The 72,089-nt window shown below is 39.0% G+C and overlaps 2 protein-coding genes and 1 non-coding gene across 3 annotated transcripts; 1 reads left to right on the top strand and 2 right to left on the bottom strand.

Annotated features, from left to right (window-relative positions):
• Window positions 1–17,617: 17,617 nt before the first annotated feature.
• Window positions 17,618–19,173, bottom strand: LOC140803058 (uncharacterized). The gene has a single exon (XM_073158749.1). It carries the CDS (start codon window positions 18,976–18,978, stop codon window positions 17,713–17,715), a length of 1,266 nt encoding a protein of 421 aa, XP_073014850.1. The 5' UTR covers window positions 18,979–19,173; the 3' UTR covers window positions 17,618–17,712.
• Window positions 19,174–30,576: 11,403 nt separating this feature from the next.
• LOC140803057 (uncharacterized) lies at window positions 30,577–48,888 on the bottom strand. The gene is made up of 8 exons (XM_073158748.1): window positions 48,659–48,888; window positions 45,004–46,722; window positions 44,785–44,904; window positions 44,638–44,692; window positions 35,209–35,357; window positions 34,762–34,848; window positions 32,068–32,196; window positions 30,577–30,892 (listed from the first exon to the last, which is right to left on the bottom strand). The coding sequence occupies exons 1-8, from the start codon at window positions 48,728–48,730 to the stop codon at window positions 30,776–30,778; spliced, it is 2,448 nt and encodes an 815-aa protein (XP_073014849.1). The 5' UTR covers window positions 48,731–48,888; the 3' UTR covers window positions 30,577–30,775.
• Window positions 48,889–70,372: 21,484 nt separating this feature from the next.
• On the top strand, window positions 70,373–70,478 carry LOC140804096 (small nucleolar RNA R71). Its single transcript, XR_012112055.1, has one exon. It is a non-coding gene; the product is annotated as a small nucleolar RNA R71 (small nucleolar RNA).
• Window positions 70,479–72,089: the final 1,611 nt, after the last annotated feature.

Raw genomic sequence — 72,089 nt, 5'->3', positions numbered from 1 at the left:
CCGAGGTTCGGGCACTAGCAGGGAGCTACTGGCTTTGTAGCGGAGCTGTGCTCTAGTTGGGAGCTAGCGGCATCAGTGGGCTGACTACGGACGCAGGCTTGATTCTAGGGCTGATTACTAGGATCTACTGGTTTGAGGTACGGAAGTACTATCCGAGATATCCTGGTTGAGTATGCTTTACTATGTGTTGCATGTTTATGTGTTGCATTATTATCTGACATATGATGCATGGTTTATTATGCGGCATTTGCATAATCATGTTGGGCCTGTTTATCTTTTGAGATAGCCTGTTCAGAGGGTGCTCAGCCCTCGGTTGTTGTGGATGGTTGGACCCCGTTGGCCGACGGTGGTCAGGATACCGGTATATCCACAGGTTTATGGTATGGGAGCCACCTCCTGGTGCGACGGCGCAGAGTGCTACATACCTTGACGTCATTTGCCTGAGCAGTTTTTCGTTATACCCAGACCCTGGTATCCAGTACATTTTGCATACATGCATGTCATAGTCTTGTATACTCATTCTTTCGGTACTGAGCGTTTTATGCTCACGTCCTCGGTTTATCTCTGTTTTGGACACCCTATTCGATGGGGCAGGTCTCAGGTTGGACGGTCCAGGAGGGAGAGGACAGGGAGCTAGCAGGGGTTGACCTGTAGTTGCTGGTATTTTATTCTTGGGATTTAGTTTGATTTGGTTGTTTTAGTATTCGTACTTACTGATTCGATCGGGCTGTATATGTTGTTTTTCCGCTGTTTATCTGATTCAGTTTTATTAAGTTAATTGCATGCTTAAGTTCTGATTAGTAGGTGATTCTGGAACGGGTCACTACATTTATGGTATCAGAGCATGCATTAAGATTTTGGGATTTAGAACTGTTCTTTTGGGTCTAATCTCTGGTGACTTTTTGTAGAGATGTCTGGTTTTGACGACGATGCTAGTAGTCATGGCAGCGTGGGACGCTGGGGAGACCGCGACGATCGGGAGCGTCGTCGAGAGCATCGGGAACGTCGTCCACACCGACGAGATGAGCCTCGGAGTTTCAGTATGCATAGGTTCTTGCAGATGGGGCCGAAACCTCTTTCGGGCGGCGAGACTCCGGATGTTGCGGAGAACTGGCTTGAGAGGATGGAGAGCTGTTTCAAGTCTTTCCAGTGCTCGGCGGAGCAGCAGATGGATACCCTTGATTTCTTGCTGGAGGGCGGTGCACGTAAGTGGTGGAGGTCTACCTCTGCACCGATAGTTCAGCGACAGGGCCGAGTTCTTTGGGCCGATTTCCGAGCTGCTTTCATGCTGCTTTACTTTCCGCCAGCTCTTCTGCAGACCAAGGCGATTGAGTTGATCAATCTGAAGCAGGGGAGTTTGTCTGTTGATGAGTATCAGCAGAAGTTCTTTGAGTTGCTCCCATATGTTCCGCACGTCAGTGACAATGCGGTGGCCAAGTATAATCATTTTCTTCAGGGCCTCAATCAGGAGATTTATGATCGGGTCGTGGTCTGTGATGATCCGACGTCGTATGAGGGCCTTGTGAACCGTTGTCGCCAGGCAGAGGGCAGTTTGCTGAGGGGTCGAGCCATGCAGTCTGCTCGTCCTACTAGTTCTTTGGGTCCCCGTGCCCAATCATTTAAGAAGGCTGGATCTACTTCTTCTTCCTCTGGATCTGGAGGAGTTCACCATTTTGGGAAGAAGAAGGGCCCGTGTCAGCATTGCGGGAAGGACCATCCGACAGAGCGTTGTCGCAGAGTTGCGGGTGCTTGTTTCAGGTGCGGTGAGATGGGCCACATGAAGAGAGATTGTCCACAGATGGGTGGAGGATCAGGATCTGGTTCTCAGGCTTCAGTTCATCAGAGGCCACAGCAGGGACAGTCTACTCAGGGCTCTAACCTCCGACCGCGTACTCAAGGGCAGGTCTTTGCTCTTAACCAGGATCAGGCTGCTGAGGAGAACGAGAGAGTTATTGCAGGTATTTGTAATTTATGTGGATTACCTGCTTACGTTCTCATTGATACTGGTGCATCGCATTCATTTATATCTGCGAGGTTTGCTAAGCGTCATGCTTTACCTTTCACTTCTTTGGACATTGTGGTATCTGTTTCCACACCGATGGGTCATTCGGTGTTAGCTAAACGTCTAGTGATGGGTTGTCCTCTAGAGTTTGAGGGTAATATCTTAACTGCTAATTTGATGATTCTTGCGATGGAGGATTTTGATTGCATTCTGGGAATAGATGTGCTGACTGTGTATAGAGCTACTGTGGACTGTTACCAGAAGTTCGTGCAGTTTCGTCCAGTGGAGGGCGACAGTTGGTTTTTCTATGGAGAGGGAGCGCGACCCCCGATGCCTGTGGTTTCTGCTCTGAAAGCCTGTCGTGCCTTAGAGTCGGGCGGGGAAGGCTACCTTATCTATGCTATTGATTCGTCCGCAGACAGTGTCGGGGTCAGTGACATTCCAGTGGTTTGCGATTTTCCGGATGTTTTTCCCGAGGAGATTCCTGGTTTTCCTCCAGTTCGGGAAGTGGATTTCAGCATTGATTTAGTGCCAGGCACGGCACCAATCTCCAGAGCTCCTTATCGTTTAGCTCCATCAGAGATGCAAGAATTGAAACAGCAGTTGCAGGATCTTCTTGACAAGGGGTATATTCGACCCAGTGTGTCCCCGTGGGGAGCACCAGTTCTTTTTGTCAAAAAGAAGGATGGTTCTATGCGGCTCTGCATAGATTATCGGCAGTTGAATCGTGCTACGATAAAGAATAAGTATCCGTTGCCACGGATTGATGATTTATTTGATCAACTGCAAGGTACCTCTGTGTATTCCAAGATCGATTTAAGGTCTGGTTATCATCAACTTCGAGTTCATCAGGGAGATATATCAAAGACTGCATTCAGGACCCGGTATGGGCATTATGAGTTTCTGGTTATGCCTTTTGGGGTGACGAATGCACCAGCAGTTTTTATGGATCTGATGAATCGGGTATTTCGAGACTTCTTGGATAAATTTGTTGTGGTGTTCATAGATGATATCTTAATCTATTCGCGTGATCAGCGAGAACACGTACAACACTTGAGAATTATTTTACAGATACTTCGCGAGAATCAGCTTTATGCGAAGTTGAGTAAATGCGAGTTTTGGATTGACAGGGTTGTATTCCTTGGTCATGTTATTTCTAGCGAGGGAGTTTCAGTTGACCCGAGCAAGGTGGAGGCGGTATTGAACTGGTCGCGTCCGACGACAGTAGCCGAGATCCGCAGTTTTCTGGGATTGGCTGGGTATTATCGCCGCTTCATTGTCAACTTCTCTCAGATTGCTAAGCCACTTACTCAGCTCACTCGGAAAGATGTTTCATTTGAGTGGACATCAGAGTGCGAAGAGAGTTTCTTGGAGCTTCGCAGACGGTTGACATCTGCGCCTGTTTTGGCCTTACCGGCTGGATCTGGTGGTTTTAGTGTTTACACCGACGCCTCTTTGCAGGGTCTAGGGTGTGTTTTGATGCAGAATGAGCATGTGATTGCTTATGCGTCGAGGCAGTTGAAGCCTCATGAGGAGAACTATCCTGTTCATGATCTGGAATTAGCAGCGATCGTTTTTGCTTTGAAAATCTGGCGCCATTATCTGTATGGTGAGCGATTTGAGATTTTCACCGATCATAAGAGTTTGAAGTATCTGTTCACTCAGGCAGAGTTGAACATGCGTCAGCGTCGCTGGATGGATCTACTCAAGGATTATGATTGTGAGATCAAGTATCATCCAGGATCTGCGAATCTCACGGCTGATGCTCTTAGTCGCAAGGTGAGATTGTCTGCTCTTCAGACTTGTGCTGTATCTGGGATTATTCAGGATTTCTGTTCGATGGGATTCAATTATAAGCATCGGAAGGGATCAGAGAGTATCCGTGTGGCTACTATTTTGTCTGAACCAGTGTTATACTCTCGGATTAGAGATGCTCAGATGTCTGATTCTAAGGTTCAGAAATTAGCTCGGTTGGCTGATGGAGATAATACTTCTGGTTTCCACTATCAGTCTCAGGGTCTTTTGTGCTTATCTGGTCGTGTTGTTGTACCGGAGGATGACACTTTGAGGGAGGAGATTTTGTCCCAGGCTCATCGTAGCAAGTTGAGTGTTCATCCGGGGAGCAACAAGATGTATAAAGATTTAAGGACTCGATTTTGGTGGAAAGGTATGAAACGCAATGTTTATCAGTATGTCTCCAAGTGCCTGGTCTGTCAGCAGGTAAAGGCAGAGTATCGACGACCTGGAGGTTTGTTGCAGAATCTTCCTATTCCGGAGTGGAAGTGGGAGCATATCACGATGGACTTCGTGACTCTCTTGCCTATGTCTGTGGGGAATAGAGATGCTATCTGGGTTGTAGTAGATCGGCTTACCAAGTCTGCCCATTTTCTTCCGTATAACAGAGATTTCACTTTCGATCGGATGGCACGGTTGTACATTCAGGAGATTGTACGGTTTCATGGTGTGCCTGTGAGTATCGTTAGTGACAGAGATCCTCGATTTACGTCTAGATTTTGGGGTAGCTTTCAGCAAGCTTTGGGCACTACTTTGAGTTTGAGTACTGCGTATCACCCAGAGACTGACGGACAGTCAGAGAGGACTATTCGTACGCTTGAGGATATGTTGAGGTCTTGTGTGATGGATTTCGGGCCAGCTTGGCAGGATCATTTGCCACTGATAGAGTTTGCATACAACAACAGCTTTCATAGGAGTATTGGTATGTCTCCGTTTGAAGCGTTGTATGGTCGACGTTGTCGTACTCCTCTGTTCTGGGAGGAAGTCGGAGAACGACAGGTCGAGGGTCCAGAATTGATTCAGCAGGCCAAGGATAAAGTTCTTGTGATCAAGCAGCGGATTAAGACTGCTCAGGATCGACAAGCGAGTTATGCGAACACCAAGCGCAGGCCTCTTCATTTTGATGCAGGCGAGAAAGTGTTTCTCAAGGTATCACCTTTTCGGAGGATTCTGAGATTTGGACTCAAGGGTAAGCTATCTCCGAGATTCATTGGTCCTTTTGAGATCTTGGAATGTGTGGGAGATTTGGCCTACAGATTAGCCTTGCCACCGTATCTGTCTAATGTTCACAATGTGTTTCATGTGTCCTTGTTGAGACGATACGTAGCGGATGAGTCCCATGTTTTGCATCCGACAGAAGTTCAGTTGAATCCGGATTTGTCTTTTGTAGAAAGACCGGTTTCGATCTTAGACCGGAAGGATAAGGTACTGCGGAATAAGACTATTCCTCTTGTCTTAGTGCAGTGGCAGCGCCGAGGTACTGAAGAAGCTACTTGGGAACTAGAGAGTCGCATGCGGTCAGAGCATCCTGAGTTGTTCTAGTTGTAGCATTTTCAGTTATGATTGTAATTTCAGTTGGGCTTTCAATTTGTAATTCATTCTTGAGATGAATGTATTGATTGTTCAGAATTGTTATTCTTCAGACTCGATTTCGCGGACGAAATCCTTTTTAGAGGGGGAGAATGTAGTATCCCGATGCCTAAATTGAGTAATTATTGGATTAATTATATTCTGCGAGTTCGGAAGGAACGAACCAGGATCGGACCGTCCGAAGAGGTTCGGATCGTCCGAAGTGGGTTCGGATGGACCGTTCGGTTCGGTGTCAGACCGAGTCTTGTCAACAGTAGACCGTGTCAGGGTTCGGATCGTCCGAAGAGGTTCGGATCGTCCGAAGACAGGTGGCTGGACACGTGGAAGACATGCAGAGTTCGGAACGTCCGAAGTGGATCGGATCGTCCGAAGTGCACAGGATCGGATCTTCCGAAGTGGATCGGATCGTCCGATCGTCGTCTATAAATAGAGGCGCGAGGCTTCACTTTTCAATTACCAATTCCGAGAGTTCCAGAGCGTTTTAGTCGTTTCTGATGGGTTTCTAGCTTTTCCCGAGGTTCGGGCACTAGCAGGGAGCTACTGGCTTTGTAGCGGAGCTGTGCTCTAGTTGGGAGCTAGCGGCATCAGTGGGCTGACTACGGACGCAGGCTTGATTCTAGGGCTGATTACTAGGATCTACTGGTTTGAGGTACGGAAGTACTATCCGAGATATCCTGGTTGAGTATGCTTTACTATGTGTTGCATGTTTATGTGTTGCATTATTATCTGACATATGATGCATGGTTTATTATGCGGCATTTGCATAATCATGTTGGGCCTGTTTATCTTTTGAGATAGCCTGTTCAGAGGGTGCTCAGCCCTCGGTTGTTGTGGATGGTTGGACCCCGTTGGCCGACGGTGGTCAGGATACCGGTATATCCACAGGTTTATGGTATGGGAGCCACCTCCTGGTGCGACGGCGCAGAGTGCTACATACCTTGACGTCATTTGCCTGAGCAGTTTTTCGTTATACCCAGACCCTGGTATCCAGTACATTTTGCATACATGCATGTCATAGTCTTGTATACTCATTCTTTCGGTACTGAGCGTTTTATGCTCACGTCCTCGGTTTATCTCTGTTTTGGACACCCTATTCGATGGGGCAGGTCTCAGGTTGGACGGTCCAGGAGGGAGAGGACAGGGAGCTAGCAGGGGTTGACCTGTAGTTGCTGGTATTTTATTCTTGGGATTTAGTTTGATTTGGTTGTTTTAGTATTCGTACTTACTGATTCGATCGGGCTGTATATGTTGTTTTTCCGCTGTTTATCTGATTCAGTTTTATTAAGTTAATTGCATGCTTAAGTTCTGATTAGTAGGTGATTCTGGAACGGGTCACTACAGTATCTGTTATCTCCAAGAAGGTCCTCAAATGAACGTGAGGGACAGAAGTGGCAGTCCCAACAAACTAGTTTTGCTGAAAAATATTGATCAGAGCAGGCTTCAGCTCGAAATTATTTGCGTTGATGGTCCCTCTTGCAATACCAGAGTAATGATTGTTGATCACTAGTCGCAAGTGATCTCTGATAGGTATAGCCTCTGGCGGGATGTGTCTGTCATTTTCTATGTGTTCAATCATTGCTTGGATCTTAGCATACACTGTCAAGCAGGAAAAAAATGAAAAAAATCAATCAATATAAAATAAAATAAAAAATAAAAGCTCTAAATTAAAATCTAGACTAATTGGTAACAATACTGATATAAATTCAAATTTGACACTCCTCGGCAATGGCGCCAAAAACTTGTTGCTTGTTTTCTTAAATGCTCGCAAGCGCACGATGTCAAGTTATAGTAAAATGTAATTTTGAATGCAAGTGTTAATCCCACGAGGAGTGTGCATAAAAAAATATATATCAATACTTGTAATTAAAATAGTCAAGACTTTATCTAGAAAAATCAATAACCAGATTGGTTTGTTTGAACGAATTAATTAAAAACAAAGGATTAATCTAATCACCGAATTGAAGAATAACAATTAGAGAAAATATCTAGAGAAATGATTTCACCAAGTTTCCACGACAATTATTCTCAGTTAAATTTATATTCCTGAATTCTAATTATTTAATGGCTAAGAACACTTAATTATTTTATTTCCTCTTTCCCAAGTGACGAATAAATTTGTATCAATCAAACTTCGATTCAATTATTCCTAATAAAATCTAAGTTTAATTGATAAATACAAACGATGTTCTTACCTAAGCCTCGCTAAAGATATACGCCTTCCGAACGATATAAACATTCAACGATGTGTTTCTAATGATCTACAATCCTATTCCCTCTCCCGAGTTATAGAATAAATCAGACAACATACAATTTATGGCCAGTAAATTGCAGTGAAATAAACACAGAGAAACACAATTAAATATGAAATGGAATCCAATCATATAAAATAACCAAGTCAACTCATCGTGTCCACAAAGCTACATCATTCTCTAGAATGAGAAATTAGTTCATCACGAAATCCAAGCGGAGACAAGACATATTCATAGTTTTAAACATCGCTACACAAAAAAATAAAGAAACGAAGGAAAAGATAACAAATCCGAAGTGCCGTCTCTGTCCCCAGATCCATCGTTCTTCGTATTTGTGATTGTTCTTCGCACTCTGAATCTTTGTCTCGTGTGTGCTTTCGGTTTCTCACGTCTTTTTTTCCTCCAATGAAGGCTTTTCTCATGACTTTCTCCAAAGGGCGGCTCTCCATTTCTCTGACCTAAGAGTCGCGCATTTATACAGCTTTCTGGAACGCCGTGCGCGCGGTGAGGCGAGAAGTGGCGTGGCCGCCGCACCCTTCTACCGTATGGCTTGTATCTGCGCGCGCGCGGTTGCGCGTGATGTTGTGCGGCCCCGCGCGCGCCTCTGTCGGTCATCTTGCATTCCATGTGCAGCCGCGCGCGCACCTCTGTCCGATGGACTGCTCGCGGGTGTGCAACTTAATGGTCCACTTTTGGCATCGCTCCGTTTTCTTGGTCCAATTGGCTTCGTTTCCACTATTTTCTCCATTCCTGAAATGACAACAAAAACAAACCAAAAACACATAATTATGTTCGAAACAAGCATAATTCAAAATAGATTATAATATATATTAAGTGCAAATCTTACAATTATCAACCATGAATGCTGTAAATAATGATAATATGCTTATTTTAAATGTTATGGAATTTTATGATGAAATGTTAAAAGGTAAAAATTATTTCAAGTAAAAATATTTTTACTGTTGTATGTGGATGTATATGAACTACTTGTTACCAAGATTATGGTTTGCTGACTCATTAAATTCACTAGGTGTGATCGATGCATGTGAGCATGATGTTGATGTTGTCGAGAGACTTGATGGTTGATCTTGCTGGACTGAAGGTGCACACAACCCGAGGACCATCGGTAGTTTCCGCAATTTACATTAAATTTACGATTTAAGTTTACGCAATCATAAAATGTTTGCTTCTTGCGTTCTTCCCTCCTTTCATGAATTTCCTCTTTCTTTTCCTTTTCCCCAGGTAGTACTAATCAATGGACTCCTTAACACGTGTGTATTTTTCAACCTTTTCAAATAATTCATACAAGGTACTTAGTGGTTTCCTAGTTGTGGACTCTTTAAACTTCCTGTTTAGAAGGTTTGTTGGAAACTTAATTCCGGTGTTTTGACAAAAGATGAACCAACTGAACTAAGCAACTGAACTGATCGTCAACTGAACATGTCATCAGCTGAATTCAATTCACTGATCGATACAACTGAAGTTCATTCTCGTCAACTGATTCTTTACCAGCTGATCTCTCAGCTGTACACGTCATCAGATGAAAGCGACAACCGACAAATAGTACAACTACCTGCAACTAGTAGTGGAACGCCGCATTTCAGAATGAGCAGTGTACAACTGTCAGAGTATATCGACGTGGCAATCAACGGTTAGAATATTCAAATATTCTTTAATGTTACCGTTGAGAGGAGAGTCTAGAAATAGTCGAAGGCAGCAACTGAAGATACATCGACTTTCAGTTATCTCATTTTACGTGCTGTCACGCTGCAAAAATATCTACTTGCATTCAAAAATCAAAGCTCACACTTATCAGTTATATCAGTAGTATTCAAGACTACATTCTCGAGCTTACATAGCACTTTGTAAACGTTGATAGATTTTCTAAGTTGTGCTAAGATCAGTTACGATCTGTTAAAGTGTTGTATACTAAGAGTTTCAGTTTTGGCAAAGTGATAAGTCCAAACTGAAGTGGGTCAGTACAGTATTTTGTATTTGATCAAAGTCTTTTAGTGAATATCCTATCTTCGTGATAGAAGGGGTGACGTAGGAGTTATTCAAGTCTCCGAACATCCAGAAACAAATTGTGGTGTCATTACTCAGTTGTCATTCTCAGTTAGATAATCTATCTTTCAGTCAGTTTATTTTCCACAACTGTTTTATTCAGTTTAACTGATTGCTATTGACCGACGTAATATCTAGTTTCAGTTTGTAGCAAAACTGAACTCATATTGTCGAAGAATATTTAAATTTGAGCAGTGTTTATTCAACCCCCCCTTCTAAACACTCTTTATTCGATTAACCGATCCTTTCAAGTGGTATCAGAACAAGTTATATCCTATCAAATATTATCTATACTCAAATTGTTCACTATGTCTTCATTCAACCAGATTCCTATGTTCTCCAGAGAAGACTTCGACGATTGGAAAATCAGGATGCAGGCTCACTTAGCTGCCCAAGATGACGATATGTGGTATGTTATAACTGATGGACCAATGAATATTTTGAAAGCCAATACAGCAGTTACAATCACAGAAGGGGCACCTCAAAGAATTGAAAAGCCCAGAGATGAGTGGACTACTGAGGACAAGAGGAAAGCAAATCTAGACAATGTAGCAAATGATATATTGTATAAAACACTGGACAAAGTAACGTTCAGTAAAATCAAGATGTGCAAGACAGCCAAAGAGATTTGGGAGAAGTTAATTCAGCTTTGCAAAGGCAACGAACAAACCAAAGAAAACAAACTTTCTGTTGCCGTGCAGAAGTTCGACAACATCAGAATGAAAGTTGGAGAAACAATGCATGAATCTGATGAAAGAACCAGCTGCATCATCAACGAGCTGAATGCGCTTGGAAAAGTGTATACCAATAAAGAAGTAGCTTTGAAGGTGATCAGAGGTCTTCCCAAGGAATGAGATGTTAAAACCATGGCAATGAGGGAGTCTAAAGATCTAAACAAAGTTGAACTCCATGACCTATTCGCTGACTTGAAGGCATATGAGTTTGCACTGCAAACTCGAGAAGGAGAACCATCTACCCCAGCAGCTACTACTGCCTTAGCTGCTGTAAGAACATAACCAACTGGTTCAGTTGAGAAAGCTACGGATCAACTAAGCAATGATGCCATGTCATTGTTCATTAAGAAATTTGGAAGATTTATGAGGAAAAAATCAAGGGAATTTTCAGAAGCACTATCAAAGAAACAATTCCAGAGAAGAGTCAAATGCATACTACAACTGTGGCAAACCAGGTCATTTTATTGCTGACTGTCACAAACCTAAGAAGGACAGTCAAGTTTCAACTGAAAGAAAGAAGAAAGTGTATGAGCACAAGAGGAGATCTAAGGACGACAAGAAGCCTTACAGAAAGAAACATGAAGTACTCCTAGCTGAAGATAGCAAAGCCAAATGGGCAGAGACTGACAGCGAAGTTTCAGAACCAGAAACCTCTTGCAGCTATAGTGAAGATGAGGAAGAAGTAAAGTGCCTGATGGCTGATGAGACAGAAGATCAATCAAGCAGCCAACAGGTATTTGACTTTAGCTCAACTGATTTCACAAGAGAAGAACTTATTTCGACTCTTCATGACATGGTTAGTGAGTATCAAAAGCTTGCTTTATCTTTTAAAAAAGCCAGAGCAAAGCAAACTGATCCCAAAGACGATAAAACAAAAATTGATGAATCAGTTGATATGTTGAGTCTGAGAAGGGAGATTGTTGAGCTCAGAAATGAAAGAAGCGGGGATCAATTAATGATTCAAAAGTTGTTGCTTGAAAATTCGAAGCACACTGAGCTTATTCAGGCTTGGAACAAATCGTCCGATGCTTTAACTGATATACAGAATTCTCAGAAATCAGTTACTGATAAAACTGGTTTAGGATTCTGTAGTAAAGATGATTCGTCTTCCAAAGATACTCGACCAAAACTGAATATGGATAAAGAGAAATACATTCACTTTGTCAAATCAGTTATGGTACAAGAACAAGCTGAGCCAAGTAAACTGATTGAACAACCAACTCAAAGTATGAACAAGGGCAAAAGATGTGGTATTGGTTATAGCCCAAAAGTTGTGACTGACTCACGAAGTCAGCCACCAAAACTTTTCAGCAAAAATTACTCAAATGGCTACTAAAATTACTATAACAGTAAGCCAGTTTAGAAAAGATACTGGCTGAACAATCAGTTGAAAAAGGGCAAATCACATGTTGTATCTCCTGCACACCATACACCAAGCACACACAGACCGGGAAAGACCATCTGGAATACAGCAACTGGACGGTCAGTTAGACTGATCCAAGTCTGGATTCCTAAAGGACTAATCAACTTTGGACCCAAATAGAAAAAAGGGTACCAGAATCTTATCTTGTGTGTGATTGCAGGTAACATGTACAATCATGAATCTATATGGTATTTGTATAGTCGATGTTCACGCCACATGACAGGAAATTCAAAATTATTATCTCAACTGGTTAAGTACACTGGACCAAACATCAGTTTTGGAGATAATTCTAAAGGTAAAACTGTGGGTAAGGGTAAGCTTATCCATGGCAACTTCACCATTAATGACGTATTATTAGTTGAGAATCTCAAGTATAATCTGATCAGCATCAGTCAATTATGCGATAATGGATTCTTAGTTCAGTTTGACAAACATTCTTGTTCAGTCAAAAGCTCAACTGAAGAGATCATACTAACTGGCAAAAGGTGTGGAAACACTTATAAAGTCAGCTGGAATGATCAATCTTATGCACCAGTATGTTTTATTGCTTCAAAATCCTCTAAAAACTGGTTGTGACATAATCAAATCTTCTTTTAAGAACAGGGGTCGTAAATCTTTTTTCCGATGCTTAGAGCTGTTACATATGGATCTATTTGGTCCAATACCAGTCACGAGCTTAGGGAGAATGAAATACACCTTGGTGGTTGTAGATGACTTTTCAAGATTCACTGGGGTTATATTTCTCAAGTCCAAAGACCAAACTGCTGCTCAACTGATTAAGCTTTTCAAAAGATTATTAAATGAAAAATCAGTTGGAATTGACAGAATCAGATCCAATCAAGGAACTGAATTTATCAATCAAATTCTTTCAAATTATTTAGAGAATACCGGAATAAAGCATGAGCTTTCAGCAGCTAGAACTCCTCAGCAAAATGGTGTAGCTGAAAGGAGAAATCGGACCCTCAAAGAGGCTGCTAGAACAATGCTTGCTGAATTTAGTATCTCTCAAAGGTTTTGGGCAAAGGCAGTGAACACTGCGTGTTACACTAAAAAAAGATCAATGATTAATAAGAATCATATGAAAACACCTTATGAGATCTGGCATGGAAGAAAAAGTGTGGTTTCCTACTTCAAAATATTCGGCTGCAGATGCTTTATACTTGTCAGTGGTAAAACTCATTTAAAATCTTTTGATGCTAAATCTGCAGAGGGAATATTTCTTGGTTACTCTTCAGCTAGTAAAGCTTATAGGGTCTTCAACAAAAATACTTTGAACGTTGAGGAATCTATTCATGTTGTGTTTGATGAATCTGCACTAACTATTAAGCCAACTGATACAGTTGAGCTAGCTGATAGATTTACAGATATAAGCTTGGATGATGATGATGAAGAAGACATCCATATTAATCAAAGCAACCTCCAAACACCTGAACCTGAGATATTGGATCAATCAGCTGAATTAGAAGCAAATCTTGACAATCAGTTAGTGGAGCAAAAAAATGTGAATCAGGTGCCAACTGAATCAGCTCCAACTGAAACTGAGAACACTCGGTTACCTATCGAAGAAATTGCTGATAGAGAAGCAACAAATGCTGAAATTAGATGGAAGAAATCACATCCTCCAAAACTGCTGATAGGTAATCCATCTGATCCAATAAGAACCAGAAATCAGATGCTCAATCTATATTTTCATTCAGCCTTTGTATCTCAACTAGAACCCAAGAAGACTGATGAAGCTCTTGCTGATCCAAACTGGATAAATGCAATGCAAGAGGAGCTAATTCAGTTTATCCATAACAATGTCTGGAACTTAGTTCCAAGACCAATTTCAAAAACTTTATAGGTACAAAATGGGTGTACAGGAACAAACTGAACGAAGATGGTTCAACTACCTGCAACTAGTAGTGGAACGCCGCATTTCAGAATGAGCACAAGGATAAAGACCAATCTCAAGGCTAGTAGCACAAGGATATAGGCAGGAAGAAGGAATTGATTACGACGAGACATATGCACCAGTTGCAAGACTGGAGGCAATCAGGATATTCCTTGTCTATGCTTCATTCAAAAACTTCAAAGTCTATCCAATGGATGTAAACAGTGCTTTTCTGAATGGCCAGTTGCAAGAAGAAGTATATGTTGAACAACCTCCAGGTTTTATCAATCATCACCTTCCTGATCATGTCTACTATTTGAACAAAGCCTTATATGGTCTTAAACAAGCTCCAAGAGCTTGGTATGGAACTCTTTCAAAATTTCTAACTGATCACGATTTTTCTGTTGGATCAGTTTATAAGACATTGTTCAAATTTTTCAAGAATGATCATATTCTACTCGTTCAAATTTATGTTGATGACATTATTTTTGGGTCAACTAACCCCAAATTATGCGAGAAATTTGCTAAGTTAATGCAGGAGAAATTTGAAATGAACATGATGGGTGAACTGACAAGTTAATCTACATATTATTTTATCTACTATGAGTTCAGTTATTCAGTTATATTTTACTCTTGTTTTGTCAAACACCATAAAGGGGGAAATTGTTGGAAACTTAATTCCGGTGTTTTGACAAAAGATGAACCAATTGAACTAAGCAACTGAACTGATTGTCAACTGAACACGTCATCAGCTGAATTCAGTTAACTGATCGATACAACTGAAGTTCATTCTCGTCAACTGATTCTTTACCAGCTGATCTCTCAGCTGTACACGTCATCAGTTGAAAGCGACAACCGAAAAATAGTACAACTACCTGCAACTAGTAGTGGAACGCCGCATTTCAGAATGAGCAGTGTACAACTGTCAGAGTATATCGACGTGGCAATCAACGGTTAGAATATTCAAATATTCTTTAATGTTACCGTTGAGAGGAGAGTCTATAAATATTCGAGACAGCAACTGAAGATACTTCAACTTTCAGTTATCTCATTTTACGTGTTGTCACGCTGCAAAAATATCTACTTGCATTCAAAAATCATAGCTCACACTTATCAGTTATATCAGTAGTATTCAAGACTACATTCTCGAGCTTACATAGCACTTTGTAAACGTTGATAGATTTTCTAAGTTGTGATAAGATCAGTTACGATCTGTTAAAGTGTTGTATACTAAGAGTTTCAGTTTTGGCAAAGTGATAAGTCCAAACTGAAGTGGGTCAGTACAGTATTTTGTATTTGATCAAAGTCTTTTAGTGAATATCCTATCTTCTTGATAGAAGGGGTGACGTAGGAGTTATTCAACTCTCCGAACATCCAGAAACAAATTGTGGTGTCATTACTTCAGTTGTCATTCTCAGTTAGATAATCTATCTTTCAGTCAGTTTATTTTCCGTAACTGTTTTATTCAGTTTAACTGATTGCTATAGACCGACGGGATATCTAGTTTCAGTTTGTAGCAAAACTGAACTCATATTGTCGAAGAATATTTAAATTTGAGCAGTGTTCATTTAACCCCCCCTTCTAAACATTCTTTATTCGATTAACCGATCTTTTCAAGGTTCTATTGCATGATGCATGTCAATAAGTCATGATTAACGAGCAATACTTCATGGACAACATGGGTGAACCGCTGCACATAATTATTTTTTGATGAGTCCGGGGAAGTAAACGTCTATTTGTTGATGTTTTCTCATATTTCTTAGAGATCAGTTTTACTCTTTACCTATCGTCAACTCTTTCTTAGTAGAGATAATATTATCGGTTAAAATATGACATAACTATTTTTTTATCCACCTAGTCAAATAGATCAAGTGGTGACACACGAGAACATCTCATGGGTTACACATCATAGTATTATTCTCACTCATACACGCTTAATCCAAACATCCCTCTAAAAAGTAAAGAAAGATTCTTCTTATGAGACTTGAACTCATGACCTTGCTCTGATAACAATTATTAGAATCAAGCGCTTATAACTAGGTCAAAATTATAACTATTAGCCAAGATACAATTTTATTTTCTTAAACTAGTGGCATCAAGAGTGTACTTATTTGAGTGGTAATAGGTTGGTTTGTTAGACGCATAAGTTCAAGGAGATGCGTGTTTATCTGCTAGCGCTGTCTAATAATATTCCTTAGAATTCAGTCTTACCCTTCCATACCTCCAACTCTATCTCCGACAAAAATAGTATTATCCGTTAAGATCTAGTAACTCTCTTTTAGGCTCACCTAGCCAACCAGATCAAGCGACACAAAGTCATCAGCTTAACGCACGAAAAATTAAAAGGAGATCATTCATCCCAATATTATTATCACTCATGTACATTTAACCTAACATTTTGTGTTGATTGTATCATTTCATTTAATTTCGATTACAGTTTTGAGTTTAATATTACTTTTATATACGTAAGTCTCATTACCCTCTAAAACTATTAAATAATTTTTTTAATATAATATTATATTTTTCAATTTTTAATGAACATTGTCATATTAAATTTTTTATATTGATTATCTGTAAATATATATTATTTTTATGTATTTTCATTAAAATTCACTATATATATTTTTAATATGTTCTCTAAAATAATTAAAAAATTTAATTATAATTTATTCATCTAATAAATGATTTTTTTTTTGAATTTTTGAAAATACTTATTTATTATTTAAAATTTTGATAGACAAAATAATATATAATTTTATTTTTTTTTCTATTTTTATTAGTAACAACTTAATTGAATCAATATATCCGAATGACATAATAAATAAATTAATTTGACGACAGAATATTGTTCTCCTCATTTAAACATTATCTTAAATGATATAAAAATGTTTTATATAATAAACTTTTTATAATAATATTTAAAATTTAAATATATATTTATTATATTATTTGAATAAATTTAAGTAATTATTCAAATAATCATACTTACTAATTTTAATCATTATAAAATATTTTATTAAATTTTTATAATTAAATAACAAAATCAAGACTTATTTTAAAAAAAGTATAAGAGAGATTTCGTCGTTACTCGGACAAAGTAATGCGTGGTGGGTCAGTGACCAAATAGAAAGATAAAAAGTAGACAGGTAGGTTTTTAAGCACAGCACCCCAAAAAATCCATCTCCAGCTTATCTAAAACAATCGGGGTGGCCACCGCAATCACACAAACTTTGGGTAAATATTTCAAAATTCATCCCCATTTTTGAACAGTGGAGGCACGTGAATATAGATGACATCACCACACGACACACTTAATTTTAATAATCTCCTTGGCTTCGATCACAAAATCTATTTTAATACAAATTTTACACTAAAATCGTGTGATTTATAATTAAATTTAGAGTAGGTCTCTTGTGAGACGATCTCACGAATCTTTATCTGTGAGACATGTCAATCCTACCGATATTCACAATAAAAAGTAATATTTTTTCATAGATAACTCAAATAAGAGATCTGCCTCACATAATACGACCTGGGAGATTGTCTCACACAAGTTTTTACAATAAATTTATTAATTAAGTTACTACAGACTATTTGTTATAATGTCAAAAGAAAGTTTGCTGATTAAATAAAGGTTTAATTTGACAAAAATCCTCTTAAAATAAATCATGGCAGCAATGAAATTATACGATTATATTTATTTTATTTTATTTATTTTTTAAATTTGATTAAATATTATTAAGTATAATATCATGGATTTATTATGAATTTTGAAACATTAAGTTTTTAACAATATTTTATCTGCCTTGGATATGCATTAAAAATTACAAAAAACATGGGTTTCCATAAAAAAAATATTTATATCATAGTATAAAGGTAGAGGAGGAAAATAATTTTTTTTATTAATATTTGGAGAAAGTAAAAAATATACAGACAAATAATTAATTAGTTAGGGACCATAAAATAAATAAGAACCACACTACTCAAGGAATGATGGCCCCAAAGCCTCTGCATTCCATCAAGGACTTCTGTACACCACCCTCACAGAAGAACCACCTAACCGGGCACCGGAACAAGCAGTTATTCCCCAAACGGACCGTTACGGAACCCGGTTTCAGATCCAGGAAAGGACCCGGAATCGGTCCGAACAGGTAGTTCCCTCCGAGTAGAAGCCTCTCAAACTGGGCCAAATCTTGACCCGAACCCGCTGCCAAGACCTTCAGCACGTACTGGGCCGGAATAAAACCTACAAACTTGTTATTCTCCAATGATAGAGCTGATAATCTGGGCATTAAACCCATGAACCCGGGTAAAAACCCGTGGATATCATTGTTGCTCAAGTCAACTGATATAAGCTGACTCGTCAAACCCAAATTGATGGGTACTTGGACCGACCCGAATTGATTGAAGGACAGAGTTAGCTGCTGCAACGACGGGTGGGTGAAGAGACTCGCCGGAACTGAACCACTCAGCTTATTGTGGCTTATATCCAACACTTGCAGGTAAGCTAAATTGACGAGTGTCGACGGGATATTCCCTTCTATTTGGTTATTCCTCATGATAAGTTCGAACAAAGACGGTGGTAGGTTAGCAGGTAGCTGGCCGGAGATCTCATTGTCGCTTGCGTCAAGAAAACTCAAGTTAATGAGTTGACCCAGGTCAGGAAACGCGCCGCCGAGCTTGTTTCCTTGAAGCTCTAGCCTTTTTAAATTCTTCATACCGTTGAAAGATGATGGGATTTCCCCCTCGAGCATGTTGTTGTCTAAATAGACCTGTTCCAGGCTGGGTAGCGAGCCTACAGAGGCGGGGATCGCCTTGGAAAGCGAGTTTCGCGAGAGGGCGAGACGCTGCAACCGAGTCAAGCGCGAGATAGAGCCAGGTATGGGGCCAGAGAAAAAGTTGTTGGATAAGTCGAGGTTCTCCAAGTAAGGAAGGTTCCAAGAAACGGCGGTGAGTGAGGCGGAGTATCCGGCGGAGTCGAGTGCTAGTTCGGTGACTCGAGAGACCGAGTTGAGTAGGACATCGCAGCGGAAGCCGCAGGTGAATTTCTCAGTGAAGAGGTTGTCGCAGGGGTCGAGTGTGAAGTCCCATGAATAAATGCAGGAACCGGGAGTTATCGTGGAGGGATTGATGGCGGCCTTGAGCTGCTTCAGAACAAGTAAATCTTTGGAGTGGGTGGTTGAGTCTGCATGCATGAAGAACTGAACAAGAAATGTTGCTGTAAATAGCATCATCAATGGTGACGACATCTTATATATGAAAATAAAAGGTGTTTGAATGATTTAAATCTTCATCGAATCTTGATTGGAAAGACTGTATATTATGGAAGAGTGGAAAGTGGAGAGTTGTGCTCTGTGAGAGAAGCAAGCTGGTGTGTGACAGTTGTTGGCATTTAATTTGGGCTATTCTATCGCGCGTCATGCTGCACTCATACCTCTCTGGGAACAGCACAAGAAAGATCTAATATTCAATATTCATAATAAAAAAATATTTTGTTGATTTTTATTAAAAATATATTTATTTTATGTGAAGTCCGCCCGTTCTAACATCATTCATATAGTTTGTATACATCATATAAGCTGTTAAAGCAGATCCAGCAAGCTCACTTGTGATTCAAGATTTTAAGCAGTTGTAAGATTAATGAACGATCTCAAAGGAGTTTTTATACCGAACCGATCTCCAACTACCTCGCGAGCTGCTTGGTTAATTTAAATCCCTACATAGATGACAATCATGTAACACATATTTAAATTATTATGTATTCTAAACAAGTTTCTAGTCAATCCACCAACCTGAGAAAAGCATAAAGGTTGCTAGTCGAGACTGCGCGCAAATTCTCTTTCTGCGGCGCACATTGCACGCTGCACAACTGCAAGCTGTTGAAAGTTCAAGATTATCCGCGGCGTACATGTGTACGCTGTTAATACTATTATACAATTATCTGCAGCGTGCAATGTACAAAGTTAATATTCCATCTAAAATTTCAAAAACTAGCAACAGTTAATTAATTAGCGACGGATTCTAATTTAGCGACGGTTTTACGTTTAGCGACTGTGTCTAATACCATAATTCGTCGCTAAATTAGACATAAAATCTTTTAAACCCTCTTCATATCAAACTTTTTAAACCCTCTTCAACTGAACAGTCTCATATGTGAAAATTTTTGGAATTCCTCTCCTTCCGGTATAAGATCGGTTCATCCATGTTCTCTTCGCATAGAAACCTGCCAGGAGCCGCTCATTGCCTGTGCAACCTCATGGCACTGGCGATCACCCCGGTCCTCTTCGGCCCCAGGCGTCACATGCCCACCAGCTTCCACTTGGTTCGTCCCCAAACCACACCGTACTCGGAGAGGTAGTCTCTGATACCAACTGTAATGCCTCACATTCGACGACTGTCCTCACTGTATCAAGAGAAGTCTTTCTAGCATACTTATGTCCTCACTCACACGCACCCTGGAAAATTTCCAGGGGGTCACTCATCCCAAATTGCCCCAAGTCAAGGACGCTTAACTTTGGAGTACTTATGTGATGAGCTATCGAAAAGTAGATGCATCTTCTTGATATGAGTAGTACATATCAAATCTTTTAAGCCATCTTCAACTGCAGAGTCTCATACCTGAACAGTTTTGGAATCCCTCTCCTTCCGATGTAAGATCGATTCATCCATGTTCCCTCAGCCTAGAAGTCTACCAGGAACCGCTCATTGTCCGTGCAACATCATGGCACCGGCGATCACCCCCCACCCTCTTCGGCCCCGAGCCTCACATATAATATGACAAATGTTGTGATCCTAGTGCTATTATACACTTGAACTTCATTTGGTCATAAGAAACACATCGTCGATCTATCGATGTGAATTAAATACTTAAATGTTATGTGCTTAAGATAATGTGATGAATGTATTTAATTTTGAAATATCTTCATCTTATGGAGTTCTATACTTGGAAGTGTACATTTAAAATGTACGATATATTTATTTCTCGTAATTACGTATGATGTTTGTACGGAATATTGTTCAATTTGATTGACCTACTTGGATTATGATTTCAGTATTATGTGTCGGCTTTTGGGCAAGTGAGAGCTTATTAGACATATGAAATACGAGCCAAACATTGGTCAATTGGGTTTTAAGAATCCAAGTCCATTAGGAATCATTGACACGTAAAAATATGTTGTGTCTAAGTCAAATTGAGATTGACACACAATTCACATCACACAAACATAAAACTAGATCACATATATCTCGTCGTGATAAAAAGTATACATAAACTAGTACTGCTCTCGAGGATCGTAGACCTAGTCAGGTTGTTTGGACTCAAGCGATCACCGCCTTCGGTTTTCATCATATAACCTTAATCTCTATTCATGCAATTTAAAATTTTAATAGTTGTAGGATTTATATGAATCTATCACAATTTGATCATCCTCATTTTTTTGTTAAAAGATATTATATTATACTTCCATTGTGTTATCCCTACGATTATCCCTACGATGGGAATAAATCCATCAGAAAAAAAAGAGATATAGAATACAAGGAAAAAGAGTAAAGTGATGAGAAAGATGATATAAACTCACATTATATTTACTTTTCTTGATCGTGTTTGTATCAAACTTGTGATAATCAATAAAAGGTAGTTTTCTCTTTGTGACGCCCAAGGTCGATGATAACGAGAAGTGACCACTGGTGTCAAGTGGCAGCACGAATAAGGAGAGGCTCTTGGTATGCTTCTAGGAAAAGTGGAACAGGCATGAACCGATCACACACTAGAAAGATATTATTCCAAACTTTGCAAGTATGAGATTGTACTATTGAGGAAGTCTGAAAGATTTGATAGATACTACTCGTATCAACAAGACATATCTTCTTTTTGGGAGCCAATAACATAAAACTATAAAGTTAACTATGCATTACTTGGAGAAATTTTGATATGGGTGGTCTTTAGGAAGTTTCTCATGGTGTGAGTGAGTGAGGTCATAAGCATACTTGAAAGACCTATATCGGTACAACGAGACAGTTATTGAGTCAGGGGCGTTACTGAAGAAACGACTCCTGGCAGGATTCTAGGCAATGTACTGATTCCACTGGTGATATTGTTCTCTTTGGCAGCGCTGATACTTTTAAAATGCTTCATCAAACATTGTCACATGCCAACTTGATTGTTCAGTATCTCTCACATGATTTGACGATGTGAGATATGCCTAAGGCACTCTCACCCTCTTTAATCATCCAACGTCCTTGTTGAGGTTTTCCTTATCATCAAGCCAAATCACGGGACAGCTGTAGACATTTAAGTGGGCACGTGACAACCTCTAGTTACATGTTTTAAAACCTTGAAGCTTTTGGACCAAAACGAACAATATCAATAGTGAGATTGACTTCGACACAACGATATTAAAGCGGATAAAAATTTATTTCACTCACGTGAAACAGCCATCATTATTACCAAGTTTGGCTCTTTTCTACTCCCAATATGCAGACAATGGAGGAATCTATACAAGCAATGTTAGTACAAAAAGGTCTCACATTTCGAAGATCACATGTGTTCATTATCCTGTCTCACACATACTTTCCATTCCAATGAGATATCATTGTCTTTAAGTGTATTTTATTTTGTCAAAAACTTTTATGATTTTATAAAAAAATAACGAAATCATCAATTTATGAAGTGTGTAATAACATAATATAATATTGTTATTTAATAAACTAATTTAAATTATTAAATTGTATGTTTGAATATATATATGCTAGGACTTAAGCACGCCCTTGTGTTTGTACAAGTAAAACAAATAATAAATATCCGATTATCATATTATAAAGGAATGTTGGAAACTCTGATTTTTTTCTCAAATTTGGAAAAAATGGAAGGAAACTCTACGAATCATAGAAGCTAGAGAAATGTTACGGAATAGAAACTACAAATATTTACTACGAACTATGGCAAAGCAAATATATAATTTTTTTTCTTAGAAAAAGAAAAAAAAAACTAATAAACTTTTTATTTGTGGCTTTTTATTAATTTGTGGTTGATTTGTTGTATATTAATTTTTGTTGAACCGTAATATACGCTAATTTTATACATCAAAATAAGCCACTTTAGTTCTTAATTTGCATGGAATTTTCACGTTCTTCATTGAATTGCATTTAAATTCTTTTTTGGGCATTATTATTATAGTGTCTGATTAATTCTAGGGAAAAAGGTAGAAAAGGAGCGATTTTGAGAAGCGAGACACAACTTTTTGCGATGTTCACCCTGACGGAAAAATGTTGTGGTTTCAGCGTCACACAGAACTCTGAAAAAGAAATATTATACGCGAAATTGGGGAATATTTCACCCTAGATGTGGGGCAGTGCCTCCATGTATAGATCAAGGGTCCAGATTTAGCCACAAATACATAAGGTCCACTATTTTTTTTAAAATCACAAATATAACTAAATCTGGACCATCTAAATCTTGTGGGACACTGGCCCACAGGTAGGATCGAACGAACCCGAAATAGGGGGAAAAAGAAAGGCCCGAATCTGGCAGAAAATAATGTTGATGTTAATAGTTTAAAATCCCTGGAAAACATTATTAGATAATAAAAAATATATATAAATCGAAACAGATAAATGACAAGGACAGTTGGCCTGTCGCTGTACTAAAATCGTTCGATAAGATTTAAAACATATAAATCGAAACAGATAAAATGCAGGTGAAATGGGCTCAGTACGACCACAAGATAAAACCCAAAAGACTAGAGCTGGCGTCTTGTACTATGAGTTTGAACACATGACGACTATAAACAAGATTTAAAACATAAAATATTACACAATTAGTATTTATAAAATTATGAAAAAGCGGCAATTAAAGAATAAATAAATATTTTTTAAAAAAAAAATCATTTATTTAAAGCAAGAAGTAAGGGACGCTTGATGCTCCTTGTGGTATTCTTCATTTGGTGAGTGAATCGTCGATGAATACCACTAAAACGTTGTTGAGGAAAGACTTGAACACTCTGTTCATGAGGTACATGAAGGTTGTTAGAGCACTTTTCAATCCAAATGGTATTATCGTGAACTCGTAATGCTCATACCTTGTTCTAAAGGATGTCTTATGCTCTGACCTTTAGCTGATGATAACCTATCCTCATGTCGAGCTTGTAGAAGACTGTAGCTTTTTAAAGTTGATCAAAAAGACCATCTATCATTGGAACAAGATATTTATTCTTGACTATGATTTTATTGAGTTCTCTGTATATAATCTATACACAATGTCATACTAGCATTCATCTTCTTTACAAATAGGACTGCAGCTCTCCAAAGGGATGCACTTGACCTAATTTGCTTTTGTCAAACAACTCTTGGAGTTGTTCTTTTAGCTCTTTGATTTCAGTTGGAGCCATTCGGTAGGGTTCTTTAGATATTGATGCAGAACCAGGTAAAAAATTTATCTCGAAATCTACTTCACGATTAGGGACCAATCTATAGGCAGCCCTTTTGGAAAGAATTCCGCAAAATTTTGGTACTACTGGATATCTTCAAACTTTAGCTCAACTCCTTCCCGCAATTCGTTCAACAGTGCTAGCTAAAATTCTTCGCACAATTTTATGATTTTCCAAGTCTGAGAAGCAGAAAGAATATATTTTCGTTCTTGGCATTGCCATGATACATGATTTCTTCTTGGTTCGGGGCTCGTAGTTTGACATGCTTACTCTAGCAATCTATTATTGTGTGGCTCTTAGATAACAAATTCATCCCTAGAATGGCTTCGAAATATACCAAAGTGAGTTGAATCAGGTTGGCACTTAATTTTTGCGAATTGATACTGATTTTATTCTATCTTGAAACTATTACAATTACCATATCAAAACTTGAAACTCATATAGAATTTTGGAACTTAACTCAATATCAATTTATAGCCTATTGACTTAAATCCCAAAAATTATAACCTCATCGTTATAAAATAAATTTATGATTCAACCTTGTACGAAAGAAACTAATCCTCAAATAATTATCATTTTACTAATATTTCTTTCATCAAGACCATGAGTCTAGCGCGCTCTAACACAAAGGAGTTAATTGAATGTCTTTCTCCTTAAATCATTATTAGTACTGTAAAAAGAGACAAGACTTATTGTGTTACAATTTTCTCGATATCCACCATTATTTTTTAACTTAATTTACTTATATAAGGTCATAGCTTACTTGTTATCACAAAATATTATAAATTTATTAACCCAACGACATTGTTTCTCTCATATTTGTTTTAAAAAAGATATTTCTAGATCATACATATTTAAAGTTAGCGCTTAGAATTCTTAAAAACCCAAAATTAATATTCATACTGTTAAATATTGACACAAAAATCAACTTCTCTATAGGAATACTAAAAACTTATTATATGATTTTTATATCAGATTTTCTCATACAGGTAAATATTGACACAAAAATCAATATTTCTTTCATTAAGACCATGATTCTTAAAGTTTTGATACCAGTTGAGCTAGACACTTTAAAAATATAAGTACTTAAGCCTGGAAGTCCTGGGTTCAAGTGTTGGGGAAGGCGAAAGAAGCCACTTTCCAGGGATGTAATATTCTATGAGTGGCGGTGCATGGGCATGAGCCTGGACCATCCTAACGACCCATAACCAGTAGTGGTGCGTGAGTATAGGCCGAGGCCCATGTTGGTTCAGCCTAATGGCCCGTGATCGTTATAAAAAAGAAAGAAATCAATTGAGTCGTCAGCTGAACTGATTTCGCTGCTTCCGTTGAACTGGTCAGCTGAAATTTTCATCGGTTGAGCTCTTCATCAGCTGGCCGGGCTTCTGAAGGTCTTCTGGTGAACTGCCTATCAGCTGGACAATCATTTGAACCGGTCTTTTGATATTTCAGTTGAATTGATTCAGTTTGCGCGATCAGTTGGTGCTTTCAATTTGCGTCTCGATAGCTTCAGTTTTGGCTCGATAATTGATCAGTTCGAATCCTGATCAGTTCCAGTTTCTGCAAACTTAGGTAAATTCATTATAAACAAAAAAAAAGTTTTGTTACCATCAAAATCAAGATTGCGAACATGAAATATTCCAATAAGTTTGGTTAAATTTCGAATATGTTCGGGTAAAACCGAGATGTACGTTTAAGTTTTAAAAACGAATTGGGAAATTAGTCGATGAGCTTAAGTTTCTGTCTAAGAAATCTATACTATTATATTAAGTGTGAGGGCCTTAGAATAACTAGCTTTGAGGAAACCAAAATATTTAATTCCATAATTACCTTTTTTACCATACTTAAAACCTTTTCAAGTCACTCCATATTTTAAATAGAAAAAAATCAAAATAAAACTTCCCTTTTAAATCGAACAACTTTTCTAAATCGAAAATAATTTCGTGTTAATTATTTAGTATTATTTAATCAAATTAAAAATAATAATAGCACATGCAATGCATGTGCATTTTTTACTAGTATTTATGGTGTATTTTAAGGTGTTATGTTAATTTTGAAATGATTTGGGTAGTCATTTTAAGGTCTAAGGATAAATTGAGAAAGTTCGGGTTTCAGGGGCAAAATGGTCATTTTACACCTGAAAATTGTTAGACGTTCTGATAGTGCCCTAAATGCTGTAATAAATGTTAGTATGCTTATTTTGGAAAGTTTATGGAATTTTATGATTTACGTTAATGTCGTACGATTTTTCCCGTTAAAATATTATTTTACGAAATTGGAAAGGACACGATATTTCATGAATAAAAAAGAGAAAAATATTTTTGAAGGATGTGAATTGACTGTGACAAACATGATATGATATGATGGGAATATCGTGAGAGAGGAGACCCAGAGGGAGCCCGGATGTGGGAAAAGGCCCCAGAGGGCGCCCATTTACAGGAGAATACCCTAGAGAGAGTCTGAAAATCGTATTTCCATTTTACGTCGGTGCCTAGTGCCCGTCCCCATGCACAATGGTGAGCTAAGACTGATCAGTCAACCACATGATATGATTACCACTAGTCACTTTCAAATATCAAACTTCACCAAAAAATGATATACGATGATGGAAAGTTTTACGATTTTAATGAATTATGATATGGTGAAAGGAAATGCTTTTGATTAAAGGAAAAAAGATTTAAAGTTTATGCATATTCATGAAAAGCTATTTTGATTAAAAGTATTTTCACTGTTGCATGTAGATGTATATGTATACTTGTTATCATGGTTAAGGTTTGCTGAGTCAATAGACTCACTGGGTGTGATCGATGCCCGTGAGCATGATTTTTAAGGGAGGACTGGATGATTGAACTTGCTGGACTGAAGGTGCACACAACTCATGGACCGTCGCTAGTTTTTCGCAAATAAAACTATGTTTATGATTTATGATTACTTAAATATTTTTATGAGTTATGATTTTTTTGAGAGGATTTTGAGAGAATATTAGATTTAAGTTTATTTTTGAAATAATATTAGTTTAGGGTGGTTGATGTTTACGATTTTATATTTTGAATTACTTTTTTTTAGGATTTTCAAATAATTAGTTGGTTAGTTTATTTTAAAAGGGTGCAAAAATATTTTTAAAATATATATGTATATTAGTTTTCGGCGAAAACAAGTTTGAAAAAAATATATTTCGAGTATAGTTTAAAGAAAAACGAGTAGTCGACATTTCAAATTCACCTTTCTCTGTAGCACTACCACTCGTCATACCAGGCTGAATCCTGAACTTCACACAGATTTAAGTTCTCTAGTTAACTGGTTTTATCGACAGTAAATTACATGAAAGATTGGGAACATGGAGAACATTGAGCAAAAATCAAATTTTTTGAAATAGCAATAGACCATTTTCCTGCAGTTGGGGATAAAAAGTCATCTGCTATTTTAATATTCTTGCTTCCTGCACATGGGGTATAAGATAAAAATAATCTAGATGAACTTGTCATATGGTCAGTTGCTCCAGGGTCTATGGATCATAAATAATATAGGCGTATGTAAGGCTATATAAGGGAAAAGGTTACATTGTTGAGCTAATGAACTAGAGGAAGACACCTAATATTTTGAGAACTGTGTGGATTGAAAAAGCTTATACCAATTATTGAGGAAAAATTTCTAAAATAATCTCGGCCACTGTTTAATTAGGAAAATGACACTCTCATACATGGTTCGCCGGAACGGTTGCGGTGCTTGGAACGGCAACGACCGTTCCAGTTCCAATATTATGTTGCGGAACGGTTGTATAAAAAAATTAATAAATTCAAAAAATTGGTAAAAAAATGTAAATATAAATTACATCATACTAAAAAATAAAATATATAAAGTTATTACAAATTAATATATCAATACAAAACTATTTTACAATAATATCACAATAAGAAAATACACACTAAAAATTATAACATACCAAAGCTAATACCATGAAGAGTGACGCGGAGGAGCGAGATCATTGTTATATTCTTCATCACTATCTCGTAGATTAAATTGATTTCGAACATTTGGATATTGACGTGATTGTCCATAGGGATATTGATTAGATTGAGATGACGAAATATCATTAGAATGGGATGATTGATTTTGTAATAGTGTTTCGTCACGCAATTATAGTATCCGAATCCACGATACACGGTAGAACTATCAGCTGTACTTGAAGATCTATACTCGGGACCATGACGTCCAACACCACGCCATATAGATGATGAAGATTCATTGTATCTATCACCAATATACTGAGACGACCCATAATCAAATCCACGATGTCTAATTCCATGTGTACCAGTTGTTGAAATACTCGCGACTTTCCGGGCGCATATGCGCCCTCCTTTTGCGCGACTTCCCACGGATTTTAGCGACGGTTTTACCAAAACCGTCGCCGATTACAAATCCGTCGCAACTTGCGTCCCGTTCAGCCCATTCCTTTCCGCTTTCCCGTTATGCGGCTGATAAAACGCCACATAACGCCGCTACAATACAATAAATAGTTGACCGATTAAAAAACAAAATATTCCTTAATTTTGTTCCTTACTAGAAGAAATTGTTCTAGAGGTTGCCCAGGTTTCTTCTCCACTTCAGGTTGATTTGCTCTAAATTTTCGGCCCTTTAGCTTTGGAAATTACGGCTTCCAGTTTGGTAGTTTTCCATGCAATTCCTAGCAAGTCTCCCGTGTGTGGCTCAGCTTATGAGTCTATGACAGTGCTCAGACTTGCTTTTATCCCCTTTCTGCCATTGACTAGGTTGATGGTTACTGGTTGTGCTTTTAGACCCCAGGGCTGACACTTCAATTTCAGGCACAAATTTGCCGTTTAACATTATTCGACGTCTACCCTCTTCTCTTCTTACTTCTGCCACAACTTCTGAGATATGGCAGGGGTTACTGTTCCAAATTCTGCCACGAACATCATCAAGCTCTCGATTTAGTCCAGCAAGAAACACATATACCTGTTTCTTTTCCATGCACTGACGTAACACAAGTCTAGTTCGTGCCATGGTGCTCGCATCTCATGGTAATAATCAATCATGTTTCTTTCCTTTGCTTGGAATTCCACAAATGGGTTTTCAATTGAAAAATCTTGGAAGAATTCTCCAAATTACCACATTGGATCTTTCTTCTTAGGCTCCTTCGTTTCTCCCGTCAAGTATCCTAGTCTTTGCCTTGCAATCAATTACCTATTTAATGGACTCAGCCTATTCTACGAATATTTTGACATTCATATATGAATGGTGAGATGGACCGATAAGTGTTCAAGCCCATTAGAGTACGAGTCTTGTCTTTTCAAACCCACAACTTCCGTGGAGACTTCCAAACTCGATTCTTCTTTTGACCCAGACGTAATCGATCTTGTTCAAGGTCTGCAAGATATCGAATTTGCCGCCCAAAAGTGGTCTTTCCTTCACAAGAGACGCAAGGGTGATGGATTTGTGGCCCAGACATAGTTCTGCTTCACTGTCGATAGATGTTGGGTTTCCATCCCAGGCAAGATCGATTCTGACGGTGTGAAGAACAGGACCCAGATGTCGTTGCTCCTTCACAGAGTCCTCAATAGAGTTATAGAGCCTTACAGCTCTTATACCATGTGAACAACCCAAGTACGAGGAAAATATGCACACCAGATAAAAGAATATTGAATCTTTAGAATGAATAATATTTTTCTTCTATTAATAATGTTCGAAATCGCCTAATTATATACACAACTAGAAACCCAATTTACATGGCAAAATATTACATATGCATTATACTCTATACAATAGAAATAAAATGTTATCGAATAATCCTAAACAAAAAACTTATTTTGTTCCCCTTATTATAACTCAGACTCCTGCACCTGTGATTAAATTAATTCATTGCTCATTTAACATTATCAGATCGATTTCTTGGGATAAGAAGCGCTCGATCAAACCAACTGTAGAATTTTCAGTGGATGAGACAGCCCACCACCAAGTTCATCCGTGCTCGGCTAATCTAATTTTGGAACTAACACATTCTCTTTGAGTCCATTATTATTTTCCAATACTGTTCAGTAATTAAAATCCATTTTTTGTGACAGCACGCGTAACTTTTGTTCTTTTTTTCCATAAAAAAAATCCTAACCTATAAAATTTTGGCAAAAACTTGTGTGAGACGATCTCACGGGTCGTATTTGTGAGACAAATCTCTTATTTGGATCATCCATGAAAAAATATTAATTTTTATGCTACGAGTATTACTTTATATTGTGAATATGGGTAGGGTTGACCCATCTTACAGATTAAGATCCGTAAGACGGTCTCACATAAGACCTACTCTACAATTTTATACTGACAGATGAGAAAGATATATAGCTTGTTCCAGAGGTGGTTTCAAAATCATGAGAACAAACAATAACACCACCAACACATAACCTAATGCCATCTGATAGATTATTACAAAAAAGATACTATATTTATACAGAAGAACAGAGTGAATACGTGGAGAGTCACATAAGAAATCGGACACAGCTAAAACCTGCTATATTTACATGTAGCTGAAGCACATACATAAATTCGAACACAAGCTCTTCTAATAAATATATACAGAAAGAAACAAGAAACCTTTCTGGCATGCCCGCATTCATCTTCTGGCTAAGTGTTCGAATTTGATAGACTTCTTATTTTTCTGGCCAAAATTTACCAAATACTGCTTCACATATCTTTCGTTAATCTCAAACATGAAACTCATTCCCTTAATCTGCACATCGCATATTTAAAAAGTCAAAACACAATCCACAACCCAAAATCAATTGTTGGTGATTGCCATATATTTCATAAAGTCAAGCTGATGACATTGGTACTAGTGTTGGACCATTGGTTGATTGTTATATATCTTGTATGGACGATCTAATGACATTGCCATATATTTCATACAGGCAAGCCGATGACATTGGTTAGTGTTGGACCATTGGTTGATTGTTATATATCTCGTACGTACGAGCTAATGACATTGGTTAGTGTTGGATAATATAATGCAAAAAACTAAGTGCTACCAAATGAATTTAAAACGAAGATTTGTCAACTGATTTTCTATGTATGCTACACTTCATAAGATGATATACACATCTCCTGCACATAAACTAGACAAGGCCATACAGGTCCACAATCTTTTCAAATCCAGTGAACGTATGGACAAGGTATGAGTCTATATCTATGTCATATGCTTACATTATATATTAAGAAAATGAAAAATAGAAACTGACGTTTCTTAAAGAAGAATAGAAGATTATATCAATGGGCGAAGAGATAATTTGCCAAGTTCAATAAGAAAATTTAGCACTAGGTGGTTCACAAAGAAGATTATATCAATTGGTGAAAAATTATGTCACTAAATTCACATTTGCTGCCCCCACAGCAGGGGATGACATCTTCCATTATTTGGAACAGGAGGATAGCTGCTTTTGTAAGGGATAGGCTGTGGGATACGGTCATATATGATAATTAAAATCTAAAACAATCAGGTTAATTTCAGTGGAAGGCAACTGGTAAATTCCATCTTACATGACAGTTTGATTGAGCAAAAACAACATACTGGCAACGATGAGTTTGTTTTTCCTAGTACGAAGCATACACAAATTTAAAATGAAGCCTAACATTAATTTATACAACTGAGAAAAACAGTGATGATGCCAATAGCACCCATAATGTGGATACTTTTTTTCACTCTAGCTTTTGTAATAAGATACATCAAACAGGACAAAGGAAATGAGTGAAAGTTTGTACATGAATCGTATGCACCCAAAATAAATGGCAATTGAAACTTTTCAAATACTTATGAAATAGGTTATGAGTGGTGATGAAGTTGATCTCATGATGAAACCTTTTGTTGAGAAAAAACAAATTGATACAATCTTTAGTATACAAGAATAATACCTCAATTAAACAACTGCAACTAAGGCTCAGAAGTTGCCCAGTTTCTATTATCATGCCATTAACAGACATTGAACTCTTGCCAAGGTTTTTCAGAAAGAAAGATCCATCAGCTTCCATCTTAATAATCGCCTAAGAAAAACAAATAGAATTGACATAAAAGATTTTGTAATCAAAATATGCACCAAAAAAATCATCACTGTCCATAGTGGATTTGGATCAATCTCCAACATCTTCAAAAAAAAAACATGCATTTGGAAATTATAACTAGGGATTGTTAACGGAGGCAGTTCAACCTAGAACTGGTCTGGATTCTGGAAGCTCCCATTAAGAACCGGTTTCGTAGAACCGAATCTGAACCGGCCCAAACCCTTAAACAAAATGCTTTGGTGTGGTTCTTTGTAATAGGACGGTTCCGGTTCCGTTCCGATCCTGGTTCAAACCTATTTCATGAACAAAGTAGAACCGGATTCGGAACTGGTCCGATCCGAAAAATAATTAAAAAAAGTGGGTATAGACCTATTTTTGTAGCTGTTGGGGAACAAAGTAGAACCAGATTCGGAACTGGTCCGGTTCAAAATATAATTAAAAAAAGTGGGTATGGACCTATTTTTGTAGCTGTGGGGTGGTGGCCCCTAAGTTGGGATCCATCTGTAAAAAAATTTCATTTTGGTCCAATTTTTTGGCCATAAATTGTGAATCGTTTGTTGCAAACTCCTCACATCTCTCAACTACAATTCTCTTATTTCTGACAATTCTTGCAATTCAATAAATCTACCAATTGCCTTAACTCTTCAATTATCTCATTTTTATAAATTTATTTTCGCAACTATATAAAATTATTTAGCCTTTTTTCGGCGAAACAATTTATTTCCTTCAGAGTATACTAAAAATCAGTGTACTTTTTTTTAATATTATTATTCCAATAATTTTTTTGATGGACTATTCTTCAAGTCGTGGTGGTGTTCGCAGGAATAATGTTAAGTTTTTAACATGATTCTTGAGTTTGAAGATAATTCTAATTTCCACCACGAATATGACGATATGGCTGCCAATTTCGAAGGCCAAGAGAAAGAACATTTGGCCCGTGACAATGGGGGCATGAGAGATGCAGTTGGTAAGGTTGGGACAACCGGCATGATCGAGAGCAAGACACTTGGTCTCGCAAAATGAAGCAAAATTTGGGATCACTTCAAAAATTCATTAAAAATATGATACCAATAATATTGTTGCAATTTGTAAGATATACAAAATTTCTTATTCATATAAAGCGGGTGGTTCCGACGGAGGCACCGGAACATTCGAAAAACATTTTGTTAAAAATAATAATTGTGATGAACAAACTTTGTATACATGAGATAAAGAATCAACCAAACAACAAATAAATCCTATAACTTGTTCAAATTTTGTAATGACAGCTGAAATTTCACGTTGAGTTTTTGTTAAATTTGTGGTTAAATGCGTACAGCCTTTTATTATTTGTGAGTATGATGGTTTTGCAAATTCATCTTTCAAAAATTTAAGAGCAAAGTTAGTTTGACAACCGATATTTGGACTAGTATAAAAAAGGAACCTTATCTTATCGTTACATGCCATTGGATTGATGACATTTGATGTAAGTTGGCTTTTGAATTTTTAGACGAAGCACACACTAATTATACGATTGCTAGATATATTATAAATTTTTGTAGATAGTATCGTGTATATATAAAATCAGGTTCATCACATTAGCATCAAACAATAATGTTGCGATAAGACAATTAAAGAGTATTCTCAAACCGATGTTAGATGGTGAATTATTTCATATTAGAAGTGCATGTCATATAATCAATTTATGTATGAAAGATTATTTCTCTGATTAAATTAGTAATTCGATACAAAAATTCAAATTTTGTGGTAAATTGTTGGTCAAAAAAGATATGGTAAAGAGTGGAAACACATATGTGAAAGTATTGGTGTTACACATAAAATGTTGCATGTTATTATTGAAACTCGTTGGAATTCTCTTATTCATTTTCTTAATACCATATAACCGTATAAATATTTGCTTAATCCGTTTTATAATTCTATTGTTTCGTCGACTTTGCAAATAGAAGAAAATTATTGGAATCTTATTACTAAATGTATTGCTTTGTTAGAAACATTTAAACGAACTGAAAGATTTTATGACATTCAGTACCATACCACTCCTCTTTTCATTAATTCTTCTTCTTAATATGTTTCATAAATTTTTTGGATTTAGAGATTATGAGATTTTAGCACAATTTCTAAAACAGTTTTTATTGATTATGATGAAAATTGAGAGTTAATTACCATGTTAATCTAAGTTGAAACTTCAATAAATATATATTTATTTTTTTCGACATTGTTTACAAATTTTTTTATATAATATTCTCTCATATACGAAATAGTTATTATAACTATATCCTTCTTTTATTTCATGCAATAAATGATAAAAAGTAAAAAAAATTAATTGGTTTCGTGATCCGAAACCGGTTTGGTTCACCCTGGGACTTGACCAGGAATACCGAACCAAGCATCCGGATTTAATTGGTTCCAAGCTTTTACCTTGGAACCCAGAACCACAGAACCCTTAAGCATCCCTAAGCATAATTCATAAGGGATGATCTCAGATTCATCATCAGTTGAGTAATCCTAAAGAGGTCAAAAAAAAAGAAGAAGAAAGCATAAGCACACCTGCCGCCTAGATATTTTATTAGCTCGGCCTTCTTTCCTCAGGTCAATATCAACATTAGCATCCTCCGTCGATCTTCCAAGCACAATCTATAAACAAGAGTTCATTAAGCATTCATCCAGAAAAATTGAAAAATACCAAAACGAACAATGAACAATTAACCAAATTTATCAATATGATGGCACTAAAGGACACAAATGATGGAAGAAATGCAGCCCCAATAATAAATTGAGGTCAGCTAATAGGACAAAAGAAAAGGGTTTAACAAGACATGACCCAAGCACCAAGGGAAACATGATCTATAAAACAACATAAGTTGACATAAGAACATAATTAAACAAAGAAGCAACGGAAATCAAGTGCCTCCAAAAAAAACAAACGAATGAAAGAAAAGAAATCAATAAGAAAATCATTTATTATCTTATTTCCAATGGATCAGGATAAAGAACCTCAGGCTTCGTGATATAATGCCTCAGATGACGGCCATATAAGACAGCAAGAGCTCCTTGAGACATCATTACTCTTTGCAAACAGGAACGAGCACCTTGTTCCAACCTAACGATTGTCTTCTTAGTATCATCACACATATAACTTGTAGCTGGAATTTAAGATAACAACATAACAAAATGAGAGTCGTTACCAAGCAATACAATGGCACTAAAAATGCAACCCTTCGATTGAATAAATGTACGCAACAATTCATGGAAACTTCATCTATAGGCTCATGATGTTGAAAATGCGTTACAGTCATGATGTTGAAAATACGTTACAGTGCAAGAAAAATAATATAAGAAGTTCTATGCAATTTATGAATGTCATACAGAGAAGACTTTGATTTGGGATGAAATAACCTAACATTACATGAAAAAAACATGGTAAAATGATAAAGTTATAAGTTTGCACTCAAATTATTTTTTTTTTTGATAAGAAACATAACAATATTATTAATTAGAATTTTACAGTACAAGAAGTGGACTAGTGATCCACTGCCATGAACTAGCTATGTTCTAACAATACACATATGACCAATCCCTCAAATATCAAATGTAGACAATCCCTGAAAGTTTTTATCCCCGAATCCAGTTTGCTGAGAACTTGATTTTTCTCCAACATTCTTCCGTTGTTTCTTCCAATTATTCAAAAATTCTTCTATTTCTCTCCAACCAAACCGCCCAACTAATTCCATGAATCACCACTCTCCAGAAAATTTTACCTCTTTTGCCAAGCATATGACCCAAATCCGTAGTAAACAAATCTTGGGTTGTCTACGGCACAACCCAAACCAGTTGCATTTCTTTCAAAGCCCGCGACCACAACGCATGAGTGAACTTACAATGAACGAACAAATGATCTTGTGTTTCCACATGCTTACGACACAACACACACCAGTTGGGACAAAGAGAACAATTAGGATATCTCTTTTGCATCATATCGAATGTCGGTAATTTTGCAAGAATTGTTGTCCACGAGAAAATTTGAATCTTCGACGGAAAATGTATTTTCCAAATGATATTGTGAAACTTGAAATCTTGTGGGCCATTAATATATGTGAAGAATGACTGGAAAAAAGATTTTACTGAAAATTTCCCGGACGGATCCCCTCCCACTTTTGATAATCATCAACCCCTTCCACCAATCTAACTCCCTCCAGAACTACTAAAAGCGAAGATAACTGATTGATCTCTTCCTGACGAAGAGATCTACGGAAATGCAAGTCCCAAGAGAGATTTGTGACGAAGGATCAAAAGAAGCAAAATAGGAAATAGGCAAATTACGAGCCAAACAAAGCTGAAATAAAGAAGAGAACAAATCCCGGAAAGATGAGACCCCCAACCAAATATCCTCCCAAAACCTTATTTTAGTCCCCCCTCGAACGACTAATCTTAGTAGTCGGTGTTAAGTCGGGTATGTTGTAGAAATGAACTTCCACGGACATCTAAAAGTCACATTCTTAGCCAACCCCGCATCCCATCCATTTTCTTGTAACCCATACTTACTCTTTATTATTCTTTTCCACAGCATATCACTTCCGACGTTAAACCTCCACCACCATTTTCCCATTAACGCCGTATTCCTCAAACATATATTCCCAAGACCTAATCCACCTTTCTCTTTCGGGCGACAAACTGTTTCCCATCTAACCATATGACAGTGTGAATCTCCCTCATTCCCATCCCACAGAAAGTTCCTCATTACTTTCTCCATCCCACGCCACTTCTTTTGGTATCTTGAAGAGAGACAAGAAATATATAGGCAGAGCAGTCAATACCGCATTAATCAATGCCACTCTACCCCCTTTAGACAAGAACGCCTTTTTCCATGTTGCCAATTTTCTATTAATCTTAATCATGATAGGCTCCCAAAAAGACACTTGTAGAGGATTACCCCTTAGAGGAACTCCCAAGTATTTTATTGGCCATTGTTCCCTACGGCACCCGATCCCCTTAACTATATCTTCCTCCTCCGCTTCTTCTTGATTCAAACTCAATAAAGCAATCTTGTCCCAATTGATCCTCAATCCTGACATATCACAAAATGCCTTCAAAACTCGGACCAAAAAACCTAATTGTTCCTCCATTTTCACAAAAAAACAAAGTATCGTCCACAAACTGTATATATGATACTTCCACCTTGTCTCGGCCCACTTCATACCCTCTGATGAAGTTTCTTCTTTTGCTTTGTCAACCAATCTTCCCAAAACATCCACAACCATATTGAACAAAAATGGTGATAAAGGATCTCCTTGTCTAAGTCCTCTATATGCTTTAAATTTCTCCATCGGTCTCCCATTAATCATTATTGAAAACGAGACATTAGACACGCATCCTCTTATCCATCCTCTCCATCTCTCCCCAAAGCCCTTTTTCTGTAAAACAAAATCCAGAAAATCCCATTCAACATTGTCATACGCTTTTTCAAAATCAATTTTCAGAACCCATCCTTTTTTATTTTTCTTCCTCCCTTCTTCCACCATCTCATTCGCAATCAAACAACAATCCAATATCTGCTTTCCCTCGATAAATGCATTTTGAGTTTCTGACAATGTATGTGACACACTTTTTTCATTCTTGTACCCAACACTTTTGCTATTATCTTGTATAAGCTCGTTGTGAGGCTAATGGGTCTGAAATCTTTTACCTTTAGCGAGTCATGTTTCTTTGGTATCAAACATATGTATGTTTTCATTGGTCAACCCATTTATGATCCCCCCCTTCGTAAAATTCTACAAAGACCATCATTAACTCGCCTTTAACTGTATCCCAACAATCCTGATAAAGTGCCAAAGTATAACCATCGGGCCCCGGTGCTTTGCATCTGTCACACGCAAACACCGCCTTCTTAACCTCTTCTTCGGAGAAAGGTTGTTCTAGTTCAGCTCTCATATCATCATCGATAGTTCCCCATTCCACTCCTTCGATCCGAAATTTTTTCACCGATCTGTTACTGTACAATGCTTGGAAATAATCAACAATGAATTTGATAATTTGATCCTCATCCTCTATAACCCCTCCATCATCAATTTCCAATTTAGTAATCATTGATTTTCTTTTTCGGTGGTTTAGCAAGGAATGGAAGAATTTTGTGTTGCGATCTCCTTCATTTAACCATTTAATCTTTGATTTTGGTGTAACATTCTATGTCGTCGGCACACCAACTCTTCCAACTCACATTTAATTTTTAATTTTTCAGCCACCCCATCCGCATCCACCCTCCCCTCACTCTCCATTTCATCCAATCTCATAATTCTGTTTCGCATTCTGCCTTCCTCATCTCAATCTTCCCAAACTCGTCATCATTCCATGATTTGATCTCTTCCTTAATCGACTTTAGCTTTCTCATGAATTTATAACCTTCCCATCCATAAATTTATCCTTAAAACCCTTATGTTGCAGCCACATGTTCTCGAATCTGAATGGACAAGGCCCCCGCTTCAATTTCTGTGTTTCCAATACAATTGGAAAATGATCCGAAGTAATGCACAGCAGAACAGTTTGCTTATGATAAGGAAATAATTCCACCCACCCTCCCAAAAACAAGAATCTATCTATCCTGCTGCAAATCGGTGTACCCTCAAATTTGACAATGTAAATTTCGCATTCAGTAGTGGTGGATCACACAGTTCCAACTCCTGTATCAACATATCAAAACAAGCCATACTTGTTGTTTCTGAGTGGCTATTAATTTTCTCCGTCACATATCTCACAACATTGAAGTCCCCTCCCAAACACCACCTTTCCCCACACAGAACCCTCAAACCCGCCAACTCATCCCAGAACTTGTTTCGAAGTGTTGTTGTGCATGGTCCATATACTACTGTAAACCACCATCTACATCATTGTTTTTGTCTATGCATACCGAGACTGTAAATTCCCAATCATGTTGTCCGTGCTGGATACCACTCTTGGATCCCACATAACCAAAATAACCACTCTTGGATCCCACATAACCAAAATACCCCCTGATGATCCAATTGAGGGTAAATGAACCCAATCAACAAACCTTGTGTTTCATTGTGACGGAAATAAGGCACCGGGACCATATGGTTTCAGTCTAGCTTTCTTTCAAAAATGTTGGGCCACGGTTAAGAATGATCTGTTGCAAGTTTTCGAGGAATTTTTCACGGATGGAATCGTAAATGGGGTAACAAATGAGACATACCTGTGTCTCATTCCAAAAAAACAAGAGGCCATGAAAATCAAAGACTTTCGACCGATCAGTTTAGTAACCAGCTTGTACAAAATTTTATCCAAAGTCCTAGCAAACAGACTGAAAGAGGTGATGAGCAAAACAGTGGCGGAGAACCAGTGTGCTTTCATCCGGGGCAGACATATAACAGATTGTTGCCTTATCGCAAATGAGGTGGTTGAGGAATATAGAAGGAAGAGGAAACAAGGTTGGATCTTGAAAGTTGACTTCGAAAAAGCATACGATAATGTAGATTGGAGTTTCCTAGATTTCGTATTGGATAAGAAAGGTTTCGGAACTAAGTGGAGGAAGTGGATTAAGGGTTGCGTGTCCAATGTATCATATTCGATTTTCATTAACGGGCGACCGAGAGGTAAGTTCAAAGGAGAGCGAGGACTCAGACAAGGAGATCCGCTATCACCATTCCTATTTAATTTGGTGATCGACAGTTTAGGGGGTTTGGTCGATCGAGCAAAATCCAGCAACACTGTTAGAGGCCTTGAGGTGGGAAGAAACAAAGTACAAGTGTCACATATTCAGTTTGCGGACGACACTTTATTCCTCGTTCAAACAGATCAACATTTGATTGCAGTAGTCGAAATCCTAAAGCTTTTTTGCACAAGATCAGGGTTGAAGATTAATTTTGAGAAGAGCTCATTGCTTGGATTGAACCAATCGGATGTCACAGTACAGAACATGGCAAGAACAATTGGATGCAAGATGGAAAGTTGGCCCATCAGATACCTTGGCGTACCGTTAGGAGGTAACCCAACCAAATTGGAATTTTGGATGCCGGTCATTTCCAAGATGTCCAATAAGTTGGCTGGATGGAAGAGGGGTTTCCTTTCAAGAGGTGGTCGTCTGACACTGATTCAATCGGTTTTAAGTGCTTTGCCCACTTATTTTATGTCTTTGTTCAGGGTCCCCAACAGTGTGGCAAAGATTATGGAAAGACTAATGAGGAACTTCTTATGGGACGGAAATGATGGAGATTCGCACTGCCATGTCATTAATTGGAATCAAGTTAGCAAACCGAAAGAACAAGGTGGGCTAGGACTAGGTAATTTACTTCTAAGGAACAAAGCACTACTCGGAAAATGGTGGTGGAGAGGTGCAATTGAGGAAAGCCCGTTGTGGAAACAAGTTGTTGGCAGTATTTATGGAGTACAGAGTAACGGATGGGATTTGTGCGAGGCAAGGAATTTGACGTTTAGAAGCCCATGGAAGTATATCTCTCGGACTCATTCACTTTGCTGGAATTTGATTGGCTCGGTTATTAAGGGTGGAAATTTATTGAGGTTTTGGGAGGATAGGTGGGTGGGTTTGTCTCCTTTGAGAGAGTGTTTTCCTCTTCTTTATCTTCTTTCAGAGTCTAAGAACAAAACAGTAAATCATTTTTACTCCGTCCCAGGCAGTTTAGGTCTATCTCCAGTTCAGTGGGAGGTGAGCTTTAGAAGAGGGTTGCACGATGCAGAATTAGAAGAGTTCACAAATTTATCTGGAGTGTTGCATTCGGTTACTGTGAGTGTCGGGGTTAGGGACTTCAGGGTTTGGTTGGGAGATGTTTCGGGTCTTTTCTCAGTTAATTCTTTTTACTCTTCTTTTTTCAACAGTAGCTCTACCTCATCTTTTCCTTTCATCGATAAAATCTGGAAAGTGCCAATCCCTCATAAGGTGAAAGTGTTCTCGTGGATAGTCGCGTTGGGGAAATTGCAGACGAACGACAAGCTGCAGATTAGGAATCCTCATCATGAATTATGTCCTCAGTGGTGTGTATTGTGTAAACAAGATATCGAAGAACAGGATCACATTTTGGTTCATTGCTCTTACACGACAAGTATTTGGAACAAAGTCATGCAACACTTGGGATTTCAATGGACCGTTCCCTTCAAATCAGGCGATATGTACCTTATGGATCATTGCTATCTCAAAGGGAAAAGTCTAAACCAGTTCTGGCTGATCATAATTCATTGTTATTTTGGTCGATATGGCTCGAACGAAACAACAGGATATTCAGCGACATAGAAGAGACTTCAGATAATCTGTGGGAAACAATTAAGATCAGAGTGGCAAGATGGACAGTTGCGATTCCGGCTTTTAGCCATTTAATGTTATCAGATCTTGTTAGGGATTGGTGTTTTATCCTCTGTTGATTCTTGAAAGTTGAGGCTGTAATCTTTTTCATTTACCACGATTTGTGGATGGCTTGTCCACTTAATGTTGTAATATTTAACTAAGTTTTATCAATATATATTAGTTTCTTATCAAAAAAAAAAAAAAAAAACAAACAAACCTTGATTTCCACACGCTTGATATAAATCTCCTATCCATCAATTCTTTTTTTGTTTCTTGTAGAATAACCAAGTCGGGTTTCTCCTTGCGTAGAATATCTCGAATGAATCCTCTCCTCGTTGCCGATCCTCCACCTCTTATATTCCAAGAGAAGATCTTCATCGAAACACCTTTCCTCCCGTTTGGCGTATCCCATCTTTCTTCAAATCATCCCCAATCTCCACCTTTTTTACTCCCATGTTCTCCAAACAACCGTAGTCTCCATCATTTTTGGACAATGTCATCATCCCCCCACTTTCCCTATCACGCCCGTGGATATTAATTCCCGACATACCCGACTTTTCACCAACCACTGAACCTCCCTCAACCTCGACATCCCTCCCCTCCCCCGATTTTTTATTGAAAGAAAAGGCCGAAGAATGGATTGAAGTATCGGAATAGTGAATATGCGAAGAATTGAGTTTGTTGTGTACCTTATCCGAAGGTGAAGCAAAGAGATCTCATATGTCCTCCAAACCCAAGCTGGTGTGTGTTGTCGTATCCGAGCTGTTTGACATGTGACTTCCCATATCGCTAAAATCACTATCCTCTTCGGAACCACTGCCTTGATCCCTTGTAAAATCCTTGTCCTCCCATGTGTCATCTTTCTCCCCATGCAATGAGCCTTGATCCAGCCACTGTTTCTTGATATTTGTTATTTCCTCATCTTGTGTATTAAACCAGGTATTATTTGTCTTTGATTTTCTTCTGGTATAGACGACCTCAAAGTTCTTTTCTTGCGTACTAATACCCCCTGGCCGATCGCAATGCCTTGTATGTTCGTTCTCTTTGTTGCTCATTGATTGGACTATTCCTTTATTGAAGGCATCCACTTCTTTCGGACTAAGCCTTTTGAGAATCTTGATTTGTTTGCTCCCTCTCACTGGTTGTGATCCCAACACTTTAGAACCCTTTGTCCCTTCCTTTCTCTGTTCTTTACCAAGAAACACTTTCATCCCTTGAATGATCTTTGTGTTGCTATACTTCCACTCTTGGTGATTTAAATGAGCCTCTCCTCCCAATGCCGCTTCTTTTCCATTGCTTTTTTGTTGGTCAGCCTCCCCGTCCCTCTGTTGTGGTCTTCGCATCCTTCGCTTCGGGTAGTTGCTTAGAATGTCCATTGTCTTCCTGTATAGGTCTTTTCACTCTGCTCCATCCAGCTATTACTCTAGCACCATCAACTACTACCTGTGCATAGGATCTTTTTTCATAAACATCATACGCTGAAATGTTAATCGAATCGACATAAATTCGCAAATTCATAGGACCACGCGGTGTCTGAATTAGCAAAGAAGTATTAATGAATCCCCCTTCCAGCCCCACCACTTTGATTTTAGCAGCGGCCAAGTCCTTGAGCAAAAGAGTATTTTGACTAATATCCACCAATCCCCCACAACTATCCCCCACATTTCTGAGCACATCCGTCGTCCACATATCCCATGGTAATCCAACAATCCTGATCCAACTATTGCAGCATTCGTAAACTTCCTCTGTAGTATTGATGTCGCTCCTCCCACGTTCAAAAGTCAAGGAGATCCTGTTCTCCAAAAAGCATCTATTGATTTTCAAATAAAATTCGAAATCGTCTCTACTATTTGGCCACCACAGTGCTTGGTTTGCTTCGAACGGAAAGATCTCAACCTTCTTCCCAACCGCCTTACCAAGTGCAAACATTACCATTTCCCAAGAAATATTAACGCATTCCTTCGTGACAATCAGTGCTTTATTGCACTCTTTACTCAAGCACTGTCTGAATTCTTTATGTGCATCAATGTTCCCGGATCCTGTAGGACTTGAATTGTTCTTGCCACTGAACACAGATTGTCGGGGTTGCTGGTTGCCCTTCAAGTGATATGCTCCTTTTCATAAGCCGTTGTTCAGAATTTTTCTGACAAAGAAAACCAGACATTTCCAGCACTCCTCTTACCGTCCGCTTGGAATTATAATTCGCTGCTTCTTACCGGAACGCTCAATTTTGGATACTTCAATGTAGTTTCCTCGTTTGTTAACAAACTTTTGCACCGAAATAACTACTTCCCCCTTCCTTAATCTGTTAAAAGTAGTATGTGATTTGGGGTTGGTAATGTACTCCCCCATAATTTTCCTCAGCCAATAAGCACTTTCACGGCCAATTTCCAGCATGTAACTCGCATTCCGAGTTCTTCCTGTTACGTAAATAGATTCTCCCTTTTTGCCCATTGAAATCAAAAATAATTTTTGCTCTATTCTAACCTCCTCTACTGCCTTAGCAGTATTGAAATTGCTAAGCTCTCTCCTTAACATTTGAGAGGAATGTGGAACGATTAGGTAATCGAAAAGGATAGTAAATGGTTGTATATGAGCAAAGAGTGGCCAAAGTATATGGATGCTGGCATAAGATGATGGCCACCAACCCTGCAACTGAGCAACGGAAAGATGAAACCAATCGCCAAGAAGGATGGTTTGGTGGTCGGAAATGAATCAAAGTTTGCCTAAAGTCAACAAATTACTTCCTGGCTAACCTTGCGCAGATAAATCTGAGGAATAGGAAAAAGACGAACAGTAATCCCACAAGAAAAAAGACCGTAACCCTAGTTTCCTGACGGCCGGTGAGCGGCGCCGGGCTCGAAGGCCGGTTGCGATCAGGGGAGTAGTATACTGTGGTGCATTACTGAAGTTTATGGGTTATCGGTAAAGATGGAATTTTGGGGGTAGAGAGCATTTTCGAAAAATTCTCTCACTAGGGTTTCATTTTTGGCAAAATTAGAAACAATATTTGCACCCAAATTATGACGTCAAAGTATTCAGTAATGGAGGTTGATATTACAATATGATACACAGGTTGAATTCATTACAACTGACTGGAGCACAGCATATATTACCTTGCCTAGTAATGATGGAGTCTTGCTCATATGGATCTAAGTCCATCTCAAGTATCTGTAAGCATAGGATACAAGATCAAAATCAAAGAAAACTAGTTTTGCTGGGCAAACATTTAATTTAAAACTAACTATGTTAAGATGGTATACCATAGCTTCTATGTCAGAAAAATAAGGCACTTCAGCATCAATCAGTGATTCTTCCTGATCTGACCCCGAGGAATTGTCAACTGATTCAGGAAATGTCACCGTTGATGGGCTGTCTCTCACCTGTTAGGAGCGAATAACCAAGTAAGATATAGATGTTAATGCAATCACATCCTCCAGCAAGTAAAATGCGTACTTAAAAGCAAAGGGGAAGCCAAGTACCCTAATAGCTACTCCAGCAACTTCTTTCTCTGTCAACCTATTGCTAGGTGTATTTGAAATTGTGTGCACCAACCCACCTTTACCGGGATCTCCGTTGACCTTGTAGGCAGACACAGGAAGTAGGGTGTTGGTTCTAGAATCATTCATTTGAATTTTCGCTGAAAAGCCAACAAGTTGGTGAGTGGAATGTGATTCTGGCGAGCTGTGTATCCCAACCTTCTGAAGTCCTCCAAAAGCATTCATGCAATCATTTGATTTAGTTGGAAGATTAAAAACTTGTTCATAATTCTTCCCATGAGCTGCGGCAGATGCACCTACGGAACTCCTGAGGTCTGGTTGTGTTACAGAAGAACCAAATGATGCGGAAGGATGGATTAGTAAGAATATGTCGTCATTGCACGGAATTTCCGTATCCTCAGAGTTCAACGTGCAGAAGATCTGGCCGTTGCCGAGTTCAGTGATATCAGATGACTTCGAGGAAACATTAACCACTGACTGCGGATTTATTTGTTCTGCTCCAGGAGAAGAGGTTGCAGTGGCTTCCAATACGACAGGATTTGCAGTTGGAGAAAGTGTAAAATTAGTTTCTGAAACTGTTACTGCCTCAATATTAACTACTGCAACATCATTTTCCTGATAGTCAATATGAGAATCCTGAATAACTGGAGTGATATTACTAGAACAATGTTGATCCTCTGCATGCATTTCCTCCACATCCATCAGGAGAATCTCACTCTCGTTTGAAAGGTTCAAAAGTGAATCTGGGTCTGCAAATTCAACTGTGTGCACTGCAGATCTGTTTCCCTGACCATTAGCACTATCATGAAGCATATCATCAGAAACCTGATCCACATCTTGCAGGCACATGCCAGGCATGGGAGGAGCCGATATGTCTTGTACTCTCAAGTGACGTAAGTGAGGTTGTTCAGATGCAAAAGCGATTTCTTGAAAAGAATAGTTGTCTGCCTTGGTTGTTTTAAATGGTAAGCCCTCAAATTCAACTGAAACATTTTCAGTATTTTCATTTCTTGAACAATGTTTGAGAGTAAACGAGCCGTTTCTATTTTCAATATTTGCATTCAACATATTGTTTCCGGTACCTCGTAATGATGGAGAAACATTCTTATCAAATCCATAACGTCCGAGCATTCCCTTCGAACAATTTTCTTCAATGGAACGTGGACAGAGAGTCCGAGGTACATTTGTTGTATCCGAAGCCGCAGTAATATCCCTGACCGTTTCTGGAAAGGCATGCCGTAGGATATCCAAGTCTTCTTCCTGTAGCCGCAAATCATCCGAAATACTATCTCCAAGAATGCAATTTTGACCCATAGAATTACCATCAAGTGTCAGCCGCTTCTGAAAATCAGCACCATGCCCACTGAATTCAAGAGGATCAGGTTCGAATAAACTTAAAGCAGAGTTACTGAAAAATTCACTACGAAATTTTTTTCGCATGGCATAATATTTCCTTCGGATACTGCCCAATTTCCTCTTCTGTGAGATCTCTTTATTTCCTTTCAAGTTATTATCAGATCTAACAAACTTTGATGAAGGGTTGAAGCCAGAGATCTCAAGCTCAAACATGTGAGCAGATGATTGACCTGAAATATCTGGATCATAGAGAAGAGAGTGCCATCTGTCACGCAGTTCTCGTAAAGTAAATCTGCGAGAAAATTGGACTGCACCTTTAGCGAGTGCTTCCAAGGATGCACCACCCTGACCAAGAAACAGAAAGTATCAGATTTACTGCATTGCTAGAACAAAGGTCTAATAGAAATTAAACAAGCAAGTGCTGCAACAATTTATTATCGTTAGGACAGGAAATTATATGCTTTAGCACTGACATTCACAGCAATTTACTTTTCAATATCTCTATCTACCCATTCATTTCATTTTCTTCTCATTCATAAATCTGATAAGTATAAGAAACACCAATATGATACACAGATATGAATTATGAGGTCATAGACAATGGCTTGGAGACGAGCAAATGCTAGAGTTCTTGACAACTGGAGTTCATCAAGGAATTAGGAGATTATTGTGACTAGTTTGTAGGACTTTTCTTAGTTCCTACTAGTCGACGTGAGCTCCTAACAATAGGGATTATTGGCAAGTACCATGAAGGGCTGGCAAGGTTGGAAGTGTGACTAAGAGAACAAAACATATTGGATTTGGCACGTTGTTAGAATTAAAAGCCTGCAGGTAATCAGGAAAATATGGTGCAAAAATTAATCATCATTGGACGAGAAAAATAGAAATTCAAGTATAGCCATTCAAGTCAAGTAACAGCATCTATGTAATTTATTTTCAGCTTTCCATTCACTCTTTTCATTTTTTATTTATTTTTGGTTGTTTTCAATGTTAGAAAAAGCATAAAAAAGGAATGGGTCATAGACTATTGATTGGACACAAAAGAATGCCAGAGCTTTTATGAACACAAATACTGTGAATAATTTTAGGACCTTGTTGAGTCCCCGCTAGTCAACACGATCCCAAGAAATTTGGGCTCACAGGAAATCACATCACTGGATTGGCAAGGCCAAAAGTCCGGCCAAGACAAAGAGAAGTATTAGATTTAGTGTCATAAGCCTAAGAGTGAATAAAAGCCAAATTATAATCAGTGGTTGTCATTAGACCAAACTATACATATTCAAGCATTCCTAAGGCAACTCTCAGGTCCTCTACGAAGCACTTGCGTTCACAAATGTTTTTGAGTCTCACATACTATCTTTCCATCTAATTTTCTGATGATTTCAATAAAAGCATATAAGACACCAACATGATTGAACTACAAGAGTTTTTGAGAGTTGGAGTTGGGAGAATATTTGTTAATTTATAAATTGGCAAGTACCAGACAGAGCTAGAAAGGTTTGGGCTCTAACCTGAAGCTTGCCAATGAATCTAAGAATTCTGAAAAATGTCGACAGGAACATAATAGAGACATATTATACATAACTGGATATTTACAGTTTCATTAGGTAATTGTGCTCCTTCTAATGTCCTACTCGAGATAGAATTTATGAATGTCTTCAGCTTTTCGAACCCTATTTAGCTTAAGAAGGTTGCTTGGAGTTTCTGTTGCTTTTCTTTTTTCTTAAGCTATTCATCAAAATCATGTCTTTAAAACCAATGATTTTAATTTCCCCAGGCCAAATCACAACAAGAAGCAAACATCATCTTCAATCCATATACTTTTCTTAAATCTTCAAGGAGAAAATTGGTTACCATGAGAGAGATACTCCCTCCTCACCTCAAGGTTTAGTCCTATACTAAAAAAAACCGAGCATAACTTAAAAATTTTAAATTTGACCATCTCTATCTCACTTTCTATATGTGCTACAAAAAAGAGAGAATATTTGCATTTTTGTAAACATATCTAGCACTGTGATTCTATCCTGACCATCGAAGAGTGTAGAATAACAAAAAACAATATCACAAAGAAACACTTCTCACAATTCTAGAATTAGACATCAAATATGCATGATAAATAACTGATTTCTTTCGCAACATAATGATGTATCATCAACAACTAGATTCAATTGATTCAAGAAAAATTACCTCAGATTTCCCTTACAAAAACTTTTTTAAAAAATGATATTAACAAGACAATCAATCAAAGGGCGAGGCAAAAATAACCATAAATTACATTTACCTCAACTGCATTCTTCAATAAGAGATCATCTTCGGGAATCCACCGAACCGCAACAGGAGGAGCTTTTGCCATCGAAATTAGCTTATCGTAAAACCCTAATCACACAGAAATGTGTGGCCTGCTCACTGTACTGTGGCATACATATTTGGAGGGAGTAGAATAATCTACGGGAATTCGAGAAGTGAGAAGGAGTTGTTTCCAATTTCCATGGAAGATTTAAGGGAATCCTCCATTATATACTATATACATATATAATATATATATATATATATATATATATATATATATATATATAATTTTAATGTCATGCACACCTAGCGTGCACACTTTGTGATCACCGATGAGGTGTGCACGATAAGTGTGTGATTTCACTTGGCCTTCACTATATTTAATTATCATTGACATATATATTTATAATTTTCACCCATTTACTACCCAAGATGTAAAGCCACGAAAATTCGAAGGTTCACGCGAACCACATGCATATAAGTTATTAAATTCTTTGTGTATTTCAATTAATTGTTTTACTTGTATAAATTAATTATGTTGTGCATATTGACATGCTTAAAATATAAGTTTATGCATGCTTGCATTAAAATGTATTTTTAAAGATTATTCGAGTTGCGATCGAGCAATGGAGACCGATGACTGCAAAATGGAAAATTTTTTATTGGATAATTGTGTTTAATTATTTAAAATATGGGTGATGTTTTTTCTTATTTTTGAAAATAAAGAGTTGTGAAGTGATTTTATATGCCGAAACGTAATTTTTATCGGTGTCGGATTTTCAACAAAAATACGAACGTATTGACAACCCGACTAATAAATTCTCAAACTTTATTAAACAAAATATTTTAATTAAGCACAAATGGGCTAAATGGGCCTAATTAACATGGTTGATGGGCCTAAGCTAGCGATTAGAGTTAACCTACCTAACCCTACGCCCCATGATATGTGTCGTTTTTACGTGTTTTATTGCATTAATCTGTGTGTGTTTTGCATTGCGCATCGTTTGTTTCAATCACATTCTGTTCATTTTAGAATAAATATTTGCATTTTATCCTATCTCACTCGGGCATGATGAATTTGCAGGAAACACGACCGGAAGAACCAAAATCGGAGCCAAGTGCCAAGTCAAGACAAAAAGGGCAGAGGAGTTGGCGCTCGGGCGGTAATTTTCTACCGCCCGAGCGCGAGAGATGTTTTACAATGCCCAATTACAGAAGAGTCCGCGCTCGAGCGGTAGTTTTCTACCGCCCGAGCGCCACCTATTTTTGGAAAAAGATCAATCTCGATTCCATTCCTTAATTCTGGAGAGGGAAGATATGGTAGGGAAGAGGCACGAATTCATGATTATTCAGACTTGATTTGGCAGCCGTCACAAGCTTGTGGAGAGAACTTTGCGCTTGGATTGAAGATTTGAAGCTTTCCGGGCACCGTTCTTCGCAGATTTCGTCTCGCCTAGTATTTCTAATCTAGTTTCTTTCGTTTTAAACATTGTTGCATTTATTTTTACTATGAATTCTAGTAGCTAAATTTATTATTTGTTGGGATTAAAGGGGATCCTACCCCGAACGTGATTTGAATTAATTTATATTTCGATTGTGCGTTATTCTTGATTTTACTATTGTTTTATCGTGTCATTAAGGCGTAGCTAACTTTAACGACGTTTTCATATCACGAGTGAGTTCGAGAGAATAACGAGTGATAGGATCGAGTAGTAGAATTCGCGGATCTACAATTTACATAGATATATGAAATTGGATACGTGCCGATAGTCATAGTCCTAAGGGTCGAAAACTAGGGGATTTTATAGATCGAAATGTGATTCGCTAGTGATAAATAATTAAAGATATTTAATTACATCATGGAGTGGAATTAGTTTGGCATAGCTCGAGAGAGTGTGTTCAATAGATTAGGAAATCCTGTCGGAAGCATAGATCACGATCGAACGAATTAATAAATTAACGAGGGGTAGGTGAACTGAGATTCCCAACAAATCCATTTTTCATTGAATTTTACTCAACCATTTTAGACATTATATCTCATTACTTGATTTTGAATCTTTTTATTTGCATTCTTATTTGATTTTAGTAGTAATAAAACAATCAACTCAATTTTCGTTGCTAAATGTTGAATAACTGAAAATAACAATTGTAAAACACAGTCTTCAGTAGAACGATACTCGTACTCACGTACACTATATTATTACTTGACATCGTGCACTTACGATTAATTTTTGAGCATACAAAATAATATTTTATTGGGGATTTCACTGTGCAAGTTTTGCTCGATCACCCCACTCTCATAATTCACTCCAAAATTCTTCTCCAGCATATACACAGAACACACAAGGAGATAGGAACATACTCTAGATCAAAATTGTGGGGGGTACTTTTTAATCTTTTCTTCTTAGTTCTTCAAGCCAAGGTCCTTCTCGTCGTCGTTCTTCAATCGTCAACGGTTATTCGCGCGTAAAATACGCAAAGGCACGTCATATTATCTTTTTTACTCATCATTCACACCATATTAATTATTTAACATGTTTTGCATGAAAAACAAGGGACACTTGGTTATATTTTCGTTTTTTCATCAAGGATGTTATTTTAAATCATGTGTGTTGATCCAAAATTATGTTTAACATGATCCTGAGGGGCTGCCATGATTAGGAAAGGTTTAAGGGGGGGTTTGTACATGTTTTAAAGAGTCCTATGTCACACAATACATGCTGCACACGTACATAACAAAAGTTGGAACCGAAAATGGATATGGGTTGATCAAGGGGCATGGTTTTGGGGACTTGGTTGCTTGCTTATGTTTGGCTGGACCAGGGCTGGGCTATAGTCACGTGAGGGGTCAGTGAAGGAGTCCTAGCCACACTAAGACTCAAGGGTTGCAGCAGCTTTTGCAGGATCCTAAGAAAGGGCACAAGGGTCTGGTTCAAGGTCTGGGACGGTTGGCTAGGTCCTAGCAACAGAAACGTAGAGTCCATGTCAAATGGGTTTCCTCGGCTGCTGCTTGCACCTGCTGGTGTGGCTTTGGTTCGAGCCTATAGTAGGTTCCTAAGGGTTCTAAGGGTCCAGTAGGGTCCATAGGGGGTCTGGGTTGAGGTTGGCTCAAGAGGGTTCGAGCTTGGCTCGAGAAAAAACGAACATGGTTCAAGGGTAGTTTAGGTGGGTCTCGGCTGTTTCTTGTAGCTTACTTAAGGTCAGGTCCTATGGGTTCTAAGGGTCCCAAAGGGTGCCTAGAGGGGCTGGTCAGGATGGGCTCGGTGGTGGCTCGACTGGAAGTGTTCCAGTTGGGTTAGGAGTCCTAGATATGCTAAGAGACTCACATACACACATACATACAATTGGGTGTGGGTGCAGAAGTGTTCTGAGCAATCTAGGGCTGGTTCCATTGTCTGGGCTTGGTCATTAAGGTTCCTAGGTGGGTTGGCTTGGGTTTGGCTCGAGGTGGTTCGACCATGGCTCGAGTATTTTAGGTAATGGCTCGGTGTGTCCTTACATGTGTCAAAAACAAGATTTTAAAGATTAAAATTGGAACCATGGGTCCACGTGTGTGGTTCATGACTCACAAGGTTATTTTAGGTAATAAAAATGTGATGTTTAATTTTAGAATCAAAATAATGAGTTTTGGATTTATTTGGGATTTAATCGTCTCACGGAACGTTGATTAAAGAATTAATTAGAACGCCTAGTTTTAAGCAGAATAAAATTATTGAAAACTTTATTTAAGCTCAAATAATTATTAAAAGTCTAAGTTTTTAATTTGATAATTTTATATTAAAGTTTGGTTTGATTCGAGATTAAAACGCATTAATACGTTACATTTAAAGATTAAATTAAAAGTCCTCGATTTAGCAAAGCGGAGGACTTTTTGAGGGTTTACACAATATTTTTGAAAAAGAATTTAAACGAAATATTTTACGTGTGTGTTATTGGGCTTGATGGGTATATTTTACTATATTTTGGGCCTAGACTCCTACACATTTTATGTTTAAAATTAAGCCCAAATAAACTCTGAAGTTTACTACCCTAAAACCGCCCACCCTGACCCTAGCCCCTCACTTCCTCTCTCGGCATCCACCCTCCTAAATTCTCAGCAGCAATTTTGTGCATTTACACAAGGAAAATTCGGTAGAAAGATCGCCATATCCTCCTGTGTTCGTCCCTCGCTCCGTTGGTCATCATTTTGCATACGTTTCTTCATTAAGGAATGCGATTCCCTTCATTTCTCATCGATCACATCATATTACTTGTTGCGAAATGTATTTGCATGATATTGGGGATATAGTGTTATGCATCGGTTTTACTTGAATTCTACACGAAAATATGCATTTTCTTGTCATGATTCTCACGTTTATTGACTTGTATTGAAGGGCATGCCAAGACTCGAGGTTTAGGAATGATCTGATAGTAGATATGTAAGAGCGTACGTGCTGCTCTTGAGATCAATGAAGCCTAAGGGAGAACAGATTGATTCCCGTGTTTGTGGCTCGATTTTGGAAAGTTCGGGTGGTTCACATGTATTCGAGAGCATGGGGTTGAAGGTCATGGCTAGGGCAGTGCCGGAAGGTTTGGTTGTGGCCTAGGATAGGTTGATTCTAGCCTTGTCCAGTCCGAGTAAGAGTAGGATGGTTTGGCTTTGAGGTGGAAAATTGGGGGTTTTTTCCCGCAGGTGTGACCGTGCTTGAGCTTCGGCTCTTGTAGTGACGCAGCGTTGATGCATGGGCGCTTACAAGTGCCGCAGCGCTACTCAACCAGCGCCTAGGCGCTAGTCCCGCACTTGAGAGTTTTTTATTTTGATGAGCATAGTTCGTTTTGGGTGTTGATATGTCAATGTGTTCAAGGTTGTTGACTGTTTAATTGGGTCATACAAGGTTTTAGGAGCCTTTGAAATATGGTTTAAGATTGGTTAAGTTCGGACTAAAACGGGGACTCCGGTCTAAGTTTTAAATGAATTATAGAAGTTAAGGTTTGAGCTAGAGTTTACGTCTAAGAAATGGTTACAAATATGTTTCTAAGGCGTTCATAAGTGTGATGGGAACCGGTTATTTTTGCAATCAAATTATGTTAGCAGTCCTGGCAGTGCCCTGACAACTGTTTATGCAAGTTTAAAATGTATATGTTACTTATGAATTTTTATGAAATGCTGATAAATATGTTGCTTGCTTGTTTTTAAGGAAATGTATGTTTATGCATGAATTTTACAAGTGATGAATACGATGATATGTTTCGAAGGAAGTGAGTTGGTTGTGACTAATACGAACACGAACATGTAAGGCCAAGGCTCAGTGTACGGGTAAAATTGTTGCTGATGTCTCCGCCGCCGGGTACAATAGTTATTGTGAGGCTCGGGGCCGAAGAGGGCGGGGGGTGATCGCCGGTGATATGATGTTGCACGGACAATGAGAGGCTCCTGGCAGGCTTCTAGGTGGAGAGAACATGAATGGACCGATCTTACACCAGAAAGAGGGGGATTCTAAAACTGTTCAGGTATGGGACCGTGTAGTTGATGAGGACTTAAAAGATTTGATATGTACTACTCATATCAAGAAGGTGCATCTTATTTTCGGTAGCTCATCACATAAGAACTCCAAATTTAAGTGTGCTTCACTTGGGATAATTCTAGGATGGGTGACCCCCTGAGAAGCTTCATAGGGTGCGTGTGAGTGCGGATGATCGAGCAAAACTTGCACTGTGATATCCTCAATAAAAATATGTTTTTGTATGCTCAAAATTTAATCGCAAGTGCACGATGTCAAGTAATAGAATAGTGTACGTGAGTACGAGTATCGATCCACTGAAGAATGTGTTTCACAATTATTATTCCAGTTATTAAACTTTAGCAACGAAAAATGAGTGATTGTTTTATAACTAATAAAATTTAATGAAACTGAATAAACAAGTTCAAGAATTTAATGATGAACTATGAATGCTAGATCAATTGAATAAATTTCAATGATAAATGAATTTGTTGGAAATTCTGGTTCACCTACCCCGTATTAATTCGTTAATTCGTTCGATCGTGTTTATATGCTTCCGACAGGATCTCCTATTCTATTGAACACTCTCTCTCGAGCTATGCCAAACTAATTCTACTCAATGAAGTAATTAAATATCTTTAATTATTTATCACGGGTGAATCGCATTTCGATCTATAAAATTCTCTAGTTTTCGACCCTAAGGACTATAACTATAGGCGCGTATCCAATTTCATATATCTATGTAAATTGTAGATCCGCGGATTATACTACTCGATCCTATCACTCGTTATTCTCTCGAACTCACCCGTGATATGAAAATGTGTTAAAGTTAGTTACGCTTTAACGACACCATAAAATAACAGTATAATCAAGAATCACGCAACAATCGAATATAAATTAATTCAAATTGAAGTTTGGGGTAGGCTCCCCTTAAATCCCAACAAATATTAAGGTTTAGCTACTAGAATTCATAGTAAAAATAAACGCAACAACTTTTAAAATGAAAGAAACTAGATTAGAAATACTATGCGAGACGAAATCTGCGAAGAACGATGCCCGGAAAATCACGAATCTTCAATTCCAAGCTTTTTCTCCAAGATTTCTCCTCTTTGGCTGTTGCAATCTCTCCAGAATCGTCCAGAATACCTCACAAACGTCCAAAATCCCCTACCATATCATTCTCCTTCAGAAAATAAGGAATGGAATCGTCTGGTATTTTTTCCAAAAATACACTCGCGCCCGGGCGGATATAAGTTTCCGCCCGGGCGGATGTGTTTCGCAACAAGAATTTTTTTCCCAGATTTTTGCGCGCCCGGGCGGATGACTCTCGATTAAAATTCTTTCTCGAAGCTTGAACGCGCCCGAGCGGATGCAAATGTGCGCCCGGGCGGAGGTCCCTCAACTTTCTTCCTCTTTTTTTTCAGTTTCTTCACAAATCTCCTGCATTTTCGCCTCTAAACACATGAGTGACACAAAGACATAGATTATGCTAAAACAACACAAAATGCACGAAATCTAAGTGATAAATGCAACACAATGCAACAAAACACGATATGAAAAATAAGTAAAATCCACCTCTATCAACCCCCAATACTAACCTTTTGCTCGCCCTCGAGCAAAACAGGTGACAAGACAAAACTGGAACGTGACACAAAGTAACCCGACAGTGAACTCATAATCATCAACTAGCCTCAGCGAAACTCAACATATTCCCTTGTCGATCAATACAAACATAATATCTTCGCACTTCCTTAGGTCTAGACATGGTTTCAAATAAAGCATGAACGTGTGTGTGTGTTTTGTTAGTCCTAGCAGCGCACATGACAGAGAGATCCATTTCCAACCATTGTAAGAAAATTAAATCAGCCTGTTAGTGTAAATCTTACTCTCCTTTATTCCTCTGCACTCGGTATCCATCAGCATGCAACTATTTTCCTAATTTTTTTCTTTTTTTCTGAATAGGAATGCAGCAATGAAAGGACTATATTAGAACTTTTCATTTCAGATTCAAATCCATGTTTTCCATTTCTAGCCAGGAATAGGATTTCATTCCTTTATTCGGCTCCCCCAACACCTTACATCTCCAACTTTAGCCAGGAATAGGATTTCATTCCTTTATTCGGCTCCCCCACCCCTTACATCTCCAACTTTCTCTTTTTTTTTTGTTGCTGATAGATACCTCGATTCAAGAGAATATAGTCAAGCTCAATTCACACTGTCAAACATCTTTGTTCCCCACTTTAGTTTAAAATTTTCACCATCTTATCATGCATGCTTTTAGTTCTAACATTCGTGTAAAGAGAGTTCAATACTCGAAATAAAACTTCATGTCTCTACCACAGTAAGTGCTAAAGAAATGCGAGTAGACGATCAACAGGGCATGTCTCATCACTTCTTAATCATCCTTGGCTAACAAGTACTATATCGAATACTGTCGGCTGACACACAAACATATGCAAAACAACTAAAACTACATGCCAACGATCAATACGAACACAGCACAAAACGACAAAAACGACACAACACCCATCCACCCCCCAATACTAAAGTCAAGCATTGTCCCCAATGCAACAGACGATAGAACATGGACAGATAGTGCATAACAAAACAGATACAATAAGACTGAAACATGCAACAAAAATAGAAATATACAAAATGATCGAAAAGAAATGCGCAAAATAAAAGGAGGGGATAGAAGTAACTCCCCTCTCAAAAATCATCCTCCTCGTGTGCCTCGGGGGGAATGACACCAGCCTCCGGCTCTGGGACATAGGCAAATTGGAACTGGAATGGTGGCGGGAATGCTGGCATGGGTGGTGGGAGAAGGGCTGGGTCGACACCACTGTGACTCAGCGATAGGCGAAGCATGGCATCAGTAGCCGTCTGGTACGTCTGACTCACGGCCTGCCACTGTAGCTGATGGTCTGCAAAGGCAGCAAATTCGTCCATCCGGTCCTGCAGTAGGCGACGGCGAGGTCGCGGGGCCGGTGGTGGGGGCTGCTGTGGCACGGGATCAAAAGTGTAGCCGTCCCAGATGGGGCCAAATTGCGGTAAAGCATTCTACCGCACTGCCAATTTCTGTAACCAGCTGGCGTCATCGAGGGCCTTGGTCGGTGGTAGCCACTCATCGTCATCCTGAAAAATGACTCCAGCGCTCGCACATAGCTCTGTGATAATGTGGGGGAAGAACAATGCCACATTCGGATTATGAATGCTCAGCTGGATCTGCGAATGGATTATCCTGCCCACATTGAGTGGCAATTGAGTGATCAAAGCATAAAGCAGTAGCCCTCACTCCCTCTGGACTTCGCTCGTGTGCCCGACTGGCATCAAACGTGTGGCCAGGAATGCATACCACAACGAAGCCGGGATCAGCAGATATTTTTCGGCAAAACAGGTGTGTGAGCCCGGTGTCTTCCACGGAGACCCCGGATAACATATTCGCTGCATCATCAGGTTCAAATCCGGTTCGGCCGCCCATGCCACATAAACTGAGTCGTCTACCGCCGGTGTCTCAAGCACCCTATTAAGCTCCGCTGCACTAAAATCAACCAACTTCCCTCTCACAAATGCCTTACCATCACTCCTCTCAGCTGCATTGGCATAGAATTCCCTCACCACGGGTACCACCGCGGCTTGCGGTTGACGACAAAATTTACCCCAACTTCTATTCGCAATTTGATTGATAATATCTATATATTGCTCAAACTGGAAACCTCGTTCGCGATGCGGAGCTCTATGTATTTTCGCATGCTCATATCGTTCCCTACCCGTCGGATTCACAAATAATTGGGAATTATGAGATGACGAAGAAGAAGCACCGTGACTTACCCGAGCCTTTTTAGGTGCCATTGTTGTTGATTATTTGAGAAGAGCAATGGTAGCCCGGAGTAGCAACCGTGTCGCCGGAGAAGACTCTGCCGGAATTCGGTGGCGGCGGCCGGAGAGAGCAGCGGTGGCCGGAGAATTTGTAGAGGTGGTCGGAAAACACCGTGGTGACCGAAAAGTTGAGGTCTTGATGTTGAGTAAGGGTGGTGACACCTAATTGTACCTGAATTTGACACAAGACAAGAGATTTGAGTGAGATTGATGGTGGAGGGGCGAAAATCGGAAGAGGGAGGCGAGGGTTGTTGAATGGGGGAGAAAGGAAAGATAGTGCAGATTATTAATCTGCGCGATCCGCCCGGGCGGACATAAGTTTCCGCTCGGGCGGATAGTCTTCGAATTTTTTTTGAAATTTTGAAAAGGGCGCGCCCGAGCGGATGGAAGCGTGCCCGGGCAGATGTAAGTGTCCGCCCGGGCGGAAGATTCACGGAATTTTTATTTAAAAAGGGCGCGCCCGGGCGGATGTAAGTGTCCGCCCGGGCGGAAGCTTCACGGCTTTTCACCAAATTATTATTATTTTTTTGAAATAAAAACAAAACACAGTAAAAGAAAATAAAAAATTACTGACAAGAAAGAAAAATCAAATTAAATGCAAGAGAAGGGAAAGAAAGGTAGTTCTCAATTTACAGTCGAGAGCTCGACTGTCGGTCGGTCTCAGTTTGAATTGTCTTGGAACCGGGTGATTCCAAGTTGTGGCTCAATTATGCCACCCATGTAATGCTTCAGTCGCTGAGCATTGACCGTGAATGTCCCATCCTTTCCATCTTTCAATTCTATAGCTCCCGATGGGTATATGTTGCGCGTTTTCTTAACTACTCGCAAGCGCACGATGTCAAGTTATAGTAAAATGTACTTTTGAGTACAAGTATCGATCCCACGAGGAGTGTGTATAAAAATGTATATCAATTCTTGTAATTAAAATAGCCAAAACTTTATCTAGAAAAATCAGTAATCAGATTTGTTTGTTTAAATGAATTAATTGAAAACAATGAATTAATTAGATCACCGAATTGAGAAATATCAATGAGAGAAAATATCTAGAGAAATGATTTCACAAAGTTTCCACGATAATTTATTCACAGTTTAATTTATATTCCTGAATTTCAATCAATTAATGGCCAAGAACACTTAGATTGTTTTATTCACCCTTTCCCAAGTGACGAATAAAGTGTATCTATCAACTTCGATTCAATTATTCCTAATTAGAATCTAAGTTTCATAGATAAATGCTAACAATGTTCTTACTAAGCCTCGCTAAAGTTATACGCCTTCCGAACGCTATAAACATTTAACGATGTGTCTCTAATGATCTATAATCCTAGTTCCTCTCTCGAGTTATAAGATTAATCAAACAACAAACAATTTATGACCAGTAAATTGCAGTGCAGTAAACGCAGAAAACACAATTAAACGAAAGCGGAATTCAATCACATAAACAACGGTGTCAAATCATCGTATCAACAGAGTTACGTCATTCTCTAGAATGGGAATTTAGTTCATCACGAAATCCAAGAGAAAACAAGACATGTTTGTGATTCTAGACATTGCTACGCAATAAAATAAAGAAACAAGGAAAAGATAACAAATTCGAAGTGTCATTTCTGTCCCCAGATCCGTCGTTCTTCGTATTTGCGATGGTTCTTCGCACTCTGAATCTCTATCTCCTGTAGACGCTCCGTTTCTTGCGTCTTTTTCTCCCTGGACGGCTGAATATCTCCTGTGTTTCTCCAGTGACGGCTCCCCTCCTTTCTGACCTAGCGATCGCGCATTATATATGTTTCTGGACGCGGCGTGCGCGCGGTGGCGCGAGTTCTGGCGCTGCTGCGCGTGCCGTGCTGCTCATCTGCCCGTGTATGTGTGCGCGCGGGTGCGCATGATCTCGTGCGGGCGCGCGCGAGGTTCTGGTCATTTGCTTCATCTGTGCGCGCGCGGTTGCGCGTGAAGTGGCGCTGGCGCGCGCGTCTCTCGAGTCTGCTGCTGCTGCCTTGGGCGCGCGGCTGCGCGTGATCTCGCGCGGGCGCGCACGAGGTTCTGTCGATCCTCTACCTTTCATGCGCGCGCGGTAGCGCGGCTGCGCGCGTACTTCTGTTCTTGGCAGTAGCTAAACTCGCGGCTCGAATCTGTTTTCTCGGTTCACTTGGTTGCGTATCCACTATTATCTCCATTCCTGTAATGACAACATAAACAAACCAAAAACGCGTAATTCTGTTCGAAACAAGCATAATTCAAAATGGATTTATATGTAAATTAAGTGCAAATCTTGCACTTATCAAACCCCCCAAACTTGAATTTTTGCTAGTCCCGAGCAAAATATAAGAAAAGCTAATAAAGAAGGAATAAAAATACGCAAACTACTAAAGTCATGGATGTGCAAAAAGTGATAATGACCTCCGATTCATCTAATTTCATGTAATTCACGATTTCCCAAGAGTCACGTGTGTGTGTGTTATGTCAATGTTTGTTTACCCCATCGAATGCTCAAATAAAGTTGTAATGCCCCTTTGCCTTACAGAATCAAGAAATCCTAAGTTCAGTTCAACTTTCACATCATCAACATAAACATTTGCATTCACAGATCACATAGGACTTTTTCGGTGATTATTTGGCTCGAAAGATGATCAACACAAGTATGACAAAGATGAAATCACAAAATGAGATGCTTGCAAGCAAGTGATTAAGGTCTATACTTGTTGACAATGAGTTTCAGGTATCCATAGGCTTGACTTGAACAACTTTTCTCCACTAGTATATTGGATAAATGTGACAAGGTTAAGAGGTCTTGTAGGCTTGTAACGTTAGGCCACGGCTCACGGCTACAATAAAAGGTATCGAATTCAAAATTTGAGAGAAATAATCAACTCTTCATCAATTTCACTCTTTTTCATTTTCTTTTTCATTCACCATCCACTTATTGTTTTCTTTTCATTCATATCCTTCATCTCCCTTATATTTTCTTTGATTGAACTTTTTCTCTTTCTTTTTGTCTATTTTCAACTCCCTCTTTGCTCACTTCAATTTTTCTTTTTCTTTTCAAGGAGCTTTTGAATCACTATACCACCAATGAATTTCTTTCTCTCAAAATCAGGTAGGAAAATAAGTGTATCGGCTTCATTAGGTAGTTGTTGTGGGATGTAGAATAGATACAAGTGGGGGTTGATTGTATGTCATTGACACACACCACTTGATTTTTAGTAAGCTCAAAATGGGACACTAAGGATATTTCATGTTCATTTGGTAGGCTCGAAGGCTCAACGGTTTCAAAGATCGCCTAAATCATTCCTATGTCACATATTATCCGTATTTCGCCTCGAAAAGTGTTCAAACAAGTTCTAGACTTCCGTCAATCCATTAGTCAACTCATACACACCAATCACATTCAATTTTCAATAAAAATGATATATGAAATAGGTGCACGAAGAAAATTTAAGCATCTCAATTAACTTGAAGCTCAAAGGGCTACAATTGACAATAAGCAAAGAACGCAGGCCCAAGGATATTGCGAACAATTGCCTAGCTCATTCCTATGATTGCAAAAGTGTCAATCAATGTCATGCAAGAATTACCAAGAATCGGATCCCCCTCATCTATTTAGCATCATAGGCATGCAACTTGTCTCTAAGCAATGATAGTATCACAACACGACTGTGCAAAATAATTGTGACTCCGAGGTTATCATGAACACATATATATCTCAGGGTCGCAATTCAGTTTTCATCATTGGTCACACATTTTGCTTATCCATGACGCTACCTAACAAGTTCTAACATGCAATAAAAAAGTAAATAAAAACTACTGAGCAATAGAAATAAATAAAAAAAAATTGCAGGAAAAATTCTATCAGGCAGTTTTACCCCCCCAAACTTAAAGTATGCATTGTCCTCAATGTATAGAAATAAAGAACACGACAGCATATACCTTGCGCACGAGTGTCAAAACTCGGGTGCTCGAGTTGTTGTCCGCAGCATCTGTGTCATCCATGTCCATGGGCTGCGGCGGTGATAGATCTGGTGGTGGGTAAAATTAACAACTAAGGACGTAAAATAAAATAAAATAATAAAAACAAAATGAATGCTAAAGAAAATAAATTGTGGGTTGCCTCCCACACAGCGCTTGGTTTAACGTCATCAGCCCGACTATACCACTCTTGTTCATGGTGGTTTGTATGATATCTTGGAAGCCTTGAGTTCTATGTTTTGACCATCAACCGCCATGGTCAGTTTTCCTTGTCTCAAATCAATGACGGCTCCAGCAGTAGCCAAAAATGGTCGTCCTAAAATAGCACGAACATTCTGACTGTTCCCCATGTCAAGCACCACAAAATCTGTTAGAACCTTCAATTTATCAATTTTAAGTTCGACATCTTCCACAATACCCAGCGGTATCCTGACCGACTTATCTGCCATCTGTAAGCTTAGTCTTGTGGGCTTTATCTTGCTTAATCCCAGTTTCTCGTAGAGAGAACCTGGCATTATATTTACGCTTGCTCCTGAATCACAGATAACATTTTCCACTGACTGACCTTCTATTTCACATGGTACAATAAATTCACCGGGATCTAGCAACTTCTGAGGAGGATTTCTTCGTGTTCCTTCGGTAACTTCACCTTCCACCTGATCTACAAACTCATTATTAGTGTGTAGGTTCTTGAGCTCTTCAAGACCTTTTTTCTTTTGGAATTCAGCTTGTAATTGTAAAAATCGCTGGGGGTAGGGAAGTAAAGAAATATCAATGCATTTATTCAAATCATACCTCTCAGATTTCTTACCTCGGGCTCCTTTGGTTGGACTTAGCTTTTCATCCCGCATAGGTGGACGTTCAACCTCCTTCTCTTCTCTGCCTACCACACAAATCTCTTCATGATGTATAAAAATGGCATTCACCTCTCTCAGATTTGGGTCGGCAGTCTTTTGAACTGCGCCTGATGGTTGAGACGTGAGTTGCTTCGTTATCTGCCCCACTTGCGACTCCAGGATTTTCAAGGTCGCACCAATACTTGCCATGTGTGTCTCAAGGTTGTCCAGTCTAGACTCAGTTCTAGACATCCTTTTACCAGATTCAACAACAAAAGTCCCCACTAAATCTTCAAACGATGGCTTTCCTTCCCCATTTGATGTATTGAACCCCGGAGGAGGATTCAACACATTCTTATTGTTTGCATAAGAAAGTTTTCATGGTTTCTCAAACCAGGGTGATAAGTGTTAGGGGGAGGGTTACCTCGGTATCCTCCTATAGCCACGATTGTTATTGATGTACTGAGCTTCCTCCACAACTGGCTCTTCCGCAGCAGTCACCAATGCTACATCAGACGTAGATTGGCTTGGCTTGTTCATCGCTGCAATATGTGCTGTCAATGCCGAAACCTGTGCAGTCAGTGATGTGATAGGATCCACAACATAAACTCCAGCAGTCTTTTGTACTCCTGACCTCTCAGACGGCCACTGGTAGCTATTAATAGTCATCTGCTCAAGCAAGTCATAGGCTTGAGCAGGAGATTTGGCAAAGATCGTGCCACCTGCCGCTGCATCCACAGTTGTACGCGTCTGACCATTCAATCCATTATAGAAAAGCTCGATTTGTACCCAGTCTTCAAAACCATGATTTGGTCACCTCCTCAACAACTCCTTATACCTTTCCCAAGCTTCATACAATTGCTCGAAGTCAGTCTGTCTAAAAGTGCTGATCTCAATCTTTAATTGTGCAGACTTCGCAGGTGGAAAATATTTAGAAAGGAACTTCGTCGCCAGCTCTTGCCATGTCGTAATGCTCCCTAACGACAGTGATTGGAGCCATCCTCTTGCTTGATCCCTAAGAGAAAAAGGAAACAAGCGCAGTCGAATAATATCATCAGAAACACAATTTATTTTTACCGTGTCCGTAATCTCCAAGAATGTTCTGAGATGTAGATGAGGATCTGCAGTAGTGGCTCCCCCAAACTGGTTCTGTTGAACCATGTTTATCAATGCGGGCTTAAGCTCGAAATTGTTGGCATTGATGGTTCCTCGAGCAATGCCAGAATAGTGCGTGTTGATCACTGGTCGAAAGTGATCTCTGATTGGTATAGCCTCAGGCGGCATCTGTCTGTCGTTTTCTCTGTTATCAGCCATCGCTTTGATTTCTTCCCTTCTCGCTTTTCTCAATCTTCTCGCAGTTCGTTCGATCTCCGGATCAAAAATAAGCAAATCAGGGCTGTGCGATCTTAGCATGCACTGTCAAACAGAGAAAGTGAATAAGTCAAAAATGAAATAAAATAAAAGCTCTAAATTAAAATCTAGACTAATTGGTAACAATATTGATATAAATTCAAATATGACACTCCCCGGCAACGGCGCCAAAAACTTGTTGCGCGTTTTCTTAACTACTCGCAAGCGCACGATGTCAAGTTATAGTAAAATGTACTTTTGAGTACAAGTATCGATCCCATGAGGAGTGTGTATAAAAATGTATATCAATTCTTGTAATTAAAATAGCCAAAACTTTATCTAGAAAAATTAGTAATCAGATTTGTTTGTTTAAACGAATTAATTGAAAACAATGAATTAATTAGATCACCGAATTGAGAAATATCAATGAGAGAAAATATCTAGAGAAATGATTTCACAAAGTTTCCACGATAATTTATTCACAGTTTAATTTATATTCCTGAATTTCAATCAATTAATGGCCAAGAACACTTAGATTGTTTTATTCACCCTTTCCCAAGTGACGAATAAAGTGTATCTATCAACTTCGATTCAATTATTCCTAATTAGAATCTAAGTTTCATAGATAAATGCTAACAATGTTCTTACTAAGCCTCGCTAAAGTTATACGCCTTCCGAACGCTATAAACATTTAACGATGTGTCTCTAATGATCTATAATCCTAGTTCCTCTCCCGAGTTATAAGATTAATCAAACAACAAACAATTTATGGCCAGTAAATTGCAGTGCAGTAAACGCAGAAAACACAATTAAACGAAAGCGGAATTCAATCACATAAACAACGGTGTCAAATCATCGTATCAACAGAGTTACGTCATTCTCTAGAATGGGAATTTAGTTCATCACGAAATCCAAGAGAAAACAAGACATGTTTGTGATTCTAGACATTGCTACGCAATAAAATAAAGAAACAAGGAAAAGATAACAAATTCGAAGTGTCGTTTCTGTCCCCAGATCCGTCGTTCTTCGTATTTGCGATGGTTCTTCGTACTCTGAATCTCTATCTCCTGTAGACGCTCCGTTTCTTGCGTCTTTTTCTCCCTGGACGGCTGAATATCTCCTGTGTTTCTCCAGTGACGGCTCCCCTCCTTTCTGACCTAGCGATCGCGCATTATATATGTTTCTGGACGCGGCGTGCGCGTGGTGGCGCGAGTTCTGGCGCTGCTGCGCGTGCCGTGCTGCTCATCTGCCCGTGTATGTGTGCGCGCGAGGTTCTGGTCATTTGCTTCATCTGTGCGCGCGCGGTTGCGCGTGAAGTGGCGCTGGCGCGCGCGTCTCTCGAGTCTGCTGCTGCTGCCTTGGGCGCGCGGCTGCGCATGATCTCGCGCGGGCGCGCACGAGGTTCTGTCGATCCTGTAGCTTTCATGCGCGCGCGCAAAGTCGCGCGGCTGCGCGCGTACTTCTGTTCTTGGCAGTAGCTAAACTCGCGGCTCGAATCTGTTTTCTCGGTTCACTTGGTTGCGTATCCACTATTATCTCCATTCCTGTAATGACAACATAAACAAACCAAAAACTCGTAATTCTGTTCGAAACAAGCATAATTCAAAATGGATTTAAATGTAAATTAAGTGCAAATCTTGCAATTATCAGTATACTTTCGAAATTACGAATGGACCGGACCATCGTGACTTCAGTTTTCCTGGAAACAGTCTCAACCGGGAGTTATAGAGCATGACATTTTCACCTTCTTGGAATTCCCTTTCGATGATTCGTCTGTCATGAGCCCTCTTTGTCTTTTCTTTGTAGGACATGGCTAGATCATAGGCCAGATTTCGGAACTCTTCTAACTGATCCAATTGAAGCAAACGTTGTTCACCTGCATTAGTAAAATTAAAGTTCAGTACTTTTGTGGCCCAGTATGCGCGATGCTCTAACTCTACAGGTGGATGACATGCTTTACCAAACAAAAGCCTATACGGTGTAGTGCCTATAGGTGTTTTAAAAGCAGTCCTATATGCCCAAAGAGCATCATCTAACCTCACCGACCAATCTTTCCTACCGACACCTACCACTTTCTCCAAAATTCGCTTTATCTCTCGGTTCGACACTTCCACTTGACCACTCGTCTGGGGGTGATAGGGGGTAGAGATCTTATGTGTGACATCATATTTGCTCAAAAGTTTTTCAAATAGTTTGTTGCAAAAATGCGTGCCACCATCACTAATGATTGCTCGTGGTGTTCCAAATCGGTTAAAAATGTTTTTCTTTAAAAATTTCAGGACCACTTGAGCATCATTAGTGGCGTACGCTTCCGTCTCTACCCACTTAGACACATAATCCACCGCAACCAAGATGTATTTTTTCGTGAAAGAACTGGGAAACGGTCCCATGAAGTCTATCCCCCACACATCAAAAACCTCACACTCAATGATATTATTTAAAGGCATTTCATGACGGTTAGAGATGTTACCTGACCGCTGGCATTTATCACAATGTAGCATATAAGAACGAGCATCTTTAAAGAGGGTTGTCCAATAAAAGCCACATTCAAGTACCTTGGATGTCGTCCTTGTTGGTTCGAAATGACCACCTACCTCACGGTCATGGCAATGGTTGAGAATTTGATCGAACTCTTCCTTTGCAACACACCTTCTTATCATGGCATCTGCACAAATTTTGAACAAAAACGGTTCCTCCCAAAAATAGTATTTCACGTCAGAAAAGAATTTCTTTCGTTGGTGAAACGATAGGTTTGGTGGAGGTGTGCCTGTGACAAGAAAGTTAGCGAAATTTGCATACCAAGGACAATTTCTCACCTCAAATAGTTGCTCATCAGGGAACCAATCATTGATAGCAAGATCGACAGAACCATCACAAATAAATTCTAATCTAGACAAGTGATCTGCTACCATATTCTCAACACCTTTCTTGTCTTTGATTTCTAAGTCAAACTCTTGCAGTAATAAAATCCACCGAAGTAAGCGTGGCTTTGCATCTTTTTTAGCAAGTAAGTATTTAAGGGCAGAATGATCAGTGAATACAATTACTTTGGACAAAACAAGGTATGAATGAAATTTGTCAAGTGCAAATACTACTGCAAGTAATTCATTTTCAGTTGTTGCATAATTCAATTGAGCATCATCTAAGGTCTTACTTGCATAGTAAATTGTATGAAATACCTTGTTTTGTCGCTGGCCAAGTACGGCCCCCACTGCAGTGTCACTGGCATCGCACATGATCTCGAAAGGCAGATCTCAATCCGGTGCTACCAAGACAGGAGCCGTCACCAAGCGCTCCTTCAAATCCTCGTATGCCTGTAAACAGTCAGAATTGAAATCAAATGGCACATCTTTCATAAGTAAGGAAGATAGAGGTTTGGCAATTTTTGAAAAATCTTTTATAAAACGCCGATAAAAACCGACGTGGCCGAGAAAACTTCTAACTCCCTTTATGGACGCCGGAGGTGGTAAGTTCTTGATAACTTCAACTTTCGCCTTATCCACCTCTATTCCGTGCTCCGAAATCTTGTGCCCTAAGACAATTCCCTCTTGTACCATGAAATGACACTTTTCCCAATTTAGCACCAAATTCGTCTCCTCACATCTCAACAATACCACCTTCAAGTTCTGCAAACAGTCATCAAAAGAAGAGCCGAAAATAGAGAAGTCATCCATAAAAATTTCAAGAAAAGTTTCTATCATATCATGGAATATAGCGGTCATGCAACGTTGAAATGTGGCAGGGGCATTACAAAGACCAAACGGCATACGGCGAAAAGCGAAAGTTCCATAAGGACAAGTGAAAGTGGTTTTCTCTTGGTCCTCAGGTGCAATGGTGATTTGACTGTACCCCGAATACCCATCTAGAAAACAATAAAACTCATGATCCGCTAACCTCTCAAGCATTTGATCAATAAAGGGAAGGAGAAAGTGGTCTTTTCGGGTGGCATCATTCAATTTCCTATAATCAATGCACACACGCCATCCCGTAACAGTCCTGGTGGGTATTAGTTCATTATTATAATTTGTAATCACAGTAATCCCACCCTTTTTTGGCACACACTGAACCGGACTTATCCATGCACTATCAGATATAAGATAGATAATACATGCATCGAGAAGCTTAATCGTTTCTGCCTTTACTACCTCTTGCATCTTTGGATTCAATCTTCTCTGAGGTTGCACAAGAGGTGAGTACTTGTCTTCCATCAAGATCTTGTGCATGCAGACTGATGGATTGATCCCTTTGATATCCGCAACCTTCCACGCAAATGCACCCTTGTGTGCTTTCAGAACCTCCAACAGTTTGTCTTCCATCGCATCTGTCAAAGCAGCAGAAATAATGACAGGTAATGTGTTATTCTCACCTAAGTAAACGTACTTGAGGTGTGGAGGCAACGGCTTTAGCTCAAGGGTTGGTGGCTCCTCGATGCTTGACCTTTGAGGGGTCAAATCTCTTCGTTCTCCTAGATCCTCCAGTCGCATCCTCATTGGCTTTCTCCATGGATGGTTGTCATTAAAGTGTGCCACTATTTCAGCTTTTTCTTCATCCAATTCCTCTTCTCCCAATTCAGTAGTGATAGTGGCCTCCAAAGGGTCCCTAAGAGCATCCTGCACATAGTGAGACACAAGAGAGTCAAAAGCATCAATTCTAAAACAACTATCAGAATGCAGTGTGTGCTTAAGTGCATTAAAAACATCAAAAGTAATCTCTTCCTCGCCCACTCTTAATCTCAACTTCCCTTCTTGCACATCAATCAGTGCCTTGCCAGTTGCAAGGAACGGTCTCCCCAAAATTAGAGGCATCTCTGTATCCTCCTCCATGTCGAGAACCACGAAATCCGCAGGAAAAATGAATTTGTCCACTTTCACTAGCACATCCTCAATCACTCCGCGGAGGTACTTGACAGATCTGTCAGCCAGTTGCAAGGACATCCTCGTCGGCTTAGGCACTCCCAACCCAAGTTTCCTAAACACAGACAATGACATAAGATTAATACTTGCACCAAGATCACATAACGCTTTATGAAAAACAACATCACCAATCATGCAAGGAATAGAGAAACTCCCTGGGTCTTTTAGTTTCGGTGGGATTTTGTTTTGCACCAAAGCGGAGCAATTTCAGTTAAATTCACTGTCATGTGATCCTCCAACTTCCTCTTATTAGCTAAAATGTCCTTCAAAAATTTAGCATAACTAGGCATTTGCATTAAAGAATCGACGAAGGGAATATTGATATGCAATTTTTTAAATACCTCAAGAAACTTACCGAATTGTGCATCTAGTTTTGCTTTTTTCAATGCTGCAGGGAAAGGTGGAGGAATAACAATTTTAGGTGGTGCAGTGGGTGCTAGTGTAGAGTTAGAAGACTTACCTTTAGATGTCGCAGTTTGCTCATCCACTGTTTGAGTTTTCTCTTTTTCCCTTGACTCCAAAACTTTCCCACTCTTCAACTCAATGGCCTTCACTTGCTCTTTTGGATTAGTCTCTGTGTTACTTGGCAAGGTGCCTGGCTCTCTACTTCTATCATCTTCGCTAACTGACCAATCTGATTTTCAAGCCCTTTATCGACGCATCCTGATTTTGAAATCTAGTTTCAGTGGATGAAATAAACTTAGACATCATTTGCTCCAAGTTGGAATTTTCTTCTCTAGGAGGATCGGATCTGTACATCGGTTGTTTCCCATATTGTTGTCCTCTTTGCAGTCTATTCTGACTGTTTTGACCGCCCCATGAGAAGTTGGGATGTTGCCTCCACCCAGGATTGTATGTGTTCGAATAAGGGTCATTCCTTGGGCGGATTTGGACTCCCACTTGATTCACTGGTGCCTCATTTTGCACATAGAATGGATTTCCATCTTGACAGTCTTTCACATAGTGTTCCCCTCCACATTTCTCACAGAATATCTCTTGCAGACGCATAGCTGTGCCACCTATGTTCAAGCCATCCAGCTTCCTGTTCAATGCATCTAGTTGTGCAGTAATAGCAGAAAAATCAGTTACCTGGTGAACTCCTGCACTTCTCCGCTAGTTGTTCCTGTTAGATTCAGGGTGATAACTGCTAGCAGCCATCTCCTCCAACAACTCATATCCTTCTTCCGCAGTCTTCCTCAACAGGTTTCCACATGCAGCAGCATCTATCCTTGTACGGTTAGGATTAAGCAAATCATAATAAAATGTTTGAACGACTAACCCAAGTGGTAACTCGTGATGTGAGCATCTTCGTAGTTGATCCTTGAAGCGTTCACATGCCTCATATAAAGATTCCTGATCGAATTGAGCAAATGTTGTAATGTCTGCCCGCAGCTTCATGGTCTTGGAGGGAGGGAAGTATTTGATGAGAAATGCTTTCGCCATGTCCTCCCATGTAGCGATCGAACCTACAGGCAAACAATTTAACCACGCTTTAGCTTTATCACGTAAGGAGAAAGGAAATAAACGCAACCTAACAGCATCATCAGAAACTCCATTGAATTTAAAAGTATCGCAAATTTCAAGAAAATCTGCGATGTGTGTGTTTGGGTCATCCATTGCAGTTCCTCCAAATTGGACTGTGTTCTGAATCATCTGGATTATGGCGGGCTTGATTTCAAAGTGATTTGCCCGCACGATAGGCCTCACAATGCTAGGGCGTGCACCCTCCAAAGAAGGTTGGGCATACTCCAACATCGGTATGTGGCGTGGCATCTGGACTTGTCTATTTTCACGATGTTCCTCCTCACGTTCTGGCTCGTGTCTCTCCATCAGTTCTTTAAGCCTCTGTTGTTGTCTTCTCCTGCGGAAGGTTCTTTCAATTTCAGGATCGAATTCAAGCTCCACGTCAAGTGACTTTGGCATGCACTAGATAAGATATCTGGAATAAAATATGGAGTGTTAGCTCAAGATAAATAAAATAACGCTAAAGAAAATGACTAAAAATAAAATTGTAGATTCACAGTCCCCGGCAACGGCGCCAAAAACTTGATCGAGCAAAACTTGCACTGTGATATCCTCAATAAAAATATGTTTTTGTATGCTCAAAATTTAATCGCAAGTGCACGATGTCAAGTAATAGAATAGTGTACGTGAGTACGAGTATCGATCCACTGAAGACTGTTTCACAATTATTATTCCAGTTATTAAACTTTAGCAACGAAAATTGAGTGATTGTTTTATAACTAATAAAATTTAATGAAACTGAATAAACAAGTTCAAGAATTTAATGATGAACTATTCAAGAATTTAATGATGAACTATGAATGCTAGATCAATTGAATAAATTTCAATGATAAATGAATTTGTTGGGAATTCTTGTTCACCTACCCCGTATTAATTCGTTCGATCGTGTTTATATGTTTCCGACAGGATCTCCTATTCTATTGAACACTCTCTCTCGAGCTATGCCAAACTAATTCTAATCAATGAAGTTATTAAATATCTTTAATTATTTATTACGAGTGAATCGCATTTCGATCTATGAAATCCCCTAGTTTTCGACCCTAAGGACTATGACTATCGGCGCGTATCCAATTTCATATATATATGTAAATTGTACATCCGTGGATTATACTACTCGATCCTATCACTCGTTATTCTCTCGAACTCACTCGTGATATGAAAACGTGTTAAAGTTAGCTACGCTTTAACGACACCATAAAATAACAGTATAATCAAGAATCACGCAACAATCGAATATAAATTAATTCAAATTGAAGTTTGGGGTAGGCTCACCTTAAATCCCAACAAATATTAAGGTTTAGCTACTAGAATTCATAGTAAAAATAAACGCAACAACGTTTAAAATGAAAGAAACTAGATTAGAAATACTAGGCGAGACGAAATCTGCGAAGAACGATGCCCGGAAAATCACGAATCTTCAATTCCAAGCTTTTTCTCCAAGATTTCTCCTCTTTGGCTGTTGCAATCTCTCCAGAATCGTC

Source organism: Primulina eburnea, chromosome 10, assembly GCF_022965805.1.
Source record: "Primulina eburnea isolate SZY01 chromosome 10, ASM2296580v1, whole genome shotgun sequence".
In the NCBI taxonomy this organism is placed as follows: Eukaryota; Viridiplantae; Streptophyta; class Magnoliopsida; order Lamiales; family Gesneriaceae; genus Primulina; species Primulina eburnea.
The sequence above is the reverse complement of the archived record's forward strand: the minus strand, read 5'-3'. Positions and strand labels throughout refer to the sequence as shown.

Excerpts from the sequence above, each read along its gene's own strand:
- LOC140803058 (XM_073158749.1), bottom strand. The coding sequence starts at position 18,978 with ATGTCGTCACCATTGATGATGCTATTTACAGCAACATTTCTTGTTCAG.
- LOC140803057 (XM_073158748.1), bottom strand. The coding sequence starts at position 48,730 with ATGGCAAAAGCTCCTCCTGTTGCGGTTCGGTGGATTCCCGAAGATGAT. Across the intron at positions 44,693-44,784 it reads TTTCTGACATAGAAGCTATG|ATACTTGAGATGGACTTAGA; the intron begins GTATACCATCTT and ends CTATGCTTACAG. Across the intron at positions 34,849-35,208 it reads ATTATATCACGAAGCCTGAG|ATTGTGCTTGGAAGATCGAC; the intron begins GTTCTTTATCCT and ends TCTTGTTTATAG.